Source organism: Vicia villosa, linkage group LG1 (assembly GCF_029867415.1).
Source record: "Vicia villosa cultivar HV-30 ecotype Madison, WI linkage group LG1, Vvil1.0, whole genome shotgun sequence".
Taxonomy (NCBI): Eukaryota; Viridiplantae; Streptophyta; class Magnoliopsida; order Fabales; family Fabaceae; genus Vicia; species Vicia villosa.
This window is the reverse complement of record NC_081180.1, coordinates 59,459,257-59,531,345: the sequence shown is the minus strand read 5'-3', so window position 1 is coordinate 59,531,345 and position 72,089 is coordinate 59,459,257. Positions and strand designations below refer to the sequence as shown.

General features: G+C 34.3%; 4 protein-coding genes across 5 annotated transcripts; 3 read left to right on the top strand and 1 right to left on the bottom strand.

Annotated features, from left to right (window-relative positions):
• Positions 1-20,676: 20,676 nt before the first annotated feature.
• On the top strand, positions 20,677-21,216 carry LOC131643749 (uncharacterized). Its single transcript, XM_058914056.1, has one exon. It carries the CDS (start codon positions 20,677-20,679, stop codon positions 21,214-21,216), a length of 540 nt encoding a protein of 179 aa, XP_058770039.1.
• Positions 21,217-26,664: 5,448 nt separating this feature from the next.
• On the top strand, positions 26,665-34,716 carry LOC131638969 (telomere repeat-binding factor 2-like). Of its 2 annotated transcripts, XM_058909496.1 has the most exons (7): positions 26,665-26,819; positions 27,951-28,198; positions 28,417-28,628; positions 29,633-29,747; positions 30,293-30,376; positions 33,493-33,845; positions 33,987-34,716. In XM_058909496.1, coding segments are annotated over exons 2-7 (915 nt in total). In that variant the 5' UTR covers positions 26,665-26,819; positions 27,951-28,048; the 3' UTR covers positions 33,988-34,716. The 2 variants fall into 2 exon arrangements, with proteins under 2 accessions (XP_058765479.1, XP_058765485.1); XM_058909502.1 differs by lacking the exon at positions 30,293-30,376.
• Positions 34,717-34,841: 125 nt separating this feature from the next.
• LOC131638961 (pentatricopeptide repeat-containing protein At5g67570, chloroplastic-like) lies at positions 34,842-38,747 on the bottom strand. Its single transcript, XM_058909486.1, has 9 exons — positions 38,080-38,747; positions 37,783-37,974; positions 37,570-37,651; positions 37,285-37,473; positions 37,079-37,192; positions 36,682-36,775; positions 36,449-36,606; positions 35,949-36,353; positions 34,842-35,778 (listed from the first exon to the last, which is right to left on the bottom strand). The coding sequence occupies exons 1-9, from the start codon at positions 38,649-38,651 to the stop codon at positions 35,059-35,061; spliced, it is 2,526 nt and encodes an 841-aa protein (XP_058765469.1). The 5' UTR covers positions 38,652-38,747; the 3' UTR covers positions 34,842-35,058.
• Positions 38,748-58,236: 19,489 nt separating this feature from the next.
• LOC131638951 (uncharacterized) lies at positions 58,237-61,298 on the top strand. The gene is made up of 3 exons (XM_058909478.1): positions 58,237-58,295; positions 58,531-58,943; positions 60,019-61,298. Exons 2-3 carry the CDS (start codon positions 58,569-58,571, stop codon positions 60,871-60,873), a joined length of 1,230 nt encoding a protein of 409 aa, XP_058765461.1. The 5' UTR covers positions 58,237-58,295; positions 58,531-58,568; the 3' UTR covers positions 60,874-61,298.
• The last annotated feature ends 10,791 nt before the right edge of the window (positions 61,299-72,089 follow it).

The window sequence follows — 72,089 nt, the reverse complement described above, 5'->3', positions numbered from 1 at the left end:
GTGATGAAAGCGATAAAGTGCGGAAAAGTAAAGAACGCAACGATATATACTGGTTCCCCTCACAATCCGAGAGTACTTCAGTCCCCTTTCAAACACGAAAGAGATTTCACTATAGTTAGAATTATTGTACAAGCCTATGCCTACTATCTAACCTATAGGGTGATCAAAGGTTCTTAACACCTTTAAGATCAAAACAACACTAATGTGAATGAAGAACAATCCTCTTCAAACACAACACTTACTTCCAACAATCCTGGATAGTAAGGAGAAATAATTTTTGAATGATACAAGAATTTATGAAGATGAATAATATATCAATCTTGGATTGATCTTCCCTTTCAAGCATACGATTCCTTTTAATGATAAACAAGTGTTCAATGGATGTATGATATGAAACTTTGGTATTTGAGTGAAAGTTGTATGAACAAAGTTTCAAATAAAAATGAAGTATGGACACTTGATGATTTTTGTGAAAGATATGGACACTTGAATTATTTGAATTATTTGAATGAAAGAGGTAAAGAATAAAATCTGAAAAATCTGAAATATATAGCCTCTAAGACACCTTTACAAATGGTTATTTTGTATGGAAGGATGCAAGAATAAAAGATGATGAGGTACCTTTTGAAAAACCAAAAGAAATCTGAATTTTTGAAAAAATTCACGTGGGAACCGGTTCCCTTAAAACAGAACCCGGGTTCCCTATATGCAACGTTAATAAAATTTTAAAATTTGAACTGGGGAACCGGTTCCCAGAAAGTGGAACTCGGTTCCTGGACTTGATGAACGAAAATATGCTGGGCAGTGGGAACTGGGAACCGGTTCCTCCAAACTGGAACTCGGTTCCCACATGCAAAAAATACTAAAAACTCATTTTTAATGGCTTGAATGATTTTCTAATGATTTGCAAATATTATGGAACATGTATGAATGTTTGAGAACACTTGTTTATGCATCAAGAGAGTTGTATATCATATACCTTAATATTTTTGATCAATGAAGTTTAAGCTCTTTTGAAATACTTGAATCTTTATGTTTTTATATGAATTGATCCATTCCTTTTGCAATTGAAATCTTGTCTTCATCAAAACCAAATTGTAAAAAGATTGTCTTCACATTCTCCCCCTTTTTGATGATGACAAATTACTTGAAATTGGTAGAATGGTGATGTTTCTTTAACATTTGGATCTCCTCCCCCTAAGACAAAGCTCCCCCTTAATATGATAATTGATGCTTTTGCTTGAGTCCATTCTTTTATTGAAGATTTGCATATGATAATTGATGCTTTGCTTGAGTCCAATTTTTATTGAAGATTTGCTTGCTACAAATTGTTAGAGAAACATACAAAAATACATGTGCATATATATAGTTTATATATAATTCTTCTCCCCCTTTGTCATTAGCAAAAAGGAATGGGAAAGAAGATAAAAGATAGACAATATCATGTATGATAAAAGTTAACACATAGAAATAATGATTAAGAGAACACACCATAAGTTTTACAATATAGAAATTGAAACTTAATGAAACATAACATAGAAATTAAACCATAGTACAAACTAGAAATGCATAAACGAAATAAGACATTAAACGGAAAATACATGTAAATTGAAAGGAAACAAATGAAACACATAATGCTCATTCATCATCCATGCCATCAATCCCTTCATCATCTTGGCCTTGGCCACCATTATCCTCTTGATTGGGTTGGTTATGGTATTGGAGGATTTGAGCAAATTGTTGGCGAAAGAAGGCATTTTCCGCTTGTTGTTCTTGATAGTGATTAGCAATGGTGGTTTCAATAGAGCACAATTTGTTGAAGACTATATCCAAAGTAGCTCCTCCTTCCGGAATGGGTGGTGGAACATCATCATCCTTGTAAACAAAAGTTCCGTCCAAAGCTAAGACATTACCGGTATTCTTGAGAGCGGTTTTGTCATTGATTTCACATTCCCTTGGAGACATAGGTAAAGAAGGTTGATTCTTAAGGTTCACACCGGAAGCTTTCATGATATGTGTAATGGGTCTACTATAAGGTAAACCACCACTCAAGTGTTGAAGCCTATGCATGTGGAGCAACATTGTGACAGCCCAATTTATATGAATGTTATTCTTGACACCATAAAGCACTTGAAGTTCCACCTCATTGACACGAGAATGATTAGAATGTTTTGGGAGCAAAACATAAGCAATGATGAAATGGAGCATTCTCTCATTAACCGGAAAGTTTGATCCAAACATGTTAAACTTTGAGGGGAGAGGGTTTTGTTGAGTTACAGTAGCGGTTTGGGATGGTCGGATCATATCCAAAAAGCTTTGTGTTTTGCTAAAGCCTTCCCACTCGGGTGTATAACCGGCAACCAAAACTTGGCCGGTAGTAGGGATTCCTAAGCAATTACCAAAAGAAGCAACATCCATCCTAATAGTTTTGTTACGAACCGAAGAAGTGAGCTTAATTTCTTCTAGGTTAGATAGATCATTACCAAACACAATAGTCAAATTATCATAGAACTCCTTAACCAAATCCGGATATATTTTTCCATAATCACTTACAAAATCATAAACCCCTTGATATCTTAGTTTTTCCGGAAATATAAAACCATGAGAAGGAAAGGATTCAAGGTTACCATATTTTGAAATCAAGAGAGGCCTATTCCGAATGTTAAGCTTTGGATTCTTTGGAAGAGGTTGTTCATCGAAATCATTCCTTGCCTTTTTCTTTCCCTTTGATGCTCTTGATGAAGAAGCCATGAATGAAGCTTTTTGAAAGTTAGGGTTTGAGAAGAGGATTTTCGGATTTGATGTTGTGGAGAGTTTTGTGATATGAGTTTTGGATGTGTGAGAGTATATATAAGGGTTTGGATGAGTGGGTTTTAATTTTGGTGGAACAAAAGCTTGATTTAGTGGAGTTTTAATGGTAGTGGGGGAAGGTTGAAGAGGATGAATATTGTAGTCAAGAAAGAGATGAATGAGTTGGTCAAAGTTGTTGGAGAGAGGTTGAATGAAATGAATGAGAATGAGTTATGAGATGGAGTGAGTAAATTCAAATAAAAGACAAGTTATGACACATAGAGAAAAGAGAAGGGAACAAGTTATGACATAGTAATAAAGAGAAAGGAACATAAAAAAGAAGAGAGACATGTCACATAGAAAGGAGAGATATGTCATAGTAAAAAAATTGTCACATGTAGCATAAAAGGAAATAAAATTAAAAATAAAGAAAAAAGGTTTACGCAGGAACCGGTTCCCCCTTTTGGGAACCCGGGTTCCAGCCCTTGAGCATGCGTAAATATCAGGCAGACTAGACTAGGAACCGGTTCCCTCTTTTGGGAACCCGGGTTCCTTAACCAAAAAAGCTAAAAATGCATAGAAAGAAGCATTTTACACATAGAAAATCATAGACATTAATGCTAGTATATTTATAAAAAATATTAATCATATGTGTACCTTTGTTTTACCAAATGAAGAATCATATATCTTTTTCATCTAAAATTCCAAGTTCTCGCCGAATTTTGTAAAAAGATTCTTTTGCGAGTGGCTTGGTGAAGATATCCGCAAGTTGGTTATGAGTATCCACAAAAGTTACTTCGACATCTCCTTGAAGGACATGGTCTCGGAGAAAATGATGTCGAATGTCTATGTGTTTGGTTCTAGAATGCATGACCGGATTTTTTGTAATATTAATTGCACTAGTGTTGTCGCATCGAAGAGGAATGCATCCGAGATCAAGTCCGTAGTCACGAAGTTGTTGCTTAAGCCAAAGAATTTGTGCACAACAACTACCTGCTGCTATATATTCTGCTTCGGCCGTGCTAAGAGCAACACATGCTTGCTTTTTACAAGCCCATGATACTAATGCATTTCCAAGAATGTGACAGGTACCACTTGTGCTTTTACGATCAGTTTTACAACCTGCATAATCCGCGTCAGAATAACCAATTAAATTGCAAACACTACCTTTAGGATACCATAGGCCAACGTTGGTCATTCCTTTAAGATACTTCATGATCCTTTTAACCGCCATAAGATGTGATTCCTTTGGATTTGCTTGAAAGCGAGCACAAAGACAAACACTAAACATTATGTCAGGACGGCTTGCCGTCAAATATAATAAGGAACCAATCATACCTCGATACTTAGTAATATCAATTGGAGTGCCGGATTCATCTTGATCAACATATGTACCGGAGCCCATTGGAGTATTCATTGCTTTACAATTATCCATATCAAACTTCTTCAATAATTCTTTACAGTATTTGGATTGATTGATAAAGATTCCATCTTTGAGTTGCTTAATTTGTAGTCCAAGAAAGTAGTTCATCTTTCCCATCATAGACATCTCGAATTCTCCTTGCATCATCAATGAGAATTCCTCACACATTTCTTTGTTAGTCGATCCAAAAATGATATCATCAACATAGACTTGAACCAATAAAGTGTTACTCTTGATTTTCTTAATGAACAAAGTTTTATCAACCTTACCCTTTTCGAAACCCTTTTCACACAAAAAATTGCTAAGTCTATCATACCATGCTCTTGGTGCTTGCTTTAAGCCATAAAGAGCCTTTCTCAACTTAAAGACATGTGTAGGATTCTTGAAGTCTTCAAATCCCGGGGGTTGTTTGACATAGACTTCTTCATTGATGTAGCCATTCAAGAATGCGCTCTTGACGTCCATTTGATAAAGCTGAAAATTTAATGAACATGCATAAGCAAGTAAAAGACGAATAGCTTCTAACCTTGCAACCGGAGCAAATGTTTCTTCAAAGTCGATTCCTTCTTCTTGATTGTAACCTTGGGCCACCAATCTTGCTTTGTTTCGAACAATTATACCATTCTCATCAAGTTTGTTCTTAAACACCCATCGAGTACCTATGATATGTTTATTACTTGGTCTAGGAACAAGTTCCCAAACTTGATTTCTCTCGAATTGATTTAATTCTTCTTGCATTGCATTTATCCATTGATCGTCTCCTAAGGCTTCATCAACTTTGGAAGGTTCAATTTGAGAAACAAAAGCCATGTGTAAGCAAGCATCTTTGAGATTTAATCTTGTTGCAACTCCTTGACTAATATCACCAATAACTTTATCAATAGGATGATCTCTATGAGTTCTCCATTCTTTTGGTAGATCATTGGTGTTTGATTCTTGTTGTACACTTTCTTGTTGAACACTTTCTTGTGTACTTCCGGTGCCTTCACAATTGTATCATTTGAAAGTTCTTCCGGTGCTTTCACAATTGTATCATTTGAAGGTTCTTCCGGGGGTAAATCTAAAGGATCATCATCATCACAAACAACTATTTCCTCTTTGGAAGTGTTAGTCTCATCAAAAGATACATGCATGGATTCTTCAATAGTTAAAGTTCTTTTATTATAAATTCTATATGCTTTACTAGAAAGAGAATAACCAAGAAATATACCTTCGTCGGATTTCTCATCAAACTTACCAAGATTGTCTTTGTCATTGTTTAGAACAAAGCACTTGCATCCAAAAATGTGAAAGTGAGCAATGTTTGGCTTTCTTCCTTTGAAGAGTTCATATGGAGTCTTCTTTAAGATAGGTCTAATGATTACTCGATTTCCAACATAACATGCCGTACTAACCGCATCCGCCCAAAAATATTTAGGAAGATTTGCATCACTAAGCATTGTTCTTGCAAGTTCCACTAGAAACCTATTTTTCCTTTCGACTACTCCATTTTGTTGTGGAGTTCTTGGTGCTGAAAAATTATGAGAGATACCATGTTCTTCACAAAATTCTTCAAACGATGCATTTTGAAACTCTCCACCATGATCACTTCTTATGGATACAATCTTTAATGATTTTTCATTTTGGATTTGTTTTGCATACTTCTTAAAGGCTCTAAAAGCATCACTTTTCTGCACAAGAAACAAAGTCCAAGAATATCTAGAATAATCATCAACAATAACTAAAGCGTATACATTACCTCCGAAGCTTCTTGTCCTTGATGGACCAAATAGATCCATATGCAACAATTGAAGTGGTCTTGTTGTAGTCACCACATTCTTTGGTTTGAAAGATGATTTGGTTTGCTTTCCCTTTTGACATGCATCACATAATTTATCTTTGACAAACTTTATCTTAGGTAGGCCAATAACAAGATCATGTTTGGTTAATTTATTTAAATGATCCATATGAATATGGGCTGCTCTTTTATGCCATAACCATGATTCATTATTGTTTACCAAAAGACATTTTACTTTCAAAGATAAATCATTTAAAGAAATCATAAAAATGTTATTAATTCTTGTACCTTTGAGTTTTACCTCATTGGTGACTTCATCGATGATCAAGCATTCCTCTTTGGTGAATTTGATCTTGAAGCCTTTGTCACAAAGTTGGCTAATGCTTAGAAGATTATGCTTTAGTCCTTCAACATAAAGAACATCTTCAATGGATGTGAAAGGTGGTGCACCAACTTTGCCTTTGCCAAGAATTCTTCCCTTATTGTTGTCTCCATAAGTGACAAAACCCTTGGCCTTTAACCTTAGATCTGAAAATTGGTTTAAGTCACCCGTCATATGTTTTGAACAACCACTATCTAGATACCATAGGTTTGAAGTGGTCTTCAAGCATACCTACAAAACAAATTAAGTTTTGTTAGGTACCCAAATGGCTTTGGGTCCATCATAGTTAGTTCCTTTCTTCACCCATACATAATGTCCACTAGGAACACTAAAGTTCCTTATATAACAAGCATTGGGTGTGTGACCAATAATACCACAATAAAAACAAGTAGGTTCAAAGTTACTTCTATATCTAGGAGGATAAGATTTCTTCTTAATAAAGTTATTCCTTTTAGGATAATGTTGCATTACTTTAGGCTTGATCACTTTCTCTTGAATTGGTTGGTTACTAGCTTTGACAAAGATAGTCTTGTTGGATGTTGGTTTATCAAATTTAGAGAAACCAAGTCCGCTCTTATCATTGGAGTATCTTTGTGTGCTAAGAACATTTTCCAATCCAATTTGCCCTTTTTCATATCTTTCTAAAACACGTTTTAATTGGACAATTTGGAAGGAAAGTGATTCACAATTCTTGCATGCAACATTATCTTCTTGAACACTAATCATTTTTTCTTTGTCATCTTTATGTTCTTCTTCAATTATCTTAACCTTCTCTTCTAAAGATGATATTATCTTCTTTTGAGATGAGATAGTTTTATAGAGAATTTTACACTCATTTAACAATTCATTTATTGCACCTTGTGCACCATTATTAAAAAGAGAATCATCGTAACTAACCTCGCCTTCTTCATCATCGGAGTGGTGTGATGCCATCAATGCTAGATTTGCACTTTCGTCACTATCGGAGTCCGATGAAGAACTTACTTCATTATCTTCCCATGCTATGTAGGCCCTTTTCTTTTTGAATTCCTTCTTGCCTTTGAATCCATTCTTCTTAGAAAGTTTTGGACATTCCGGCTTTATGTGTCCTTGTTTCCCACATTCATAGCACGTTACTTCTTGTGATGAAGTGGATGCTTCTTTATCCTTATGCTTTGAGAATTTCTTCCTTTTGACAAAGTTAGCATTATCAATATTATTTTTATTACCAAAAAATTTGCCTAACCTTTTTACAAGAAGCATGAAGTTTTCATCTTCATCCGATGTATCTTTCATTTTGCTTTCCTTTGAATCTACTTTTAATGCAATGCCTTTGGATTTCTTCTCTAAGTTCTCATGCTTTTCCAATCTTCCAAGTTCTGTCTCATATTCTTGAAGTTTTCCAAATAGTGTTGCGGAAGTAAGTTTTGATAAATTCTTCTTTTCGGATATCGCCGTCACTTTTGGTTGCCACTCCCTTGTCAAAGATCTGAGCACTTTAAGATTAAGTTCTTCGGTAGTAAGAGTCTTACCAAGTGCCTTCAAGTGATTTGTCAAATGTACAAATCGTTTTTGCAAATCGAGAATAGTTTCTCCGGGCTTCATTCTAAACAGTTCGTACTCTTGGCTTAACGTATTCAATCTTGATCTTTTAACTTCAGCGGTACCTTCATGAGTTTCTACAAGAGTATCCCAAATTTCCTTTGATGTTGTACATGTTGATACTCGGAAGAATTCATCCATACTAAGAGCACCATGAAGAAGACTGATCGCCTTTTTGTCAGCAAGAACCCTTTTTCTATCATTATCATCCCATGACGCTTTAGGTTTCTCCGATCCAACACCATTAACGACCGTTGTAGGAACATGAGGACCTTGTAGGACAGCCTCCCAAACTTCTTCTCCTTGTGCTTCTAGATGAGCCTTCATTTGGATTTTCCAAAAGTCAAAATATTCACCACAAAACAATGGAGGCTTGTTGTTAGAACCACCATCTTTGAAAACCGGTCTTTGATTTGCGGAAGCCATTCTGGATCTTTAGGAACAAGTTACCTATAACTCGCTCTGATACCAAATGTAAGTATAAGAGTGCGCCTAAGAGGGGGGGTGAATTAGGTTTTCAAAAATTTAATCGGTTTTATGAGAATACTTCTAATAATTTTTGGTTAAGTGTTTGAAGGTTTTTGTAAGGTTCTTTTCTTTTCTTTGGTAATGGTGATGAAAGCGATAAAGTGCGGAAAAGTAAAGAACGCAACGATATATACTGGTTCCCCTCACAATCCGAGAGTACTCCAGTCCCCTTTCAAACACGAAAGAGATTTCACTATAGTTAGAATTATTGTACAAGCCTATGCCTACTATCTAACCTATAGGGTGATCAAAGGTTCTTAACACCTTTAAGATCAAAACAACACTAATGTGAATGAAGAACAATCCTCTTCAAACACAACACTTACTTCCAACAATCCTGGATAGTAAGGAGAAATAATTTTTGAATGATACAAGAATTTATGAAGATGAATAATATATCAATCTTGGATTGATCTTCCCTTTCAAGCATACAATTCCTTTTAATGATAAACAAGTGTTCAATGGATGTATGATATGAAACTTTGGTATTTGAGTGAAAGTTGTATGAACAAAGTTTCAAATAAAAATGAAGTATGGACACTTGATGATTTTTGTGAAAGATATGGACACTTGAATTATTTGAATTATTTGAATGAAAGAGGTAAAGAATAAAATCTGAAAAATCTGAAATATATAGCCTCTAAGACACCTTTACAAATGGTTATTTTGTATGGGAGGATGCAAGAATAAAAGATGAAGAGGTACCTTTTGAAAAACCAAAAGAAATCTGAATTTTTGAAAAAATTCACGTGGGAACCGGTTCCCTTAAAACAGAACCCGGGTTCCCTATATGCAACGTTAATAAAATTTTAAAATTTGAACTGGGGAACCGGTTCCCAGAAAGTGGAACTCGGTTCCTGGACTTGATTGAACGAAAATATGCTGGGCAGTGGGAACTGGGAACCGGTTCCTCCAAACTGGAACTCGGTTCCCACATGCAAAAAATACTAAAAACTCATTTTTAATGGCTTGAATGATTTTCTAATGATTTGCAAATATTATGGAACATGTATGAATGTTTGAGAACACTTGTTTATGCATCAAGAGAGTTGTATATCATATACCTTAATATTTTTGATCAATGAAGTTTAAGCTCTTTTGAAATACTTGAATCTTTATGTTTTTATATGAATTGATCCATTCCTTTTGCAATTGAAATCTTGTCTTCATCAAAACCAAATTGTAAAAAGATTGTCTTCACACATCCTAGATCCAATGATATTAATGAAATGGAGGAAGAAGAATAAAATTCACAAAAGATAATCAACTCACACTATCATTAATATCATTCATCTAATATTATGGATTTGGTCCTTTCAAACCTATCAACATCCTAGATCCAATGATATTAATGAAGTGGAGGAAGAAGGAAGCCAAAACAAGCATAAAAAAGGCAAAAAACCACATTCTGCCAGCAGGAAATCGATTTCATGCAGGGGGAAATCGATTTCCATAGTGCAGTTTTCAAAAAAACAGGTTACGTTCAGCAGGAAATCGATTTCAGCCTTAAGGAAATCGATTTCATCAGTGTAAATTTCAGCAAAAACATCATTTAAAGGCATGAAACTTGATTTGAACAAATATACAAACACCTTATGATCACACATCAACTTGAGCACGAAATTTCCATCACAAAACCAGCAAATATCATCAATATAGCATCAAAGATGCATTGAACACAAGCAATAAAGATCTACATCATGGATCTAGCAAATTACCACTTTTTGAACAAAAGTCTTGGAGTAGCTTCAAGAGCAAGCACAAAGTGTATAGATCCTTCAAATTTGGAGATGAACAACCAAAGAAAAGAGAGAAATGTAGGAGGTTTTGTTCAAAATTAGCAAGATTCAATGTGAATCTCACTAATCTTATGAAAATGAACTTTGGGTGAGGGTTTTGGAAAGGGTGAGAAATGAATTTGCAAGCAATTTTTTGGCTCTCCAAGCTTGAGAAATGAGAGAGTAGTTGTTAGAACAAGATTTGTTCTGATCAATTATCTTAGTTTTGATGATAACAATAATATGAATTTTGCTTAAGACAATATGGTACTCTAATCAAATGCAATTTCCTTTTCAGGAAATATATAAAGAGTATGCATAATTCAGCGCTCAGAAGCTTTGTCTCAAAGGGTTCAGCATGCAACATCAGAACATGGTCTGGCAAGACATCAGAAGATGGTCGAAGCAGAATCAGAACATGGGTCTATAGAAGCATCAGAAGAACATGAGATCAGAAGCACTATGGTATCACGCTCAGAAGCACTTCAAGGTCAGAAGATCAGAAGATGCTTTGCACCAAGCTGTTTGACTCTGATGATATTCAAACGTTGTATTCACAAACATCAGATCAGAAGGAAGTACAAGTGGCAGACTACGCTGACTGACAAAAGGAACGTTAGAAGCTATTAAAGGTAACGTCAGTAGACACAGCGTGAACAAGGCTCGAGGTAGTTGACAAAAGCGTATAACATTAAATGCGATGCTGTACGGAACACGCAAAGCATTAAATGCACTCAACGGTCATCTTCTCCAACGCCTATATATATGAAGTTCTGATGAGAAGCAAGGTTAACGATTCTGGAACAAAACAACTTATATTAACTTGCTGAAACTCTGTTCTATTCAAAGCCCAGAATCTTCATCTTCATCAAAGCTCACTACATTGCTGTTGTAATATTTTAGTGAGATTAAGCTTAAACGTTAAGAGAAATATCACAGTTTGTGATTATAGCTTTTAAGAAGCAAATTGTAATACTCTTAGAATTGATTACATTAAGTTGTAAGGAACTAGAGTGATCGTGTGGATCAGAATACTCTAGGAAGTCTTAGAGGTTATCTAAGCAGGTTGTAACTAGAGTGATCGTGTGGATCAGAATACTCTAGAAAGTCTTAGAGGGTATCTAAGCAGTTGTTCCTGGAGTGATCAGTGTGTGATCAGAAGACTCTGGAAGACTTAGTTGCTGACTAAGTGGAGAACCATTGTAATCCGTGCGATTAGTGGATTAAATCCTCAGTTGAGGTAAATCATCTCTGCGGGGGTGGACTGGAGTAGTTTAGTTAACAACGAACCAGGATAAAAATAACTGTGCAATTTATTTTTATCGGTCAACTTTTAAAGCTACACTTATTCAAACCCCCCCTTTCTAAGTGTTTTTCTATCCTTCAATTGGCATCAGAGCGCCGGTTCTAAGGTGCAAACACTTAACCGTGTTTAGAAAAGATTCAGGAAGAGAAAAACGCTTCAGTAAAAGATGGCTGGTGAATCTCAAGCAAATCCAACTCCATCTACATCTGGCTCTGCTGAGAAATACAATGGTAACAATGGTTATACTAGACCACCAGTATTTGATGGTGAAAACTTTGAATACTGGAAAGATAAACTGGAAAGTTACTTTCTTAGTCTAGATGCTGATCTATGGGATCTTCTGTTGGATGGTTACAAACATCCGGTTAAAGCTACTGGTGTAAGGCTCACAAGAAGCGAAATGAATGATGATCAAAAGAAAGATTTCAAGAATCATCACAAATGCAGGACTGTTTTGCTGAATGCTATCTCTCATGCTGAGTATGAGAAGATATCTAACAGGGAAACGGCCCATGACATATATGAGTCCTTGAAGATGACTCATGAAGGAAATGCTCAAGTCAAGGAGACCAAAGCTCTTGCACTAATCCAGAAGTATGAAGCCTTCAAGATGGAGGATGATGAAGACATTGAAAAGATGTTTTCAAGATTTCAAACTTTGACTGCTGGATTGAGAGTTCTCGACAAAGGCTACACCAAGGCTGATCATGTAAAGAAGATCATCAGAAGTTTGCCCAGAAGATGGGGCCCAATGGTGACTGCATTCAAGATTGCCAAGAATCTGAATGAAGTCTCTTTGGAAGAGCTTATCAGTGCCTTGAGAAGCCATGAAATTGAGCTGGACGCAAACGAGCCTCAGAATAAAGGTAAGTCTATTGCATTAAAATCTAATATTAAATGCACTAACGCTTTTCAGGCTAGAAAAGAAGATCCTGAAGAATCAGAATCTGAAGAAGAAGATGAACTGTCCTTGATCTCCAGAAGGCTAAATCAACTCTGGAAGAACAAGCAAAGGAAGTTCAGAGGCGTCAGAAGTTCAAAGAAATTTGAACGTGGAGAATCTTCTGATGACAGAAGATTTGACAAGAAGAAGGCTGTCTGCTATGAGTGCAATGAGCCTGGACATTTCAAGAATGAGTGTCCAAAACTTCTGAAAGAAAATCCCAAGAAGAAGTTTCATAAGAAGAAAGGTCTTATGGCAACCTGGGATGAGTCAGAAGATGATTCAGACTCTGAAGATGAGCAGGCTAACTGTGCGCTGATGGCGACAGAAGATGATGGATCAGAATCTACATCAGAATCAGATTCTGAAGAGGTATTTTCTGAACTTACTAGAGATGAGTTAGTTTCCAGTCTAACAGAACTTCTGGAATACAAGTCTCAGATCAGTCTCAAATACAAAAAGCTGAAAAAGCTATTTGAATTCGAAACTAAGAAGCTTGAGTTGGAAAATTCTGAATTAAAAGAAAAACTTTTAAAATTATCCAATAATGTTGGATCTCCTTCTGATTCAGAAAAATCCACTCCTAGTCTAAACCATATTCTGAAAGAATATGATTTAAGTTTCAGGAAGTTCTTATCTAGAAGTATTGGCAGAAGTCAGCTAGCTTCTATGATATATGTTGTGTCTGGAAACAAAAGAGTTGGCATTGGTTATGAGGGTGAAATCCCATACAAGCTTGAATCTGTGGATGATATGAAAATATCATACAAGCCTCTGTATAACCAATTTAAATTTGGCCACTCCCATGATATTAAGCACACATCACATGCACAAAGTTTTCACATAACACACACTAAGAAGCATGTGACACAACCTAGGAAATATCATGAAACTCACATTAAGAATTATCATGCTGTTCCTCCTATTGCTTACAATGTTAAACCAAAGTTCAATCAGAACTTGAGGAGAACTAACAAGAAAGGACCCAAGAAGATGTGGGTACCAAAGAAAAAGACTATTTCTTTTGCAGATTCTCTTGGCGACAAAGAAGATAAAAGTCAACATGTCATGTCACCTGGACTCAAGTTGGTCTCAACACTTGAAGGGAAGAAGGACTGTCTTCCAAGTTCTGGTACTTAAATCTGTTGAAGAAACTACGTTTGTAGGAGATCAGAAAAGAAAGTTTATTAGTCTTGGAACCATCTGTTTTGTTTGTTTCTAAAGCAATGGTGTTTCGTTCTTGATTATTCTAAATGCTCTAAATGCTACAGAATATACAATATAGAAACATTGATTGTGGACGAATCAATAAATATCTGGTTTGATGATAAACTTGTTTCTGATGAAACAAAGCAGCTTAAGAATTTCTGCAGATACAGTTTTGTCTTATCAGAAGCTGCAGAACAAAGAAGTGAATCTTCAGAAGCCGTGTATATCAGAAGTAATGGATCAGAAGATCATTCAGATTTACATCAGCACACTTCAGAAGGAGCATTTCCAGAAGAGAAACTTGATCAATTCAGAAGCAGTGATCGGAATCAGAAGGCGTAAAGCCTATTGAATATTTCACACCTGTCATCCATTATCTGATGATGAACACGTGTCTGTATGATGTGTACAAAGCGTGCAGTTGAAAAGACGCCGACCTAGGTAACTGTTTTAAATCATTTCTTTTACCACGATCTCTCTCCTCACGTCACTCGTCATTTAATGAAAATGATTTCTTTTGATTTTGAAACTATTCATTCTGTTTATTTATTCTTTTTCATTCTCTATTCTATATTCGTCTCCTTATATTCTTTTCAAATCATATCATATATCTTTTTCGCTCCCTTGTCTCTCTTTCTTCTTGCATTCTCTCATTTAAAAAGTTCTTAGCCGTTTTCTAAAACCCTAATCGAAAACCCAGTTTTCTTTTCTTGTTCGTCTTTTGTTCATTCTGCATCCATGGCTGCCTTCTCATCCCAAAATGTTGATACATCTGTTCCTCACCATCTCCAAGAAGAAATTTTGCAACTTACTCCTGTTGTTGCATGCTCTATTCCCAAGGACAAATTGGAAGTTCTATGTGAACTTATTGTTGATTTTGACAACCTTGAAGAACATGAATTTCATCTTAAAGAAGACATCATCTTTCAAGGATGGACCTCGTTGTTTGCTGAGTTCGTTGGCCCAGTTTATCCGGATCTTGTCAAGGAGTTCTGGGCACATGTTGTGGTTGCTCCAAAATCAATACTTTCTTTCGTCCATGGAAAGTTTGTTGTTATTACTGAAAACATCCTAAGAGTGATGTTTGATCTGAAAAACCCTGAAGGGGCTTTTGAGATTCATAAAAGGGCAGATTGGGAAGATGTTCTATCCACTCTCTATCAAAATGTCAAGGAAACAAAAAGCGTCAAGGATTTGAGAGATGTCTACAAAATCTGGACAAAGATCCTTCTTGGGTGTTTCTACCATAGGAAAGGAACACATGCCTCGGATTTCATCAATAATGAGCAAAGGTATATTCTTTATTGCATTGCCACTAAAAAGAAGGTTGATGCGATCTACATCATCTTCAACCATTTGTGGAAAGCAGTAAAGGATTCCAGAAACGCTTTCAGAAAAAAAGGTGGAACAATCATTCCTTTTGGAAGGATTATTTCAAATCTTCTGGTTCATTCCAAGATTGTTGAGAACCTGGAATCTGAAGGTATTATCAAAGACCTTGCTGTCACAACTGGGGCCTGTCTGAATGCCTTCACTTTAAAGAAGATGAAAGTGATTAAGGCTATCATTAAAACTCCTCACCCTCTTGCTGGAACAAGAATCAGAAGAGAACCAGTTCTAGCTGAATTTAAAACCTTCTTCAATAGTGAGGTACCAGAAGTCAGAACTAGGTATCTGAAGTCTCAAAAAGAGGACAAAAGTCTTAAAGATCAAGAGAAAGGTGCTCCAATTATAGTGAATCGCAAGAAGGAAGAAAGGACCAAAAGAAAGTTTGATCATCCTGCTGCTACCACCGAGAAAGAAGTGGTCCCAGAAGAAGTCATTGCAAAAGTTGTTAAGGCTGTTTCTGATGATTTTGTGAAGAAAAAGAAGGAAGCTGAGAAAAAGAAGAAGAAGTCAAATAACAATGCTGAGATTGTTGAAGTTGTTGAGAAGAAGAAAACCAGAAAAAGGAAGATGATTCTTCAAGAATCTGATGAAGAAAATGTCTCTCAAGAGGCTGAGAATCAATCAGAAGTTCTGGCATATGTCAGAAGGAAAGAAATCTCTAGCGGCAAAGCAAAGATTATTGAAGAGCCGAAGAGTAAGAAGCAAAAGAAGACTGAGGATGTGGCCAAAGCTTTTCTGAGAGGTTCCAAAGGTATATGCATTTCTGAACCTGATTCTGCTCCTGCTGTTCGTTCAGAAGTTGCACCAATAGAGGTTGTCCCTACACCTGAACCAGAAAAATCCACATCAGAATCACCTGTTTTTGTCCATGTTCTTACACCTCCATCTTCTCCTATAACCATTCCTTCCTCTCCACCTACCATCAATCCTGTTCTGGATATACCACCCCTTCAAACTCTCTTTCCATCTCAACCTTCTCCCAATGCCACCTTTGAACATACTCCCTCCACCTCTCAAAACAACCTTTGTGATTCTCCTCTTCCAACCTCTGCATCACATGAGCAGCTGCTCCGTGATTGCAACTACACTCCCAAGCCTCGTCCTGAAGCTGAAGTGGTAGTGTTAGATTCTGATACTGAAGCAGAATCTTCTTCTAGGATGGATAGAGAACCTCATCCGTACTTCACTTCCAACCCTGCCTTTTCAAAAACCCAAATAAAATTCCGCCCTGTATACCCTATTGGTGTAGTTTTTGAAAAAATAAAGAGGAATCTCAGAAGTATATTTGATACTCTCAGAATTGCTGAAAGTTCTGGATTGAATGATGTTGCTATGCGGAACTTCTGGAGGATCTTTCGCAGAGAATCAAATGCTCTGTTTTTAGAACTTCAGGAAGCCTGTGTAGCTGCTGCCCCACGGCCTCGTGGAATTCTGAGGAATTTTGAAGACTTCTGGTTTGCTAGTCTCAAAGGAAGACATATGTTGGAAGAGAAGCCCTTCTTGGATAAGATGGAACAATTAAGACTGGCTGCTAAAATGGAAGCAAATCCATGCAGGGATATTGTTATCTTTATTCCTGATTATCCTGTTCTGCTCGGAGACTTCAAGACTCTCTTTAACTATCTGAGGGAAAACCCTTCTGAGAAAGACCCAAGCTTGGTCATTCCAGAAGTTGTTGACCCACTAGAAGTTGAAGGTCCTTCTGCTCCCAGGAATCTAGCTGCTATTCTTCAGGCACTTGAGAATGGAGACTCGGAAATTCCTGCTGCAGAATATGGAGATGCTTCTATGCAAGAATCAGATGTAGAAGATCATGTTGCTGAATCAGTTCCTGTTGAGGAAATCCCTGCAAATGATCTATCTATGGAAGCTACAGACCACAATGCTATTCCTGTGGTTAGAAGCGGTGAAGCTTCTTCGGATGAACCTTCCCGTCTTGCAAGAACTCTGGAAGTTCTTCAGAAGAACCAGGATGAGTTTAGAGCTTTCATAGAGAAGCAGAATGAGTACAACAATGGAGTTCAAGAGATGCTGGCCAAGATCCTGTCAAGGCTAGGGCCATCTTAGATTGAGTTTGTGTTGTTTCTTTCTTTTCATTGCTTCTGTTTTTGTACATCTGATCTTACTTATCTTCATGTACTTCTGTACCTGATGTTTGAACTTCAATGAAATCATCCTCTTCCTCCGTGTGTTTCTTTTTGTTTGTCTCTGAATCTTTTCTGTTTTTTGATGATATGACAAAAAGGGGGAGAAGATAAATGATAAATGATTTGATTAATCTATCAGTTGCTGGGTAAAGCTCCCACACATTTACTAACAAGAACTGCAAGTTCTATATGGTTTAAGAGTTTTGCAGGTATAAAGAAGTGAAGAGAATCTTCAAAGCACACAAGAAGCAAAACCATAAGAAGCGTTATTCTGTAAAAAGAATAAGCTTATGGAAACTGAAGCAAGCTGAGTGCTGTCAAGCTTCAGAATCAGAAGCACTGATAATAGAATTTGATCCATATTTGTCTATTTGCTTTGACAAAATTCTATTTGCTCTGATACATTATTTTAGCCTATATGGCTCTGATACATATCATGTGTTCTAATATACATTTTATGTTCTGACTCGTTCATGCTGACTTTTGTCGTTTAGTTTTTGTTCTGTAACATTTCAGGATGTAGAGATGCTCTGATGATGCTCTGGTACATTCAACAATGTTCTGATACAAATCTAGCATGAAGTGATGTTGGTAGAAATTCAAAGCTCTGAAGCTATCCGAGGGAAGCAGAAATCAGAAGCTGTGAATGTTCTGAAGATCAAAGAAATTCAAGTTCTGAAGCTGTCCTAGATGGAAGCAGGAATCAGAAGTTGTGAATGTTCTGAAGATCAAAGAAATTCAAGTTCTGAAGTTGTCCTAAATGGAAGCAGGAATCAGAAGCTATGAGTGTTCTAGGGATCTAAAGAAATTCAAGTTCTGAAGCTGTCCAATGGAAGCAGAAGTCAGAAGCTATGAATTCTCTGAAGACAGAAGCTTATGTGATCGTCTCTACCGAAATAATCAGGGAAGTCTTTTATTAAAGTTCTTCGAGTATTTATTTCAGGGGGAGATTATTTATCTCAGGGGGAGATTGTTAATCTCCGGGGGAGACATATTCACATGCTTATGCTATAGCTGTGTAATTTGTCTTTTGCCGTCTGCTCTTTCTGATCGCAAATTCATATCATTTATATATGTTTTTGTCATCATCAAAAAGGGGGAGATTGTTAGAACAAGATTTGTTCTGATCAATTATCTTAGTTTTGATGATAACAATAATATGAATTTTGCTTAAGACAATATGGTACTCTAATCAAATGCAATTTCCTTTTCAGGAAATATATAAAGAGTATGCATAATTCAGCGCTCAGAAGCTTTGTCTCAAAGGGTTCAACATGCAACATCAGAACATGGTCTGGCAAGACATCAGAAGATGGTCGAAGCAGAATCAGAACATGGGTCTATAGAAGCATCAGAAGAACATGAGATCAGAAGCACTATGGTATCACGCTCAGAAGCACTTCAAGATCAGAAGATCAGAAGATGCTTTGCACCAAGCTGTTTGACTCTGATGATATTCAAACGTTGTATTCATAAACATCAGATCAGAAGGAAGTACAAGTGGCAGGCTACGCTGACTGACAAAAGGAACGTTAGAAGCTATTAAAGGCAACGTCAGTAGACACAGCGTGAACAAGGCTCGAGGTAGTTGACAAAAGCGTATAACATTAAATGCGATGCTGTACGGAACACGCAAAGCATTAAATGCACTCAACAGTCATCTTCTCCAACGCCTATATATATGAAGTTCTGATGAGAAGCAAGGTTAACGATTCTGGAACAAAACAACTTATATTAACTTGCTGAAACTCTGTTCTATTCAAAGCTCAGAATCTTCATCTTCATCAAAGCTCACTACATTGCTGTTGTAATATTTTAGTGAGATTAAGCTTAAACGTTAAGAGAAATATCACAGTTTGTGATTATAGCTTTTAAGAAGCAAATTGTAATACTCTTAGAATTGATTACATTAAGTTGTAAGGAACTAGAGTGATCGTGTGGATCAGAATACTCTAGGAAGTCTTAGAGGTTATCTAAGCAGGTTGTAACTAGAGTGATCGTGTGGATCAGAATACTCTAGAAAGTCTTAGAGGGTATCTAAGCAGTTGTTCCTGGAGTGATCAGTGTGTGATCAGAAGACTCTGGAAGACTTAGTTGCTGACTAAGTGGAGAACCATTGTAATCCGTGCGATTAGTGGATTAAATCCTCAGTTGAGGTAAATCATCTCTGCGGGGGTGGACTGGAGTAGTTTAGTTAACAACGAACCAGGATAAAAATAACTGTGCAATTTATTTTTATCGGTCAACTTTTAAAGCTACACTTATTCAAACCCCCCCTTTCTAAGTGTTTTTCTATCCTTCAGTAGTGGCCTCTATTTATAGGATGAGAGCAAGAGTAGTGGCAATTTGGTCATTTGCTCTTAGTTAATTAACTTGTGTTTAATTGGTGATTAAAGTGTCATTTAAATGGTAAAAAATGGTAAAATAAGGTTAAAATGGAATTAATGAAGGGAATTATTTTGGTGAGGTGGAAAATTGGTAAAATGACAAAAATGGTCAAAGAAAATAGGTGCCAAAATCAAATCAAGCTTCCCTCTCTATTTTTTTTGAATTTCGCCTTAAGGAAATCGATTTCCCCCAGGAGTGAAATCGATTTCACTCTGTTCCAGAAGAGAATTTGGCGCAAAATACACTAGGGAAATCGATTTGCCCAGGAGGGAAATCGATTTCATGCTGTCCAGAATGTGATTTTGTTGAAAATTGCTGTAGGGAAATCGATTTACCCAAGAGGGAAATCGATTTCATCAGTCCAAAATGTGGAAAATGCCTTGTTTATTGCATGTCTTGGCTTGGTACCTACAAAATAAAAGCCTACAAAGAAACAAAGCAATATTTTTGGTATTTGGGTTAGTATAATATGCATACAAGATAAACAGTCATTGGTGCTTGATGGTCCCTCTTATTGATGAGGTGAGTGCAACACCACAAACAAAACTTCCAAGTGAAGCTCTTGATTAATGATTGGGATATGAATGATATATGATCTTAGGGTCAAAAATTGGGGTATGACACTCTCCACCTCCTCAAGCGCGTCATCGGGATCAACCCCTAACTCAGCAATCAACATATCCTGAGCTTCCGCCTTTGTCAGCCTACTGTGACAAAAGAGGGTACCCCTGATAGGTAGATGAAGTAGGCATGCCACATCATCTAGGGTGATAGTAATCTCACAGTGGGGTAGATGAAATGAGGATGTCTCAGGATGTTATCTCATTGCAAAGGCCGCAAGTGTACCATTGTGTATGGTATCGTAGCCGAGCATACAAAGGTCCCTCATTCCGAAGCTGCCAATACCTCCTTAAACCATGGCTCGTCAGGCTGCGCGAGATCTTTAATCGTCTGCTCATGGTTGTAGAACCTCTGGGGATCCCTACTCTGAAATTTTTTAAAAATTCAAACAGTTAGTAATAAGCAAGGTCAAAAATGACGCAAATGAATAATATCTTGAAACAAAGGGATCAAGTGAAAGAGATGCAAACTTGGAAGGAATTGATACAAAATGGAAAGTTTAGTACGAGAAAGTTTTATTATAATTTTCTGGAACAACATCAGACAGTGCCTTGGAGAAAATTATTTTATGATAACGCGGCCAGGCCGAGAGCCCTGTTTACCTTGTGGTTAGCTTGCCATGATAGACTTGCTACCAAGGCTAGATTGAGAAAATTCGGTATATTGACAAATGAAGACAGTAACTTTTGTGAGAATGTGGAAACTCTCCAACATCTATTCTTTGATTGCAGGGTCACAAAGAACATTTGGAGGAATGTGCTGAAGTGGATGAATATGGATCATAACCCACAAGGATGGGCGCAGGAACTGAAATGGCTAATTGAGAATAGTAAGAACAAGAGTTGGAAAGCTAAAATTCTCAAGGTTGTTGTGGCAGAGACTTCTTATGAGATTGGGAAACATAGGAATGATAGGATTTTTGTAGATAGGATAAAGGAGATGGATATAGATTAGAAAGAAGAATCATAGAAATTATAGTTAATAGAGTTTGGATGAAGCCAAACCTTAGAAAATACATAGCTCAAATTATCATGCCATAGGGTTGATGTAATAGTGTTTTAACTGGACCCTCTGGGTCGCTTGTACAAAATGTTTTTTTGGTTATATATAATCATATTATTTCCAAAAAAAATACGCAAATAAAAAGTAATTAACAAATAAAATATACCTCTCCATCCCATATACGTCTAGCTGCATGCTCGTTATACCCTATCAAAAGGGATGCGTCTACAGGACCCCAGGGTATCAAATAGGCTCCGGCACCGGCTCATCCTGCGTAGGTGGCACAACAGATCCTGTGTCGCCCGTCACTGCCACAGGCCCAAGAGTAGAAGTAGTGCCACGACGATGTTGCAGGGTGGTGGCATCTGTGAGGAACCCCTAGGATCATCCCGAGGCCTCCGTGGTGCAGTAGTAGAGGGGGGAGGAGATGGTGAATGCCCGATTGGGACGGGTGAAGGAGTAGGCACGGCTGAAGCGGGTGATGGAGAAGGAATGGTTGAGGCGGGTGTATCAGATGTGATAGGTGAATCAGGTGGAACAACTACTCCATCAGTGACCTGAGATACAACACGGAACCGTTCTCGTCGAACGGATGCATGTTGTGCGGTCCTCCCATAAATGTCTCTATCCGGGCCGTGGGTCATGATGTATGCATTATGATACAAAAAAGCTCGAGTTGGATACTTCGTCTTTATAAATAAACATCAAAATAAAAACAGAAAATTACTCTTTCGTAGATGCATCTACGGAAGTACTTTATTTTCAAAACACTGGGTGCTTCTGTAGATGCATCTACGGAAGTACCTTTGTTTTAAAAACTTTGGGTGCTTTCATAGGTGCATCTACGGAATTCCCTTACGTTCATCTCTTCCGTAGATGGATCTACGGAAGCCACTGAAACCAGAAAACGCAACAATGGCGTAACTCCGCTGTTCAATCACCAAAATGACCATTTTTGTGTCTTGATCGTATATTTTAAACCTAAAACATTACCTATATTGTTTATAAACACTATTTCTAAACCTATCCAATCATTTTTACACCTAAATGTCGAATTCTAATTCAATTTCACAAATACTCCAAAATAACCTGAAATATCGAAAACTTATCGATTAAATCGAGATTTGAACTTGATGGAATGTGTTGATACTTGATGTTGACAATGTAGGCCGAGATCAGGAGAAATAAATGTGAAGTTTGAAATTTGGGGTTGAAAGAGTTTGAGAGTGTTTAAGAGTTGAGAGTTTGAGAGTGTTTAAGAGGTGAGAGTTTGAAATGAGTAGAATGAAGGAGGGGAAGGGTCTGGCGCGAGATATAACACCAAAAATTTTCCGTAGATGCACATGCGGAAGACTTCCGTAGGTGCATCTGCGGAACAGAACAACGTTAAACAAAAAAAATGGTGCTTCCAGAGATGCATCTACGGAAGCACGAGAGCAAAATGGACAATTCGGTGGTGCATAAGAGTGGCATGGGGTTGATTGAGAAATTCTCTTATATTTATTTATTTTGGTCAACAGTAATATTTATTAAACAATTTTAGACTCAAATTAAAATTTCTTCCCCTTTGACAACATCAAAAGGAGATAGATCCAAATGAGTCGAAAAACCAAATAACCAGCCACAAACAAATAATCCTAGATAACATATGAGCTAAAAAAACTAAGAACATACAACAACAAATACCAGATACAAAACACGAAGATAGACATGTTACATGCAACAAAAATGCAAATATACATGCAACACCAACATTCAATAACATACAATTAAGTTATCAAAACCACTAACTAAAGGAAGCTTAAATAATGCATGAACAAGTATACAATTGCTCGAATGCACATAATTAGCAATACATACTTAAATACAAAGAAAAACTATAAAAAGCATATGCTAAAGATGAATGAGTAAAATAAAGAAGGTAATAAGCAAACCAATAGTACAAAACAAATACACACAATGATACAAAGTCACATACAAGAGTTATAAAGACATACCAATGTAGTGGCAAAACTATGACTTGCTACAAAATAGTGTTAGTGAAAATAGCATATACACAACAAACAAAACTAATCAGGGTTCTCATTTTATTTAAAGCACGAAGAATCTAAGACTATCAAATCCCTACAGATCTTGTGAAAAGGTTCTGATGATAATGGTTTTGTAAAAATGTCAGCAAACTGACTTTTAGTGTTAACATATTCAAAAATAACATTCCCTTTTTCAATACGATCTCTAAGAAAATGTTTTCGAATCTCAATGTGTTTAGTTCGTGAATGGAGTACTAGATTCTCAGTGATGCTTATTACACTAGTACTATCACACTTACTCTAAATACAATCAAGTTTTAAATCATGACCTAACAATTGTTGCTTTAGCCATATGACTTGTGCACAATAACAACCAACAACTACGTATTTAGCCTTAACGGTAAAAAGAGCAACTCCGTGTTTCTTCTTACTGTGCCAAGAAACTAAACAACTTCCAAATAAGTGATAGACACCACTAGTGTTTTAAATCATATTGATAGAAGGTTTTCCCCAATTCATTCTTGAGTACGGGCAGTTCCCCCTTGAGTTTTTGTAGAGAATTGAGGGGGCCCTTAAGAGACCCCTTTAAGCTTTTTTTTAAGGTAGCAATAGCCCGTGCCTCCAGCACCACCTTTTTTAGCAAGGACATTAAATCCTCTTTCTCTTTCATCAAGTCCCTCACTTTCTCCTGGCTCAGACCGACACTTCCACTGTCCATTGTGAGCTTAGATTTTAACTCACTAACGACTTGGATACATTTTTCTCGTTGGACCCGCTCCATCATATAATTATCCTTTGTTAGCAAAAGGACCATATTCTCCTTACGTTCTTCAGTGATTATCATTTACCATCCTTCAAAACCTGAGAAGAATCCTCTTTTAGCTTATGGATCTTAAGAGATGGGAATTATCCAATACGTGGTCCTCAACATTCCTTTTTCCTTCTCTAGTCATTAGGCCACTTGGGCGGCTCTTATGGCTGTTTGTCAGTTGTCGTTCAATGGGAAACAAGGGGCTCCAATCGCCCCCACTGTGACCATTGAGGCACAATCTCACCCTTTGACCCTTAGAATCCTGCCTTTATTGTCTTTGTAAGGTTTTGAGTGGAGCTTGAATAATTTTTTGCACTTTTGGTAAGGTTACTCGATCACTTTTGGCGCTAATTTGGACACCATAGAAAGAAAAGAATACCCGAAAGTTGGGAAGACTCCTACTCACCGACATATAACTTTGAAAAGGAGTAACGTTCGTAGTCGCTAGAAACCCAGCTTTAAACGGCATAAAGGGTATTAAAACACCTAAGTCGTGAATAATAAACAGGTGCAAATAACGTGCAACCCATCCAGGGAGGCCATATTGGCCATTCCTCCTTAGAAAACGGTTCCAAAATCACATCATTTTCATGTCATGTATCGGAAAGTATTATTTTCCACCAAAAAATAACAATCATTTCCTCATTAGAGTACAAAGACACAAAGCCTTTGACATTTAAACATTTAGCATTTGTTTTGCCATTGATGCCTGATAAAAACAAGTAAAACAAGATAATCGATATTAGAACTACATGAGCTTTCATGGCTCCCAAGTGTCTAAATTCACGACAACAATGCACAACCACTCCTTGGACATTCTAAAATCTTAACAATTATCATTGAGAATAGAGAGAACGAAATGAGGATAAAATCATATCTGCAAACACAATGAAGAACTTGTAAAACGAGTGCACTTTGAGCTTATAAAACTATTAAGAAAATGGACGAAGGCTTGGAAGAGGAGAATGTGAAAAAGGATAAATGAGGAAAAACTAAAATCCTTCTATAGGGAAGGAAAATCAAGTCGTAGGGGTAATCCACAACCTCCCACAGGGCATCCCAATAGTTAAAAATAAAAAAATATTCCCACGCTAAAGACACACATAAGTAATTAAGACCAAATTGGCTTCTCGGGGAAAAATTATAATCAAACACACTTAATACAACACATGCTTTTCACCTCAGCTGACGTTTTAAGATTCACCTCGTAAACATCTATGTGTATATATCAGGCCATGTATGAGGAACCTGCCTCATGCTTGAGGGATCCACCCTATGCATACCTAAGGGAGATTGCCAAATAATAAGAAAAAACAAGTTAACTCATTTCGTCATTTCTAAGTCATCATGCTTGAGGGATTGTGTATTAGTATATTTATAAAAGACTGACACGAGGCGACACACGAGGTTCACTAAGGGAAGACGACGTATAATGACGTCCACTTCGACCTCTTAGCCGCCCATTTATTGAAGCGGACACCCGTCCTTTGGTTATGTCGTCTATTCCTTGGACGACTCGCCTGGTCTGTGGGAACGTGTGAGTGTGAGAGTGACGTGTCCCAATTCACAATGGTGCAAAAATGGATTCAGTCTAATGGAAAAAAGTCACGTTCTCCTAAAAAAGGGAGTCAACACTGACTCCTCACACCTCTAAAAACGATTATTACTTCTTAGAAGCCTGGGATTTCTATAAATATCCCAACCCTTGAGAAGGGAGCCGATCTATTACACAAAATACTATTATTACTATTTATAAAATTTCTCACCTTTATACGAGTTAACTCCAACATCACAACAACCCTAAAATTCTCCGAAAACCCGTAATCTCCCTTAGGGTATGTTTAGATTGATGGAAAGGGATGTAATGCAATGCAATGAAGCAGAATCATGTTATATTCCAATGTTTGGTTTTACAAAAAATGAATGAAATGTGACTGAACTCATTCCATCAAATACCACTAGTTTAGTTCATTTTTCATTCCACCGAAATTAGAGTGTATAAAATGGAATGAAATAAATTAATAGCACAATTATAATTTTATCCTTCAAAATTTTACATTAATCATATTAATGTTTTTGAAGTAAAGGATAAAAATAAAATAAAATATTATAATGCTTTCCACTCTGTCTAATTTCCAAACAATGAAATGAGATATTAGTTCCGCTCCGTCGTAAAATATTCAAACAATAGAATGAAGTTTATGTTCTGTTCCGTTCTGTTCCATTCCACTCTATTCTATTTCATTTTGCTCCGCTCTGTTAATTTTAAATATTAAAAAAAGCTTAATCTTTTTTTTAACAGACAATTTGTATCTAGCAGCGTTCGAACTGAGACCTTGAAAGAAACACACTCTCAAGATCCAAACATTTCACCGCTAGACCAGACACGAAAAGGAAAAAAAAAACCTTAGTATCAAACATTATATCTTTTAATTTAACAAGTACATTCAATTAATTATACTACTTTTTGGTTACATTCAATTACTATTTTAATAAATGCCATTAAAGAAGGGCAAAATAATATACTTTAATAAGAATAAAAAAGTAGAATATTTTGAGAGGTTTAGTCCAAAAACAAAATGAAGAGACACAGCTTGGTTCCCTCGGTCAGTCGGTCGAATAGAACACATGCGTCTCATTCTTTCTCTTCCCTTTAACAAACTCATTCGGATTAATTCAACTTTTCCCAATTTTCATCACTGCCCAGTTATCAGGTACACATTTACCCATCGATTCATCTTTAATTTTCGATCTTCTGTTAACAAAAATTCCAATTTTTGCATTTGTTTGTTAGAATTATAGTCTGTTATTTCCCTTCCCACTTGAATGCATGCGGTTCTACTTTATGTTAGGTTGATTGTTTATTGTAACTGTATTTATGATTCTCTTGTTCAATGTAATGGGTTAGGTTAAAGTGAAAAACTTTTCCTTTTGATAATGTTATGATTCTCAAATTATTATCGGAGTCGATGTGTTTGTGTTAATGTCATTTTATTGGTTTAAGAAATTAGCATCTCTAATTCTCTAGATTTTGCATTTTGATGCAATGCATAATTCTAAACTTTTCTAGGCTGTTGGTGGCTGGAATTTGCAGATACATGCATTAAACCCTCGTATTGACTCCGATAATAATTTGAGAAAATGGAAGTAATTGAAAGTAACTACATGCGTTAGTGTCGTATCGGTGTCGGTATGTGTTAGCCTGTTAGGCATGTCTTCAATCCAGTGTTAGATGCTATATAGTTGAGGTGTTAGTGGATGAGTTGGGCATGTGGAGAGAAGACCAGTAAATTTCGTGATAAGGAGAGTATATCAAATAGAGAGAAGTCAAACAACTAGAGGTAGAAGAAGACCTAGAAAAATTATAAGAGAAGTTATTAAGAAAGATTTTGAGATTAGCGATTTGGATAGAAGTATGGTCCTGAACAGAACATTATGACGTAAGTTGATCCATGTAGCCGTCTCCACTTAGTGGGATAAGGCTTGGTTGTTGTTGTGAGGTGTTAGGGGATGAGACTGAATTGAATTTGGAACTAAGGTCAATATTTGGACCATGGAGTGTAGTAGAATTAATTGCATCAAGAAAAAATGATAAAAAGAAGAAGAGAGAGAAAAATATTAGAGAGATATAGAGAGAAAAGTGTGAAGGAGATAATTGGAGAGAAGAAATTGAAGGAGAGGATCCAAGTCCCAATATTTGGGATGATTTATATTTATTTAAATGTATTTTACTGGTTACTGTAAAGTGTAAACACAGAATAATCACATTTTGATATTTTTTGTTTATTTTTTTTATGTTATTTGTTGGTCAACAATTAACGGTAAATTTTTTTTTTTACGCAAAGATGCACATGTAGAAAAGGGACGCATTGAAAGTCCAAGGTTTCCTCTAACGTAGAAGCAGAGATTAAAGTGTCACGAAAAAGGTGCCAGCTTTCCTTCCATGGGTGCTCCTAAGCAGAAATGGACTGCAGAAGAAGAAGCGGCGCTAAAAGCTGGAGTACACAAACATGGGTCAGGAAAATGGCGCACTATACTTACTGATCCTGATTTTGGTGCCATTTTGCGTACTCGTTCGAATGTAGATCTCAAGGTAAGTCATTTCAACATTCTAGCAGGTTCCTGGAAGCATCACAAATAGAGTTTTATTGTTCTTTCAGGCTGGGAATGTTAAAATTGAACTATCCAAATAATCATGTGTATTGTATCATAAGCGAAAGATATAACAATAGGTCATTTTTCTTTAAACAAATTGACAAAACTATTTCATACCTTTGGTGTACTAGTTTGTATGCTTTGAACTGTTAACAGGATAAATGGAGGAATATAAGTGTCACAGCAATATGGGGATCCCGGCAGAAGGCAAAGCTTGCCCTTAAAAAGAACCTTCCAGCCCCCAAAATTGATAATAATCAACCGGCCTTGAGTAAAGTAGTTCAACGTGAAGACTTTCTTGATATTAAGCCTCTAACAATATCTAGTGGAGCATTGCAATCTTCTAATTTAAAAGAACAAGTATCAAGGTTCGAGAAATTTCAAATAAATATATGCGCCATTTATTATCCAGAGAAAATAAATTATCTGCATGACTGTGGTGCTTGGTTGTGTAATTTTGTTCTAGTATATCAAGCTGTGAGTTAGTTTACCAGTTTTTCATAAATGAATAGAGAAAAGCCTAATTTACATAAAAAATTTTGTTATTTTCTATTTGATTTATCTAGTTATCCTTCATTTTTATAGTTCCTATGCGAGGTATCCACTATCCGGTGGTCCTTCATTTGTGCAGTACCTCGTAGCATTTTTGCTGTAAGCATATTGAAGATATATTGAAAAAAAGGTTTATTATTACATATATTGAGTAAGAAAAGGAATGAAGAAGTGTTGTTGATGGCAGATGACAGTCCATGGTGGAGAGCCAAAATCCCGTCATACTGACCGCTTTACGGCGCCGTTATAGCGGAAAAACCCGCAATATTGGCCCAATATTTACTATTGCGGCGAGCCCAAAAACCGCCATGTATATCCGCCATAGTGACCATGGCGCCGCTATTTGATAACACTAATGAAAAGATCATATGCTTAACAATCTATCTTTTGATATACGGAAAGAATTCTCAAAACTTGCCAGGAATGAATAAACAAGAGAATGATTCTAACTAGAAAGAAGATTGATTAACAAAATTGAGAAAAGAAGATATGATTGATACTAACTTATCAACTTAGTAACAAACTTCTAATTAACTTCTTAACTCCAATCATTACAAACTCACCTTTATTTTAATTCCTAACATATACATTGATAACTATGCGATGATAGTTCACTGCCTTTGGATGAAGTGATTTGACTTTACTTTTATATATCTATTCATGTACTTCTTATATGATTTTGATAAGAACTGATTTATGCATAGGTTATACTCTCTGTTATGGATAGTTGATAATAGCTTTCTTTTGATCTCTTTTCTGTTAACGACATCCCATCTTAAGCTGAAATGTTGAAATCGTGAGCAATACTTTTGAATTTCAGAAGTAATACGTTTCTCAATGATGGCAATTTGGGGGATAATCATGTACTAGAGGCTATTGTCAATATGAAGGATCCAAAGGGTTCTGACAAGGCTGCCATTGCTTCTTACATAGAGGTATTTCTACTTCACTCATGGTTTTAAACTCTAAACATCAGAAGAAACAAATTGTCATTAAAAAAACTTAGTGCCATAAAAGACTACCACAGTTCCTGCTTTTGTGATGGCCTCTCTACTCATGGATTATTTTATATGAAGACTTAGCAGAAAAGAAAATTTATTTGCCCTTGCTGTAACAAACAATTTCCTTTTTGCATTTATCAGCTGATTATGTTTTTCTGTTCCAAAATAGATGTAATTATATATCACCCTTTGTGATTGCTCTCTCAAGCATTAGAAATCTTTGAAACTTACTGTAAATATTTCTCTTCGGTTCCACAAAGAGCTATATATTTTAGGTTAAATTATTGTGTAGATCCTTATAGTTTTATTAAAATTTTAAATATATCCCTAAATTTTTTTTAATGGAACCCTAATAGTTTCAGTTTTTGTAAAGGAGTCCTTATCATCCAACATACCATAGGCATACTACCATGCATAGGCTGCAAATCTTGTCCCCATCATTGCATCCAAAGTAATTACGAAACTTTTCATCTATTTAGGAAAAATATCAGTGTCCACCAGATCTTAAAATGTTATTGTCAACAAAACTGCAGCATATGGTGACAAGTGGCAAAATAGTCCAGGTAATTTTATAATCAGTTACTTCTGTAGCTAGGCACATCAAGTGTTTCATCGATGGCTGAAGTTCTTAAATAACTTATTTGATCTTGCTGGTAGTAATGAAAAGAAAATGGTTGACAAAAAGAAATAAATTGGTTATAAGATTATGTATGGATTGGATCATAGATGGAAAGTTTGTAGTGGAACCCGAAACTTTAATGTTATCAGTGCTTATGAACTTAAATGAGACTTGAAGAACACCTTAAACTAAAATTTTAGAAGGATTTGGAAGACTTAATTCAAGAAATACCTCTAGAAGAAAAGATTTTTCTGGGAGGAAATCTAAATGGCATGTATGGAGTGTGCCAAAAGGTTTTGAGGGCTTGCATGGGGTCTGGCCTCAGGGAGGTGAATATGGAAGGTAAATCCATTTGAAGTTTTTCGTTGACTTTTGATCGTAAAGAGAGTATAATTTTATCACATACAAGAGTGGGGGTATGTTCTCAAAAATAGATTTTTTTTCTTATTAGGAAATCAGACAGAAAAGTTTGCTTGGAATGTAAAGTCATACCTAGAGAGAGTTGGGATATCTAGCGAAGAGTATAAGTAATGGATATAAGGGTTAGGAGGAGACTTAAGAGAAGAAGCCAAAATAGGGACCGATAGATCAAATGGTGGCATTTGAAGGGTGAAAAACAAATGATCGTCCAACACTAGGTTTAGAGCGAGGTTTCTCAGAGCCCCAAGGAAGTGTAAACCTTATATTGGATAAGGTGACAAAGAATTAAAAAAGTAGTAAAGAAGACGTTAGGAGAATCAAAAGGTTTTAGACCTAGGGGTAAAAAATCTTGTTGGTAGAACAAAAGTATGCGTTAAAATAAAAAGGGAACACTTTAAAGCATGGGTTTTAGACCTAGGTGTAAAAAAGTTGGAAACATATAAGAAAGCTAAGAGACCAAAAAGGCGGTAGGTGGTAGGCGGAGCAAGAAATAAAGCTTTTGATGGGTTATGTCTATCCCTCTGCCTAACCATAAAGGTTCATTCATTGTTCTAACACAATGCATACCATTCACGAACATCACTATTATAGCAAGGCATAACCAACCTATCAACTAAAAATTCCTAACTCACTCTTTATTTATCATATATCCTTACCACACTCATTAAATAATACTTTCTTTTTCCTAATGACCTCTATTTGGTCTTTATTAATACTCACCCCTTTAAATACAGCCTTGTCCTCAAAGGTGGAGTTTGCATCCACCAAAACTTTTCTCTATCAAATACAAAATAGAGCAATCCATGAAAAGTGGAGAAAAATTTTCAACAGGCTTCACTAACACCAATTTCCATAGGGAAATTAAATTTTCTTTAGTATTATCTCATAAAAAAAAGACGAATATCAAGACTTCCTGTTGAAATAAAGTACAAAGTTTCCTTTAGTTCCACACTCCCATATTATGGCATTCCACAAAGCAAGGTCATACGACTTTGCTCCAATTTGAATACAAGTCCCATTTGTCCAATAAACATGCTCATATTTCACATATCTCTCTTCCATGTTTGTGTTCTCTTCTCTCTTTTCTTTCGCGGACTCGCTCAGATCCGTTGGTTTTGGTGGTGGTGGTATAGAAGTAACCGGATTTTGTGTTACAGTGTTCTTCCTATTTGTCACTCCGTTGATGATCTTTGTTAGACCTGACAGGGGTGGTTTTGACGGTTTCTCCTTCGGAAAACCGTTTGCAACATCATCATTGTCAATTGTTTCCATCTGACAGTGGTGGTTTTGACGGTTTTTCCGTATATCCGTTTGCAGAAGAGGTGGTTTTGGCGGTTTCTCTTTCACAAAATTGTTTGCAGCATCACCATTTTCAAATATTTTTGCATCTAACAGGGGTGGTTTTGACAGTTTCTCCTTCGCAAAACCGTTTGCAGCATCAGCATTTTCAATTTTTTTCTCCATCTAGAAGAGGGTTTTGACGGTTTCTCCTTCACTCCACCTTCAAACTCATGATTCTTTGCTTTCCCTTTGTCCTTCTACATTGTCAAATTGGATTTTGAAATCACATCTTCCACATAAGATGATGAATGAACACCTCTTGAGGAATGCCGATGTAACAGTTTGACGAACTCAATCCTTATGATTTGCCGGCATTCCTCCAGTGTTTGCTGGACAGAGTTCTCCACCGCATCTAAACATGGAAAAATTTGTGGTATCATGACTTCACTGGCTTCATTGGATAATCCGGTAGGTCGGACCATCGATGGAACTCGCAAAGCAAAGCTCCTCAGAGGAGATAACTCCATCTGCCTAACCATAAAGGTTCATTCAATATTCTAACATAATGCGTGCCATTCAATATTCTAACACGAGAATAAAACAGAAGAGACAGAGATGAGAATGTTGTGTTGGATGCATGGTAAGACTAGACAAAATAAGATTAGATAGCACATCATTATAAAGAGTTAGGATAATGCCTATCATAGAAAAGACGGTGGAAACTAGACTTAGGTGGTTTGACCATGTAGAAAGAAGATTAAATGGAGGATAGTTGCACAAATCTATGGGTAGTCAAATCACATAGTTGCATAAATCATCTGGTAGTCAAATCACTAGTAAGATTATAAGAGGAATTATTAAAAAAGATTTAGAGATTAATAAGTTGGATGGAGATATGATAGTCATATCACTAGTAAGATTATAAGAGGAATTATTAAAAAAGATTTAGAGATTAATTAGTTGGATAGATATATGATATATGATAGAACGTTATGGTGTCGTTTGATCCATGTATCCGGGCCCTATTTAGAGATTAATAAGTTGGATGGAGATATGATAGTCAAATCACTAGTAAGATTATAAGAGGAATTATTAAAAAAGATTTAGAGATTAATTAGTTGGATAGATATATGATATATGATAGAACGTTATGGTGTCGTTTGATCCATGTATCCGGGCCCTATTTAGTGGGATAATTGTTGTTGTATAATGTATAGATGTAAATAGATGTGTGTTTTCTTTTCGTAGAAACAACTTGATATCAGCCATTTCTTTAGTAAGAGAGATAGTACCATAGCAACTTGGCATGCAATCAAATTTTATATGAGTTTATTCTGCCAATGACATATATGTTGACAGGAAAAGCACAAGTACAAGATTATGCCAAGCCCAACAGTCTCTGAGAAAAGAAGAAGCTCTTCCTTGATGCTCATAGAAGCAAGGCCCAAAGATTCTCTAGAAGTGGAGAAGAGTGGTGCTGTCAACATCCTTTCAAGATCTCAAATTGACGAAGAGCTATCAAAAGTGAGGAGCATGACAGCTCAAGAGGCGGCAGCTGCAGCTGCAAAAGCAGTTGCAGAGGCCGAAGTTGCCATTGCACAGGCTGAGGCAGCAGCTAGAGAGGCAGAGGCTGCAGAAGCTGAAGCTGAGGCTGCTCAAGTCTTTGCAAAAGCAGCGAAGAAGGCACTTAAATGCAAAATGCTTCATATTTGGTAGCTTCCTCAATCCATCACTCCTTTAGAATCTTCACATACTTGTATATTTTAATTTAACCATTGCTGCATTTTTCTGATGCCTTTACAGAAGGATTTGTTAGTTCTTAGTTTAGTTTAATTAATCTGAGAATTATGCAGATGCCAGGGACTTTAGGTATTCATCATCGGCCGAGTTGGTTTGAGATAATGGTTCAACTGCTATGCCTACTGCCAATTTTTGTCGTAGCTGTACATAACTTTCGGCTTGTAAATCTGGAATATGCTGAACAATTCTTGAAACATTTTATCAGGAGTTAGTGATAGCTTTTATTTCATTTTTTCCTTTTTATTCTTAAGGAAGACAATGAGGAATGTTACAAAGTACTAAAGAAGAGTATTGTAATGGAATATCAACATAGACATCTCATTTGGACTAGATGAAAGATATCAATTTTTTTGTAGTGCTGTAATAGCAATTTGGATTGTCATTGACATGCAGGCCAATTTACATTGCTTGTTCTAAGACATTGTTACATCACTTTTCATTATTATGACCTGTTTTTGAGGCTTGTCACAAAATCATCTGTTTTTGAGGCATTTGCTTGGTAAAATTTTATAAGATAGTCCATAATTCTTGAACAAGTTAGATATATTGAGGAATCGTTGCTCATATCTGGTCCATGGGAGGGAATTTATGACTATTCTATGCAAATGTTATTTGGTTTCGCTTAGTTTCCTTTTCATTTTAGTTGTTTTTAAAGTTATTCATATATTCTTTAATTATTTATTATTTATTTCTCTCGATACAATAAATATATTGATAAAACAATAACTTATGTTTTATTGAATTTTCAAAAAGGGAAATAAATAAGAATATAACTTCTTGTATAAAAGCAATAGTTAAAAGAAGCAGAGATAATTAGTGATGGTTAAAAATAACAAGATAATAGAGTTAGATACTCATAGCGCAAAGATCATAGGACCTATGAATGAACACTATTTGAATTAGGCGTCTTTTGGTGTTAGAGATTAAAATAATTTTTCTAAGTCTTTCAAAATCATCTGCCAGTACATTCTTTCTAGGTGAAAAATATTAACCCTCCATTCTAGTTAGGAGATTCTCCTTCCTTTTTCCTAAAGCACTACCCTCATCACCCTTTAAACTCCTAAACATAGCCTAAAACAAGTTGCAATAACTAGCCACAATCAATTTCTGATTCTAACAAACTCCCTATCCACCTCTCTCATTTTCCTTCCATGCTTCCAATATTTGATATGCCGAAGGCTTGTCAATCACTCCCTCACCAACATCATCATCATCTTCATCACTTTCATCATCCGAGAGCTCATCATTTGAAGACTTGTCACGTGTCAGATGATCAAAAGAATTCAGTCTATCAACATGTAAGCTTACGTTATCTTCAGTATCGGAGTTTTGCAGCCTGGAAACCACCACATCATTATTGTTTACTCTGTCAACTTCATCATGGTTAAAGGTAAATGCATCTGGTTCAGCTTGATCACTACCGAGAAAAATGTCATTCCCAGGTTCAGCAGCGCTTCCAGCTGTCTCTTTCAGACCATTGACATTTTCACTTCCAAAATGGCCGGAACTTGAAGTGTTTGTTGACGAACCTAATCCACAAAGAACATGCAATGCCTTTGATAAATTTGAAACTGTTGCTTCTGATGTAACCGTGCAATTACCAAGAGAATTCAACAACAGCTCTAGATTTTCATGATTAATTCTATCTTCGTTTTCTTTGAACAGTCCAGTCCATTGCTTTTCAGTTACTCGATATGGCGCATAAGCCATGGTGCGGAGTAGGACTACTGCTCGGTCATAATTATCCCGAGTCATAGCTTGAATCACCAATTCAAAAAAGAAAGGACGGTGAGGGATTTCTCCAGCCTCCAGAATCATGTCAAATGCATGCTCCAGTAAATGCAACTGCAATGAAACCATAATATACCGTCAAATTCAATATTTAGAAAAAAATGTATCAAGTAAAGAAGTAAAGAGAGGTTTTTGTCGCTCCATTGGCTAACCGTGGCCACTAGTAATAACTAACAGAAAAGAAAACAGAGACATTATAGGAATAACGAGTATATTCTCTCTACCTTGCCAGCTCTTGAAGCTTTAAGAAGTAATGCCAAGTGTTTATATTGATCCAAATGATAATTCGAGAGAATCATCTCTTTGTACACATGCTCAAAGTATTCCCACTGGTGCGCACGAGCAGATGCTTCCAACATTAAGTTATATGTGTATGCATCGGGTCGTAAATCTGAGTTTGCAACTTTAACTTCCTCAAATAAAACTTTAGCTTTAGAAAACATGTCGTTCTGGCTGTAAACTTTCAGCATGGTATTTACTGTCCCTATATTAGGAGCACAGCGGTCTTTCATATATTCAAATATAGATACACAATCATCAATGTGCCCACCATCCATTGATGACTTAATCATGCCGGTGAAAGTAACCTCCACGGGTCTAGCACGAGGAATTCTTCTTATCTTCTCAACCTACAAGCCATATTTCAATGGGAAAAAACTTTAATCAGAGTTTTGTTAGTATCTGAATGTCAAATTTCGGAGTTTAATTGAAAAAAAAAAAGTACCTCTGGAATAGCATCTTGCCATCTACCATATTTGCAAAGGCAACATGCTAGCTCATAATATACACTAGCTGTTCCCATAACGCCTCGTCTTTCCATGTCCCTGACAATTTTCACAGCTTCATCAACTTTACCTTCCTTCCAAAAAGTTCTCACCAACACTAAGGAAGAGAGGAAGTATATATCAGGCCATCAGAATAACAGTTGCAAATGATATGAAAGAAGTTAAACACTACCTTTATATGTAAGGGCTTCTGGAACTTCCCCACTGCTTGTCATCTTTCGAAATAACTCATGGACAAGGTCATAGTTGCCCGATTGCAGCATTACCTTATAACAAACATCACCTGTAAGACTGGATCATATTTTCAAAAAAGTAATACCATAATAAATCAACCAAATAGATCTTTCGAGAATAGTTCTCTCAAAACAGCTTATATTGTACCGTCTTTAATTTTTTGTTAGCGACATAACCAAAGATGATAGCACAATAACTACCAACTCAGAATAGCAGTTATCAATTTGATTATGTGCGTAGCCTTGTAGTGAAAAGTAAGAAGAGCCAAGTTATTTAGTATCTAATTTTTCAAGATAAGTTACTTGGTGTTAGATGTTGTAATCCTGTAATTTTACCTCCATCGCAAGTCCATAAGTAGCTCCATTAGGTTTCAGACCACTTTCCCTCAGTTGCTGAAAAACCCATGACACGCCTTTCCATTGCTTTGATGGAACACAAGCATTAAGTACCTAACATAATTGAAGAAACCTAAAGACTGAATCAATTTGCAAAATGGCATCCATTAAAAATTTATATGAAATATATTTAGTTGCTTTCTTACAGCATTATATATAACCACATCAGGTTCAAGAATTGGATCCCAGTTCTTGTGATACATATAGTTAAATGTTTCGGGTTTCTGCCTCATGCATTCCACGATATCCAGCAATTCTTTCAGAAGACCAGCTTGACCAAGTGTAACAGCAATGCTGTGATACGCAACCATATCAGGATACACGTGAATGTTTCCCTGAACAAGTTGAGAGCAAATCAATTCAACGATGTACAACAACAATTAAAGACGAGTCTTCACATGGAAAAAATAAACTAAGCACTTGATTCTTACACGCATCAAATTGAAAATTTGAAGGGCTTCCTTTGGCCTTCTTGCCTTCCCAAGAACTGCAAGAAGTTTTGTGTACACAAACCTACAAAATCATTATTAATTTCATCGTAAGAGAGAACCGAATATGCGAAGCACTAAGCATGTAAAACAACAACAAAAATGCGTATAATAAAATCATGCATAATATTTGGCTGCTTTCAGAAGAAAAAACACCTGCTTTGAAACTTTTTGCGTTCCTTACAATCGTACACCCATTGAACCACAGATAGAGCTTGCTTCCAACAAGCTCTAGCATCAAGCATTCCAAGAATCTTCAACAACTGACCCTCTGTGAAAGGCAACCCCGACAGCTTCATCAACCTAGAAAATTTCCAATCCTTAGCCCCAATTTCCCTATCACACAACCTACAACAACAGCAAAAAAAAAAAAAAAAAACACTTCCATAACTTGCAAAAAAATAAAATATTCAATCAAACCAATTCACAGAAAATCAAAAACCAAACACAAACCTATCAACAAGAAAGCTCACAACCTGAACCTCACTACGTTTACTAGTCTTTTTTCCATCACTACCTTTATCAAACCAAAGTTCCTTGATTTCAAGGTCATCCTCCAAAACCCATTTCAATTCATCCATTTTCCGAGCACTGAATATTTCCTTCAACTCCGTTAAATTCTCCCTTTTAAGTTTTTCTCCTCGGAACTCTCTCGTTCTCTCCAAAAACTCAACTTTTTGCACCCCTTCCCACGGCTTCCCCACCAAAGACAAACCCTTGTTCTCTTCCGAATTTCCTTCCAACGCTTTTGTGAACTGTTTGTATTCATCTTTGAGTTCCTGAAAGTGCTGTTCTTCCTCCAATGTCTGTTTCTGAGTCTTGGAGAGTGGAGGGGACTCTTGGGCTTCGCGGTTGAGTTTGCGATTGTGTTTTTGGATTTGTTTCTTGCGGAGGGTGTGGACGATTTTTGGGGTGGGGTTGACGCCTTTTTTGATTAGGTTGAGGCGAATTTGGTCGGTGTTTGGTTGGAATTGTGATCTGGGACGAAGTGAGAGCGTGTGTCCGTGTATGTGTAGAGCTTCCATGATGACAGAGTGGTGAGAGTTCGGAATTCAGTTATGCCATGGTTGGTTGCAAGATATGAAGATAATACTACCATGGCTGGCCGCAATCATAAGATAATTTTTATTTTTTATATTTTAAAGAAAAAGTTATTTTTCCTCTCTAAAGTGACATTTATTATAAAAAGATTTTAAATAAATTTGAGAAGATAATTTTTAATTTATTATAAATTAATTTCTTATTTTCACTTTTCCTTGCAAATAAACATTGGAAATTTCTAACCTCACCTCATACATCTCTCACACACTATCGAATTGACAAACCCAATAGTTTTCGTAGATGTATCTTCTGAAGCACATTTTTTTACATTTGTGTGAAAACGTTCCGTAGATGCAGGGCCGTCTTTGAGGGCGTGCAAAGAGGGTTACTGCGCAGGACCTCAAGTTTTACAGAGTTAAACTATAGTTAAATAAGACCTCGTAAAATATCAGGTAGGTTAAATCATGAGTACATAAGGCCTCTAATAATTTTTTATGGTTAAATTGCGACTAATCTACACAGGGCCTCCAAAAACTTGAGACGACCTTGCGTAGATGCACATACAGAACACTTCCGTAGTTGCATCCACAGAATCAACTCAGACCCAGTAAACCAGAAAACAATAAAATAAACATTCATCGACTAAAATAGGCATTACAAAAATTAAGAAATTACAATAGAAAATTAAGAAATCTAAGAAATTACAACAGTCACAACGATATTATCTGATCCATGCATCATTTGAATGAAATCAATATCATTTTTCACCTCATCCCACCAACGTTCCGTTTCTCCGATCTCAAGCGAGGTCTTTATTCTAAGCCTCTGAATCCTTCTGATGACTTCGTCAGTTTTGTATTCACCCTCTAACTAAGACATGAGACCCCTTTTAAGTTGATCCAAGGAATGGATGTGACAAAATTTCATCAGCATCGGGGGTTTGAGAGGAGAGAAAATAACATGCCCACTCTTTTTGAAAATAATCGGTTCAGGAGCGAGACACTTAGATAATGTTCGCTGCCATGAGCATGGCCTAGGGATGTCATTTTTATGTTTGTGTGTTAATACAACTCTAGAAACCCAAACTTTATAGAAGCCCTTGGTAAATATGAACCACACAATCTCTGTCACAGAATATTTCGTAGGTATATCCACAGAAGGATCACATATATTTTGCTTCCGTAGATGCACCTACGGAAAAAACCCAAAAATTTCATAATTAGACCCTTTCGTAGATACATCTATGAAAGTTTCGCTGTTAGTTTTTTTAACAAAACAAAATGCAGTATCAATAGAAGTAGAAGGAAAGAACACATAAACATATAAACACATAAACACATAAACTACTACCTGACGAAAAATGATTATATTGCAATGTTAAAGAGTGCATATATTACACTTTGAAACTAGAAAATACATCAAAAGAACTGTCGCCGGCTAAATCTATTGGTGGTTCCAATTTTGACTTTTTCGCATTCGATTCTTTTTCGACATTCTTCAATCTTTCGAATTCATGCATCGTATCCACAAAAAGATCCGACCACGTCTCAAAATTCTCGGTATGATGAAGCGTCCATTCCGATGATGTAGGTGGTATGGGGCATCCCGATTTCAACTAAACTTGCACAAAATGTTTCGATTTTGTGAGCCATCCAACACACATAATACGATCATTTGAATTTGTAGGAGGTGCGGTGCGGAGCAGAAAAAAGGTTTCCGAAAAACCATAACGCATCAAGTCAATGTATACCATGTCATATGCGCATGCAATAAGATGTTCCATTTTGAAATTGATGCGTAAGCGCCCAACCAAGGAACAAGAGCTTCGTTAACTGATTCAAATTTAGCTCCGTCTCCAAATACCAACGTGTACGAGTCTTTATGGTTCATCAACTCTTCGATAAGTTCATGACAGATAAGCTTATGGGCATCCTTTCCCTTACCAAGCAAAGCCGATACGGCTCAGAAACCGTAATTACCGTCTCCGCCACATTGACGATCTAGTCAATGTATTTATGCATAAAAACCGGTATCTCGTCGATGAACGGACTTTTTTGAGCACCATGTACCTCTTCGATTGATGTTATTTTTGGAACAATAGATGTCACAGTCGGAACTTTCGGTGGAATAGGTGTCAGAGGCGGTTTGCTAATGCGAGCTCCTTTGTTTGAATTTTTTTGAGATTTTTGCGATTTCAGAGTACGTGAGTCGGGAAAGAGTTTGTCAAGGTGCTCAAAATATGAAGGAGACCGTGTAGTCGAGTTTTCATTCGGCGTAGGCTTCACTTTCTTCGGAGCACCCTTTGTTTTAACCGATTGAGACGGCAGTTTCATGTTGGTTGTTTATGGAAATCCGATATTCCGCAATTGTTCTTGAATGTATAGTTTCATGTTATCATCGGCCTTCAAAAATCTCTCTTGTAGCGCCTCTAATTCGGAAGTAATAGAGATATTCGATTTTTCTCCTTCGATGCAATCATCATCATCATCATCATCAAAATTAAGTCTCTTCTAATAAGGAGTGACTTCATCCATTCTTATTGGCTTACCTAGTCTCACCTATTTAGCAATAACACAAGCATATGTGAGACCATACGTCCTAGTAATAGTGCAACCACATTTTGCGCTATCGCCACCAAAAGTTTCACTTTGTTTGGCCTCGTGAAAGATATAGTTAAATCCGGTCTGGGACATATTACCGATCAATTGAGAGTAAAGGATGTTTTCCTTAAATGGATGCTCCAACACCGTAATGCTCCGACTGAACGGGGTTTGTATCTCATTGTGCTGGTTTTTAATCATGAGATTAATGGTGTCCCAATCTCGACACAAGTCACCCTGGCTATTACCCAACCAAATTTTCAAAGTAGCATGTGCCAACTCAACTCTATTGGTGGTTGTATTCCCATGGTGTCGGACATTATCAGTCCACGCACAAATAAAATTCTCCTTCACCTTGTCAAGAATGGTGCTTTCAACATATTTCAATAAATTGGGATACTTTTCACATACTTTCTGAAATTGTAATACAACATCGGCGTATAATTCTTTTGTCGAAGAACTTGTAATATGAGCCCATGCATCCATTATTTGGTCAACAACCACTCCGGGCTTCACTGGTTTCCCACTTTAGGTATCTACTTGTTTTGTACCCATAACGGGTTTAACCTTACTTCTCACATTACATGCTATGTGATATCGATAAAGTAATACATTAGAAGAAGGAAATATCTTTGCAACTGCATTCATCAAAGCGGTATAGCGGTCCGTAACAATCGCCTTAGGCATCTCGACTTGTTGCTTCAAAAGTGACTGACACACTTCCAATGCCACATAAAATTATCCTTTTTTCACACTCCAAAAAAGCAAAACTAATGACGTACGTCTTTTCAGTGGATGCAACATCGACCATCTCAAATAATGGATGTCGATACTTGTTGGTCTTGTAGGTAGCATCGAGAAGGAGCACTGTCGAGAAAGTGTTGAACAACTTTATTGAATCTGGATGAATCCAAAAAATATCTCGGACCATAACCCCGTCATCGCAAGTTCTGTACTGCGACATGTATTTGTTGTCATCCAACATTTTCAATAGTTGTTGCATCTCACTCCTATCTCCCCCACTCGCCTTATTATTGCGGTACCGTTGATTATACACTTTCTTTATATTCGATACGTTGTCGGGTTCCTTCCTTTTCAATGTGGCAAGTATATTTTTTGGTTAGACAAGATTCAAGGACATGTCATTAATACACGTCTTCTCTTCCGGCTTGAGTCGACATACACTAGGATGTCCTTGTAATTTGGTGCATAAATCATGGTTATGCAAACCACAAATAACAGAGAATCTCGAGTTCTTGCTAGCAAAAATGTAACCATATATTTTAAATGGACATTCGCATTTCCTAATACTCGTGTAATCTCTTTTAAAATTCCTTGGAGGAGGATGGTATTTCCCGCTTCTTTTGCACAACATTGCTCCAAAAGGGTTTCTTATTGTCGTACCATTATCCGATCTTCCTATTACTGCACCAAAACCAAGGTTAGTTGCATTCCTACGAATCCATGTTAGCATGCTTTCATGATCATCAAAGTCTTGCTTGCTATTAAAGTCACCATCAACATATACCGCCTTTTCGACTATCCCTTCAACACTCAGAGAAACATCAACTAAAGGAACTACCTTTCTTGAGATATTATCGGGGTGCACCATACCTATTTGCAAACAATTGGAAAAATAACAAAAAATTACAACACTACTGGAATAACAACACATACATTGTTTCATAGATGAACCTACAGAAGTGTTCATCTTCAACACGTTCCGTAGATGCATCTACGGAGTAACGTTACTTTTTTGGGTTAAATAAGTTAGAGGTCCCTGTAAATATGGTAACCTTCAATTTTAGTCCTTACAAAAATTTTCTTCAAACAATAGTCCTCGCAATATTTTCCGTCCATATTTTTGGTCATTCCCGTTAAATTCCACTAACGGAGGCTTACGTGGCACGTCACATATCACGCCACGTCAGATAAAGTCAATATTGAAAAAAAAAGAGACAGATTGCGGGGGTTTTAAACCCCTTTAAATAACTTAAAAACTAAATTTTCGCAAGCTAATATAATCAGACTCCACTCTCATTTGAGTCTGTGACTTGTGATTAAGGTTTTAACAAACAAATTACACATTGTAAGAAAGTAACGTCATTTGCATCTAAAAGAATGAACACAAAATAGTGAATTAAATTAAATTTTATGTTTATGGGTTCCAAACACACACTAAATAATTTTAAATCCTGTATGTAGGGGTGGCAAAACGGGCTGGGGCACCCCGGGCCGCCCGCGCACCCGCCAAAAATTGACGGGTTGGGTTGGGTTTTTAGGCTCGCCGCTCGCCAAAGCCCGCCCCGCCAAAACCCGCCGCCCGCTATACCCGCCCCGTCAAAACCCGCTCCTCCTCCAAAACTCACTCTTTTTTTAGTTAATTCTAGTAATTGCAATTCTTGATGGTTTATTTTATACATTTATTTATAAATATATGTAATATTTTTTAGAGTAAATTTGTTAAAAAATTACTTTTATAAAAAATTGTTTTAAAAAATAAGTGAAAAGTTTAATTAAAAGGTAAAAAAAGCATATTAATCTAATAAAAAAATATAAATAAAAATAGGCGGGTAAGCCCGCCGCCCGCCGACCCGCCATCTTAGCGGGGCGGGCATGATTTTGATGCCTATTTTACTTGGCGGGCATGCCCGCCCCGCTCATTTTTTGGCGGGCATAAGGCGGGGCAGGCGGCGGGCGGCCCGTTTTGCCACCCCTACTTGTATGAAAGAAGTTACTTTTAGTTTTGAATCCATATCACATAGTATGCCTAATTTGTACAGTTTAGAGTATGCCTAATTTATAACCGTTTATATTGTCTTTGTCTTGAAACACTTAACTAAACACATTTAGTTTGCATATAGTTGTAGGGTATTTGTTAATAAAACAAAAAAACATCAAGACTTTAATTGAGAAATAAGAACTCACATGTAAATTGAAAATTCTCAAAAGATTGTAAAGAAACTTGTGGAACAGTGAGAGAAAATGAATTAAATGTTTTCATCATGTAGATGGCTCTCCACCAGTTTTATAACAACTGCTGAGTATTGTCCTTTTATAGTATTCTAAAACCAAAACTAACAGTAGAGTAATAATAAATAATGATCGGAATCATAAAATAGTCTTATAACATGATACCAGATTTCATCATGTAGATGGCTCTCCACCAGTTTTTATTAAGGTAATAAAGACCACATAAATAAATAAATAAAATCAAAGAGTAACACGTAATAATAAATTAATAAAACTTGAAACAAATAATTAAATCATAAGAATAATCATATAAAATTTATTTCATCGTGCTTAATCTAGAACAGAAGAAACAAACAAAATTTTAAGTCACAATTAAAGGAATTCATTTTTCTTCCTAAAAATAAAACTTAATTAAATTAAACTTTATATTCATAAATTTATCTCACAAAATATGAAAGAAAATACAATATTTTGAATCTTTCTAGAAAAAAATTACAAGATTCAATACCTCGATGCATAATCCACCTTAAGAAAAATAGAAAATAGTGCTGATAAGAAATCTTGGATTTGTAGTGGAGTGGAAGTTTTGAAGGTACTAGTGAAGTGAAGGAAGTGATGCAAAAATGATTTGTCTACCAAATATTTGATTAATTGTTTGTGAGAAATTATTTTTTTTCAGTTATTTAAAGGGGGTTTAAAACCCCCGCAATCTGTCTCTTTTTCTTTAATTCTGCCTTTGCCTGACGTGGCGAGACATGTGGCATGCCACATAAGCCTCCGTTAGAGTAATCTAACGGGAGGGACCAAAATTCGTGACGGAAAATTTTATGAGAACCAAAATTCGACAAAATTTTTTATAAGGACTAAAAGTGAAAAGTGCAATATTTACAGGGACTAAAAACTTATATAACCCTACTTTTGTTAACATCAATTTAATGCATAATATGAGCAATGCAATGGTTGAAGATGAATATTTACCTGGAATTCAATCTTTTTTTGCTCCCTTTGATTTGTTGCCCCAAAAAGTTTGCCTTTTGGAGTGAAAATGGTACTGGAGAAGTAGGGTTTTTAGGTTGTGGAGAGTGAGTGTTGATAAAGAAACGTAACAATTGGGGAGTGATCAAGATGATTCAAACTATATCCGATACTTTCGTAGATGCATCTACGGAATAATGTGGCGCTAAGCCATTCCGTATATGCACATACTGAACAATCCCTGAACTGAATTTATGTGTATTTTATCCTCATTTGCACTAGTTTATTATACTTCTGTATATGTGCTGCGGAAGGTGACAAATTTTTTTAAAAAAGATGCTTCCGGATGTGCATCTACGGAAGTAGGTGGCATAATTGGAATTTCACGCCGTGTGTAAGAGAATCATGGACAGGGCCGGCCCTGCGCATGCGCATGAAGTGCTACAACACAGGGCCCCAAATTTTGGGAGGCCCCAAATTTTTAAAAGGTCTAATTTTTTTCATAAATATTAATCAAAATAAATAAAATGTTATAATAAAAATCTAATAAATAAAAAAAATACTATAATAAAAACTCAATACATACAAAAATTGAGATAGATCAAAACATAAAATAATTATAATTAAATATATTATTGATTAATACATAAATGTAATTTTTATGTCTATTTTTTAATTTTTATAATTGTATTTATATTTTAAATTTGAGCCAATTATTAAAATTAGAACGGGGCCTCTGCATTGATTGGGCCGGCCCTGATCATGGGGTGCATTGAGAAATTCTCTAAACATTTTCCAGTTTTTAATTATAAAGTTAAAAATTACTTTTAAAATAATTAATCTGTTAATCTTTTATGCTTAAAACTTACAAAATTTCGAAGTTACAAAAGGATCAATACAATAAATCTTTGAAAAAAAAAGAATTATGTACTCATAGTGTAAAATATTTTCACACTTTTAATCAATAAAAGATATGTACTTAATTAAAATAGACTTTTAGTTTTTAAATACTACTCCCTCCGTCTCATAATAAGTGTCTTATTTGAGTGAGCTTTGCACGGTTCTTAAGAAAATGATTGGATGTATTGATTTTAATGATAAAATTAATATCATTTACTAAAGTACCATTATTTATTATAGGTAGTGGAGTAGTTGAAAAACGTGAAAGCTAATATATAGGGGTATAGTAGTGGAAAAAAGTAATAAATGTTGCATTGATATTCTAAAGAGACATTTATTTTGAGACATAGAAAAATTACAAATGAGACACTTATTATGAGACGGAGGGAGTAGTATGATAGAGTAAGTATAAATATTTTAATTGATTATATATATAATATTAATTTACGTTGTCTGTTCACTACTTTTAAACTCTACATTTTTTAAACAAAATCAATGCGATAGATACACAACTTATAAAGATTGAGAGTCTGAGTTAATATATTAGTCTATGTATACATGTAAAACTTATAAAATGTCTACGTTATAGATCTATTGGAAGGATCAATGATAATTGACATAGTTTTTTTTGAAACCTGATTATTTATGATTTTTTTTCAAAACATGGTTATTGACGGGTTTTTTTTTTTCAAAAGTTGGTAATTGCAAAAAAGTTCTAATTATGTAATATAAAAATTTACTATGAAAATATTAATATGATTTTGTATTATATATATGATCGTACCTGATCAGACTGGATCGCCAATGGTCTTCAACAGTTTGGACTTTGAATGAATGGGGGGAGGGGGTGTACCTGCAAGGTACTCCGATGCCAAAGTGAGAAGAGAGAGCAATCATAGTGCAAGTATAAGGTAAGAGTGAGAATGAAATGAAGTTACCTGACCCTCTAGTGAAAGAGGATGTCCCTCATTGTTGGGCCAAGATCTTCATATTGGGCTGGATACCCAGGTCAAAATGGAGACTGCCAGGATTCTACGTGTGTAGTGGAGACCAGCACGTGGTCCACATCATGGTTCAACCGCTCCGAAGTTTCAGGGGAGACGCGGTCTTCTCGAAAGCGCTTGGACTCCGCCTTATTTGGAGGATTGAGGGTGAAAGAATCATACGAGGAGAGGGTCCTCGGAAAGAAGGGTAGACATAGGTGCTCGTAGGTGGCGCTTGCTCGAGACCCTGTATGTTGTCTTGCTCGATCCGCAGCCTTGCCCGAGGGGCTCGTGGACTTGCCAAGTTTAACCTAGAGTGATCCATGTCCGGTGTGAGGACATGTGCAGGCCCTGACGACGAGGAGCTTGATTGTGCCTTCTTAGGTTAAGCGGGATTTGGGCCTTACGCTATGTTTGGGCCAAACATCGGTCCAGTCCAGAATAATATGTATATATATATATATAAAAGTATTTAATTTTTTTATACAACATATTAGTTTGGTTATGAGAACATTAGATGTAGAATTTTTGATTCGAACTCGAGTCAACACACTTCTTCTTCTTAGGGATGTCAACTTGCCTCAGTTAGCGGGGATCTTTGCGGGGATTCCCTATTTGGGGCCCCAAAGACGGGGAATTTTCCCACCGCAGGGACGGGGATGGAGAATAAAGTCTCCTCGAAGTCACTTCGGGAACGGGGGTGGCGTAAATATCTCCCGCCCAGTGGAGTCCCCGTCCCGCCTAAAATAGTATAATGTCCTTAATTTATATATAATTTTAAATTATTTTGAAAGTTTATTGGTCATTTCATATAATTAATCTTATACACAAATTTAAAATATATATGTATTGTTAGTAAAAGAGTGAGATCTAAGTGATTATTTCATTTTTTTTTAGTTTGAAATTTTGGTGGTCATGACACTCATTATTATAGATTTAATATTGTTAAAAATAATATATTTATCATAAAGGAATAATTTTTAAATTTCTTGTGGATAGTTTTTGAAGCTTTTACTATTAATTTGGTTTAAAATAATAAATAAAAAAAATCATGTTTATGGATCTCCGCATGTACCTTGGGGATCCGTGGGGACCCGCGGGGACGGGGATGAGGGACAAAATCCCCCCGTAACGGAGATCCGAAGCGGGGATGAGAAATAGATTTTAGGACGGGGATTGTGATGGGAATGTATCCCCCGCTCCCGCCCCGCCCCATTGACATCTCTACTTCTTCTTTGTAAATATATATTTGGGTATGTCGGTCACGACAACAGCAAAATATAAAAAAGTTTCTAAATATATAAATATTTAATAAAATCAATACAAAAATATATATATTTTCAAAATAAAAATTTAATACATTTCAATTAATCAATTCGGTAACTTCTGTATAATAAAAATATATTAAGTTGTCGATTTTTTTATTAGTTTGTCATCTTTCTTAATATCGAAAAATCTAATATAGAGAAAATAAAAAATCACAATCATAATATGTAGTGTTTGCGGTACAATTTTCAGGCTAAAATTCATCCCAACCTCAAGAGAAAAAAACGTAAAGTTCAGTTTGGTTCGGTTGACTTTTAGAAGTAAAACCAAACCAATGTGGTTGAATTGATTCAATTTTTTAACAATTTTTTTATTGAGACTTACAAACACATATAAAGGAAAAACCTAACTTTTGGTTTACTCATTTATACATGACAAATAACTACAAAAACCATCATATTTGGACAAGAGTTTCTCATTTAATATACATAAATCAAATTAGACAAAAGAGAAATAAAAAACATAAAAAAATAGCAAAAGCATTATAATGAAATAGCAAAAATCAGAGGAGAATAGAGATTAGAGAATATGAAAATGAAAGATCAGAAGAGATGTGTGATTAGAGAAGAAGATGTCCGATAAAAACAAAATTGGAAGAAAGAACATAAGAAAGGAGATATTAGAGAAGAAAAGACGAGATGTACCCAAGGAAGAAGATGATAAGAATGTGTGATATTACTATGAGAGATTTGAGAAGGCTGAAATTGAATCTCTAAATATGAGGAAGAGAAAATTATTTGTAATCGTAAGGTTAAAGAATAATAGGTTTGAATTTGGGTTGAATGTTGGTTAAGTGAAGTTTGAGTTGTAACATAATGTGGTTTTGTTTGGCTTGATTTGCAATATACAAACCGCAAACCAAACTGAACCGCACAGTTATGTTAAAAAATGACCCAAATACATACAAACAAAATGTGATATTTTTTGCGATTTTCATTTTAGTTTGGTTCAATTAGAAATATTCTATTAGGTTGGTTCAGTTTTGAACACTTCTAATCATAATGAGATAACATCGAAAATATGAGAAAAAATAATGGTCATTGTCTAATGACTGTCGCGACAAAAAAATTGAGATTAAGCTATTGATTAACTTAACTCAGAAAAAGCAAGAGTCGCCACTAAAATTTATTGTTTCCAAAGGAATGAGAAAAAATCGAATAAAACCCATAAAAGTTTTAAAAAAAGAACTAAAGAGAAAAGCGTACGAGGTTGGTTATGCAAGGGAAACATATTTGCATCCCTCAGATCCGTGGTACTCCACATGAACCTTTTAAAAATATGTATATTAAAATTTAAAAGAGATATGTACAAAAAAATGATGGGATGAGAAAAAAATACTTTTTATTATGTTTGACAAGACATCGCATCTTGTGCCTACATACCTCCTATGTGCAATGGAGAAGTCGAAGTCAAAATATTTGTAGTTTCGCTTACAAAGAAACAACGAACGTTAGTTGGTTGATTTTGAATGAAAAGGTACTTTGTCATTTCAAGGAGAAAACTCAACTAATCAATCATAAATATGAGAAAGATGAATCTTTGCATCACAATGAAACTTAGATAGAAATCAACAAGTAAAAAAGAATCAATATCATCGAGATAGAAAAATTACATCTCAACTATGATGATTACTATGTCTAATCTTTGTGAAATTAAGTTTAATGAAGAAAAATCAAGTGACAACTAAATCTAATTTAAAACTGTATACATTCTATATATTTGAAAAACTTATTTTTTTTATATTTTATTTGAGAAATTTCGTTCATATCTTTTGTAGATAGAACAAACTTCAACAAATTTGTTGACTATAACTCCTAATACAATTTTTTTTTACTACATTCTGTCTTTGTTAATAATTTTTTTTAATTTTATTTAAAAAAAATCACAATTTTAAAAATCAATTTACTACATATAAGATTAGTTTATAATTTTCTACGAAAACTAGTAACAAACCCGTGCGTTCGCACGGGTTCTGGTAGAGACGCACATTTGTTTTTTAATAAAATAAAATATATTAAAATTAATTAATGTTTTCTGGAAAAAAAATGAATATTAAATTGTGTCTAAAAAAACATGAACAAAATTAAAAATACCAAAATATGCACGGGTTTTGGTGTGGAACGCGCATTTGTTTCATATATATATACTCCAGGAGTAAGTTATTATAACTTACTCCAAATCTAAACCATTGATTCTTCTCAATCTAATGGTTAAAAATAATAAGTAATAATTTTCTCTCTCCATAATTAATTACTTATTATTTTTAACCATTAGATTGAAAAGAATCAATGGTCTAGATTTGGAGTAAGTTATAATAACTTATTCCTGGAGTAAATATAACCCTCCTCATATATATATATATATATATATATATATATATATATATATATATATATAGAGAGAGAGAGAGAGAGAGAGAGAGAGAGAGAGAGAGAGAGAGAGAGAGAGAGAGAGAGAGAGAGAGAGAGAGAGAGAGAGAGAGAGAGAGAGAGAGAGAGAGAGAGAGAGAGAGAGAGAGAGAGAGAGAGAAATACATATTAAAAGTAATTAACATTTTGTGGAAAACAAAAGAATAATTAATACTAAATTGTGTCTAAAAAAATCAGGAACAAAATTGAAACTTCCAAAATTAAATTGTGTCTAAACAGCCTTATGTAACTTCATGTTCCTGTTAATAATCAATATTTTGATTAGTAACTTCATGCTCCCGTTAACTTTAATATTTTGCTCAGTAACTTCGTTCCTCTTAATTTTAAAATATTTTGATCAGTAACTTCATATTCCTGTTAATATTCAATATTTTGATTACTAACTTCATGTTCATGTTAATATTAAATATTTTAATATGTAACTTCAGGTTCCCGTTAATATTCAATATTGTGATCAGTAACTTTATGTTTCCGTTAATATTCATTATTGTGATCAATAACTTAATGATTCCCGTTAATATTCAATATTTTAATCAATAACTTCAAGTTCCCGTTAATATTCAATATTGTGACCAGTAACTTCATGTTCCCGTTAATATTTACTATTTTGATCAATAACTTCATGTTCCCGTTAATATTCAATATTTTAATCAGTAACTTCAGGTTTCCGTTAATATTCAATATTGTGATTAGTAATTTCATATTGCCGTTAATATTCAATATTTTCATCAGTAACTTCAGGTTCCCGTTAATATTCAATATTGTGATAAGTAACTTCATTCATGTTCCCGTTAATATTCACTATTTTAATCATTAACTTCAGGTTCCCATTAATATTCAGTATTGTCATCAGTAACTTCATGTACCCCTAAATATTTAATATTTTGATCAATAATTTCATGTTACAGGTAATATTCAATATTTTAATTAGTAACTTCAGGTTCCCGTTAATATTCAATATTGTGATCAGTAATTTCATATTCTCATTAATATTCAATATTTTTATCAATAATTTCATATTCCCGTTAATATTCAATATTTTAATAGTTGATTAATTTCCATATTTAAATATTTGAATTAATATTTTCATTTTTCCATTTTATTTAATTTTCATATTAGAAGAAAATTAAATTTATCAAAAATATATTAGAGAAGAGACAACATATAAATTCACTTTTTTCATCCATCTTCGTAGAAAACCATTATTTTGACTTAAATAAATAAAAATGGGTTCACACCAAACAATTTAAACACTATTATTAAATGTCTTTTATTTTTATGAATTTTTTAAATGCAAATGATCAATACTCTATGAATAGAGTAATATAAAAATTAAAGTAGTGTTTTAATATAATATGTGTAATAATTATGTGTGATAATCGTCCATTTTAACTTTCCCCAATATATTAAATATTTGAGATTTTATTTAAAAGATTCTATCAATTATTCTTCAACTTTAATTCATAAAATATCATGTTTTGTATTTGTTTTTAAATATGGGGATACATAACCACAAAGAACATTTATATAGATAATAAAAAGATTGAATTACAATGTTAGTCTGAAACATTCGTAAATATGATGAGCAAGAAAATAAATTTTCTAAAATTCAAAATAATAATAAATTTGTTTAATCTTAAATTTTGTAAAAATTAAAGATATGCAGTCTTTAAGGAATTCAAATGATAAAAATTAACTTATTTTTAATTTTTAAAAATTGAAAAATATAAATAAACAATAATAATAATGGTCATTAGTTAATATTTAATTTTAAATTATTTATTGATTTATGGGATATTTTACTAATGGTCCACCCTTATTTTTTTTACTAACTTATTTAGGTAAGTTCTTTGGTAACCATGAGTTTAAGTTGGATACCAGTACTTTTAGTGCAAACTAGTAAGAGACCCGTGCTCCCGCACGGGTAATTGAATTATGATATGTAGTAATTTAAAATCTTCAAATAATAATTATGAAATAAAAAAATAACAACAAAATATTTGTTAATATGATAACACATGAATGAATCTTAATATCATAACACATTGATAGTAAAAATACAAATGTAAAATTTTAGATATAAATGTAAAATTTGAAATAATTTACTTTTGTTAAAATGAACAGTAATCATATAAATTTAATTATATTAAATAATCATACACAAAGAAAAAAATATATAATTGTAAGATGGAGAAAAAATTAATATTTAAAAATAAAGATTTGATCTCTTAAATTAAAATAATAATTGAATAAACTAAATTAAATATTGTCTTGTTAGTGACCTGTGAGATAAATACATTTTTAATGTTATTAAAATTAAAAAATACATTATACTTTCATGTAATTGATATGGTATATTATTATTTAAATATAAATAAATTTGAAATTAATTACTTAATTATTAAAGAATTATACAAAGAAAAAAATTGTCCCATGAGACGGAAAGAGAATAAAAAGAATTTTAACATTTGAAAAAATAAATAAAATATGTATTCGGTTGATAGTGACCCGTAAAATACAACCTAATAACATATAAATTTATTTAATATTGTACAAAATATATTTAGAAACATGTAAATTTAAAATGAATGATTTAATAGTTTAATTTATATGCATTGACAGTATAAAATTATTTTACACTGTCATCCAATAGAAAACTAACAAAGTAATTTGTCATTAAAAGAACTTTTAAATTAAAATGAGATTTATTTTGATACAAAATTGTGATTGATTGACAGTGTAAAATTATTTTAGACTGTCAGTGTATAAATCATTTTCTCATAATTTAATTATAAATGAATAATAATCATAAAAAATTGCAAAGTATTGAAAGACACCTCTAAAACTCTCTTTTATTGGTAAATTTTAACAATTAATTTTTAGAGTAGTAGTAAGAAATAATGATTACTGTCAAAATAAATATTGAAAGACACCTCTAATAGACATTTTTATTAAATCAAATGAGAAGATATGATGTTAGGTATGATGCTTAGAATAGATATGATATACGTATTATATCTCACTCAATATATATTGGGAATTTCATATCAGATAATAGGAAAAGTTTGGCAATTTAAGTTATATTCTTTTAGTCATTCTGCAATATCATTCACCAGTTAATTCTTTATAAGTTCTGCGTTCTAAAATATATTCTTTGTTTAGATTCTGCAATGTATATTTACCAGCTAATTCATAAGCCTGCACACTGACATTTGTCTACCTAAACATTATAGCATAAAATAGGCTTCAAAACATGTTATAGCTTCAAAAGAACAAAAAACTCTCATGTGGGATAAATTTTAGGTGTAATGGATGCTCTTCTTTCTCCACCAAAACTCTCTGCCACAGAATGATCAACCTGGAAAAAAAAGAAAAAAAGATAGAAACTCATTGATTAGAAGGCCAAGTTTTACTCAACAAAATTCATGAGCACCACAAAATAAATTTCTAATAAATAAAGGAAATCACAAAGACCAAATAATTAAATTTAAGAGAACAATAATAAATGCTATATCATATCAAGCAACGTAACTAACAAAAAGATAGGCAACATAGAAAAATTTCATTCATCATTGAGTGCACAGGCAGTAGGTACCAGGTACTCGGAAAACATTGCCACTCATTAAACTCATTAAATACAGGCAGCAAGTATCAGACATTTAGAAATAAAACTCAATATTTTCTTCTACAATACAATCACTATCAGACTCAATATTTTCTTTCTTTTGCTGCTTTGGTCACTACTTTTATCTCTTCTCTCCCTCTTGTCAGAAACCCTTTGACCAATAACATGCTAGTAAGTGTGTTTCGCTTCTTATTTATAATACTAATAACTCTGAACCAATTGTTCATTGCACTGCTTCTCCAGCAGTTTTCAGCTGAAATGGGAAAACGATGTTACCCAAGAAGCACTTAAGATAACAGTTAATTTTAAATTTGAAGTAAAGACACAAGATCAACAATGCTCAAGTTATCTATATTTTTCAAAGAGGCAACACAAAAGGATTAAGAAAATCATATCTTCAAATTTTGTAGCGGTGATAGAAGAGCTGTTAGAGAGTTATGCGGTTCTTCTCTAAAGGAGCAATAATAGAGACAAACAAACAAAAGTGCAGGGAACAAATATTTTAAACATTCACCATAAAATTTCCCTATGGCCTTACTCAAGAAAATGTATCTGAGCAAATATCTTACAAACTGCAACAAACAAATATATAGGCAGAAAGTATATACATATTCATGTTGAGGCTGTGCCGGACCTTCCTTCTTGAACTGGCATGGAGTACTGCAGATTCCAGAGAATATCTTCTATAGAAGGTCGATCACCGGAAACCTTGCTGAGACAGTTGATGGTGATCAGAGCTGCAGTCTTCAATGATTCATGTGCATAAGTTCCATGGAGCGAAGGATCGATAGCACTCCTCAGCGCGTTCGGTGATGCAACTTCACATAAACCTCTCTCAAGCTAAAAACATGATAAAATTCAAACATGTAAATACCATAATATTAAATATCTGAGTAAGAATGTTATATCATGTTTTATGTATATACCTCATACATCAGCACCTCAACTTCCATAGAAGATGTAACCACTTTGAAAATGATAAGTTCAAGTAGAATCAATCCAAATTGATATATGTCTTCCAGGATTTGTTAATTTAACTACTTTGAAAATGATAATATGTCTTCCATACTATTAAGATGCAAGAGATTAACATCACCAATTTCATATATTTAGGAGACTATTTATTATATGTATATACTTTAGGGATTAAACATGAGGGAAGACACTGTAAATGAAAAGTATTCAGGTTCACCACACTGCACAAACCAAGTTGTGCCTGTGGGAGATTAGTCATGAGAAACATATCCAACTTAGTGATCTGCAATTGCTTTCCTTAGCTGTTGGATCTCTCTGAGTCAAATAGGTCCTTGTTTGCAGCTTCAACCTACAATTGTAAATGAGAAGAAAGCCCCAGCTGAGCATAGAGTGAATTTTGCAATTCAGCCATTTGATCTTGCATTTCTAGCATCATATCGTCTCTTCTCTTCAATTGTTGCCGCAGTTTCTGTATAACTTCCCGCTTGCTGAAAATATCCGAACCAGATTCTGATTTTGTGGGCACTTTAGTTCCATAGAACCTCCAGTTCCTGTCCATTGTCACATACATAAATCTAAGTCAAATGCAACACATATTTAGAAAAAATTAACCATTCCAAGCACTCAGTGCCCTGCCCAAAAAAATGGCATCAATGGTAAATTCAGGACTCGATTTGGAATCGTCGTTAATTTGATTAAGTGTTTTTCAAACTGCAATAAAATCAAATCAATGGTAAATTCACAACATCTAAGGTACAAACTAACATTTGGAATCGTCATTAATTTGATTAAGTGCTTTTAAGTGTTTTCTCAACAATAATTCTTTGACTATAGTAATGAATATTATAGTGTTAATACAATATATAGCTTCATTAGTACCGTTTATTAGATCCAGAATTGCAAACAAAAGCGGCAAAAACACAAACAGACAACCATGACACACCAAAAACATGTAGGGGAAATATGAATTAATGCAAAAAAGTTGTAGAACATACTGTATATATGAAACTATTATTCTCAATAGTTCAAATGTAACTAAAATGTGACAGGGAGTTACTTAGTTCAAATGATATTCACTTATACTAAATGAATAAAACAAACCATATGAAAAGGTTAGGTTTTTCCACTTCCAAAACTTAGATTAAGATAAAACAAACCATATGAACTCTTAAGTTTTGAAATGAAAACACAATAGAAGTTGAAAAAAGTTTATGGTTCTTAAACTGAAACATCAAAGTAGCAGATGAACAAAGTTTATGTTTTTCAACTTTATCTTTCTTCAACATTGATAAACAAACGATTTTATTTCATAGATTCAATCAAAGTCTGCTAAAAAAGTTAGGGTAACAGAGAGAGACAGAGAGACAATACCTTGAGAATGGCTGAGGTTTTGCTGCGAGATAGAAAGCTAAAGTTGATAAAACATAACAGGTTTATCAAGAGAGAAAACCATATGTTAGAAGAAGAAAGGTGAAGTTAATCTAAAAGGAACCAGATCAAGTTAAAGCTAAGAGACCATCATCCATATTTTCTACCCGTGAGCTTGTACTGAGAGAGGAACTAAGACAAAACATTCCATTCAACAGTGAACTCTTTATCTCTTCGATCTCTAATCCATGGTATATCTCTTCAATTGTGCACCTACTTCATTTCCATAAGATTTTCGAAAACACTAAATATTTTCAAAACAAATTGCAATAAAATGTGAGAGAGGGGAAATAATAAATTAAACTCAGTGAAACATGGATCTAGTAAAACCAACAAACAAAAACATGCTAAAGAATGAAGAAACCCTTTGATTAAAGAAGACCTGCAGAGCGTAGAGAGAGGGTTTTTCAAAAACCAGGGACAAAAACAGTGGTGGTGGCGAGAAGAGATGACGGCGCCAAAAACAGTGGTGGTGGCGAGAAGAGATGACGGCGGCAAAACCATTGGTGGTGGCACGATGAGACGATGACAGAATACACGATGGTGGCGACGACGAGAGGAATGATATCCTTCTTCCATGTTTCTATATCTGAATCAGAATAGAGAGAGGAGTTTAGGGTTTGTTTTTTGTGATTCTAGGGTTTCAGGGAAAAGAGAAGATGAGAGAGAGAGAGAACGAAAGTGAGGAGGAAGAAGAGAGGGATAATTTTCAAATGAGCAATGTAGCCAATGATAAAGTGACAAGTGTTGGCTTGTTTGACATAGTGCAAACGATGAAGCTCTGTTTTGCAAAGGAGTGGGTATCTATCAATTGGAGGGAAACGAAATGTGCTCAAAAGTGAAATGGAAGTACAAAACTTTTTAGAAGTGACCAATGAGAAGCACACAAATGGCATTGAGCAATATTTATTTTGTTAATTACTTAGATAGCCTTTTGTTAGTGTAAAAAATATTTGAAGGAAGGGTATATTAGTAAGATTGAGCAACATTATAGTATTGGGTAGATAGTTGATATTATATGTAAAATTTAATTTATTTTAAAATAAAATAAAATACAAAAATGATGTGGCATTGAATTCCACTATTTGATTGATTGAGGATATCGATACCCAACTAAACTCAAGGGTAGCAGAGTGTTCACCACTTATTTATTGATTGATTTATCAGATACTTTACTAATATTCAATAATATATTTATAAAAATATTCAAAAGATTATAACAATTAACAATTTCATTTATTTTGATGTTTTTTAGTATTTCTTTTTATAATAATAAGAATAGGAGGGAAAAGGGTCCCACCTTAAGCAATTTGTATATTTCATTGCAAAGTCAGAGTCATTTTCTCCTACCCAGATCAATCCCAGATCCAAATTGCAAACATATTTGAATTCATTTTCTCCTACATAGTTTCAGGTGAGTCTCTCTTCTAATAATCATTATTCAGTTTTTTATATCAACTATGCTACACTTAGCTTTGTTTACAATTCCTTAGTTTCAATTTCCAGCATCATTTTGAACCTATAAATCAAGAAAAGAAAAATGAGGATGAAGAATCTATACAGAAAACCAATTACTACTTTACATCACAACACTGGAAATAGATATTGTTCTATATCACTTCTAATACTATGGACCTTATTAATCTTAGGATGCATATTTTTACTTCATTTTTATTCCAATAAGAATATGATTCAACCTCAACCTCTTGATTCTTCTCATTTTCATCAACTCCAACAAATTGAAAATTGCAACTTCCAAATTCCACCATCAAGCAAAAAGAGCTTACCTCAAATCCAGTCAATAACACCATTGGTTGATGAGTTTTTGGATCAAGATTCATCACTTAGAGAGGTTTTCTTTCCGGTGGAGACTGTAGGGAAAGGGAATGGAAGTGATAATTATTTCTACCTTGGGAGGATTTGGTTGGATACTGATGGAAATCCTATTCAAGCTCATGGTGGGTGCATTCTGTTTGATGAAAGTTCAAGCACTTATTATTGGTATGGTGAATATAAAGATGGACCTACTTACCTTGCTCAGAAGAACAAAGGACCTGCTCGTGTAAGTCACTTTAATTATTTAAATAGTTTGTTGTTTTAAGTGTATTAAGTAAGTTTTTTATTGATTTGACTTACTTATCTATTAAAATAAGTACTTTTGCGCGTTTGAGAGACCCTATGTAAACAACTTATACTTATACGTAGGAGTGACAAACTAGCATGTCCGTCCTGTTTAGCCCCATCAATAAAAAACTAGCAAAAATTGGTGCGGGGCGAGACAAGCATAATTGAGAGCGCGGACATAAAACCTTGGTCTGCTCCACGAAAAAATGAGGGTGGGGCGGGAATGCAGGATTTGCACCCCCTAATGGCTAAAAATTGTAAAAATTCTTTATAGTGCCAGTATCCATGGAAAAAAATGGAGCGGTGCAAGCAAATTAAGGGGGCAGACCTAAAATCATAGTCCGACCCACAAGAAAATGCAGGCAAAATGGATATGTCCGATACCCTTTTTACCACGCCTATTTATAGGCTCGCAAGGATATCATATGAAAACAACTGATAACTTAAATGAAAACAGTTTGACTTAAGTTTATCTTTTGTTATAGAAATAGATAAACACTTGCATGATAAAGGCATATAGCATAAGTATTTGTTTAGTTGTTTTGCCCTAGCTAGTTTTGTAGACATGTTTAATTCATCTTTGTACTATTTCATGATGAGGGGCCGTATGCAGTTATGTTCCAAATGCATTCAATGTAACTTCCATACTTTCTTAACACCGCTGTTATCAACTGAAGTCTTTGGCAGAGAAGTCGTTTCAAATGGTTAATTTGGTTCTTGAATTGTTTACTTTGACATATATTTTGTTACTCTGAAAAAAGAATTTATAAAGTAGCAAATCTAGGAGTCATTTTAATTTGTATCAAATGCAACTACTGATCTGTTTTGGCCAAATTGAGTTCATCAAAGATTTCTTGAAATGGTTTTCTGTTCCAGACTGTAACTTCAGCACCAATGGAAACAAGTTATTGTCTGGTGAACGGCTCGAATGAGCTAAGAGTTCATTCCATTAGCTTCCAAATAATTTTTGTAACAAAGCTCACAGTCTCTATCTCTCACTCTCTCTCCATCAGGTGGACATTATAGGAGTTGGTTGCTATTCTTCTAAGGATCTATGGACCTGGAAAAAAGAAGGTTTTGTATTAACAGCAGAGAAAACAAATAAAACCCATGATCTACACAAGTTCAATGTGCTTGAGAGACCAAAAGTTATTTACAATGAAAAAACAAGAAAGTATGTGATGTGGATGCATATCGACAGCGCCAATTACGCAAAAGCTTCTATCGGCATAGCAGTCAGTGATACACCTATCGGTCCATTCGAATATCTCGGTAGCCAAAGACCGCATGGATATCAAAGCAGGGACATGACAGTTTTCCAAGACGAAGACGGCATTGCATATCTAATATACTCATCCGAAGGAAACAATGTAATGCACATTGGACCCTTGACTGCAGATTATCTCAATGTGACATCTGTTATGAGAAGGGCTTTCGTCGGACAGCGAAGAGAAGCACCGGCTATGTTCAAACACAAAGGAACTTATTACATGATTACATCAGGGTGCACTGGATGGGCACCAAATGAAGCACTTGTTCATGCATCTGATTCAATCTTGGGGACCTGGGAAACAATTGGAAATCCTTGTGTAGGTGGAAACAAAATGTTTCGAGTTTCGACTTTTCTTGCACAAAGTGCTTTTGTGCTTCCATTAAAAAAGTTTCCTGGTTTGTTTATCTTTATGGCAGATAGATGGAATCCAGGTGAGTTAAGAGACTCTAGATATGTTTGGTTGCCTTTGATTGTTGATGATGGACATGATGATCAAGCATTTGAGTATGGTTTTGGATACAGATTGTGGCGAAGAGTTTCTATATATTGGCATAGAAAATGGAAGCTGCCTCTAGGTTGGAACACAGTCAAATAATGTAGTTTTTTTGTGTGTATATTTGTTTTCAATTTCATCAAGGAAGTATGCTTGACTTGACTTACAGGATAATGTAGAACAGTAGATGTGCGATATAGATGTTCTTCACACACATGAAGTTTTTGCGATTGTACTAGTAAGATTTAGTTTTGAAATTTTGTTCTCTCAAGATGTAAAAAAGTTTCAATTATGATTTTAACTTTCTAACGGTTAAGAGTTTTATGTTGGATAATATATGTCTTGAATATGTCTTTATAAGTGAGGGCAATTCTCATCCTACAAGTCGGTTTTATAGGGTTGGATTAGATCCAACCACCTTACTTAACACTAATTAAAGGAGACATCAATGATGATGTATCAAATATGTGCTAAATAATATAAAAGTTGTTTTAAATGCGGATTCCAAAGATTGCATAATACAATGAATTTACTGTTAATTAATTATTAAATTGTACAAAAATTTTGTTTGAATGTTTTCTCACAGATACAATGAAAATAAAAGTTAAATTAAAGGGCTTAAGTCTGAGTAAAACTCCCCACCAAAGAGTAAAGCAGCTCATCAAAGAGTCAAAGTATGAGTAAAACTTCTCATCAAAAGGTTAAAACATAAGGTAAAGTTGGAACAAATCTCTTTAGTAAAAGCCAAGCAAACAAAAACTGAGTCTATATCTATGTATATCTCAAGAGAAAATTGAGCCCATATGAGGATTTATCTAAACTATAAATTAATTTAAAACTGGTATCTTCTTAATTCAAATGAATATTATATCGGGATATATTTCTCAGAGAAAATTGATTAACATAGAATTAATATAGGATGTTTCTAGACTTTAAATTAATTTCACTTAATACTATTTTATATTTATTATCTTCGACTTGGAATCTAGTTTGATTCTTTAACTTAAAAAAACAATTTTATCTCTAAACTTATTACTCAATATCACATAAGTCCTTAGTGTCTAATTCCCACAAACAGAGTTTATTGTGGTAAATGTGGCATCCCAGTTGGCGGATTTGTCATCACCATCTTTGTTTCCCTAATTTTCTTCATACATATGAATCCTAAATTGAATTAGGACAAATACTTTTATTTGGATATTCTCTATGTAATCTCCATAACCTCAAACACTAAAACATTTATCACTTCATCTTTTCATCTCAATCGAAGATATAGATGAGTTATGGGTGTTGTTCTTCCATTGCGAAACAATACGGTAAACACAAAGGAAATTTTTTGATTCGAAAGTTTATTCAAACTCAAAGTTGTGATGGAGACCTAGTTGTAAGTGTGGAGATATTATTGTTCTTCAAAGGGCAACGACAGTTACCAATTATCTTAATATATAAATGGAAGGTTGTCATGATGGCAACCCTAGCCACGTGTCATCATGATAATCATTCTTAACAAAAATTCTAATGTGTTATTTACTAAATTGACCATATATTAAAAATAAATAATAATAATAATAATAAATATATAATAATAATAATATATTTTGATATTACTATTAATAATAATATAATATAATATTCAAATTGATACTTTATTAATTATAAATAATTAATAATAATAACAACAATAATAATAATAAATAAATAATAGCAACAATAATAATAGTAATAATAACAATAATAATAATAATAATATTAAAACTAAAAATAATATAATTTTATATCTATATTTTATATAATATAATATTTTATACAATTCAATATGTACATAAAAAATTCCTAAAAAAAATGCCTCTCAAGTAACATTTTACTACCTTTATAACTCCTATTATCATTGAATGTTACTATTTTTTATTTTAAAAATTAATAATAATAGTAATAATATAACATTTAGATATCACTATTAAAAATAAATATAATATATATAATCAATAATAATAAATATATAATAATAATAATAACATAATATTTTGACACTACTATTAATAATAATAATATAAATATTATATATATAATATAATATTTAATACAATTCAAAATGTAATTATTAATAATAATTATCAAATTGGCACTATATTATTATTAATAATAATAATAATAATAATAATACAAATAATAAAGTTTTATATTTACATTTTATATAATATAATATTTAATACAATTCAATAGGTAAGTAAAAAATTCCTGATAAAAAATGTCAGAGAAATCTTTTATATAATAACTTACTAAGATTATAAAAACAATCTATATTAAAATCTTATTTCATGAAGAAACAATTCATTACAACAACCTATCTTCTTTGAAATTAATTTAAATCATTTGTTTATATTATATAAAGAGAGACTCCAAAAACATATTAATATCATGTCATAAATAGTTTTTAACATGATTTTGCCATTTGAACTAAACATTTTCTACATAGTATATACACACAATTTCTTTACCGTAGATATCTATAACGTAATTAATTAATTTAATATTAAATTTTTTTTACTCTACATATTCATAACTATAACGGATCTATTTAATTAAATATTATATCTTTTTACTCTACATTTATCAGACGTTACGTTTGCAATTTTACATGTTTCCACTTTCACTGTTTTTTCTTTATATAAAGTATTCCATTCACTTCCCATTTATTATTATATATGAAATGAAATATAAAATGTCACTATCAGTGAGGTATAAGGTGAATCCCAATATTCATAGTAAATTCAACCAAAAAATAAGACATAATTTGGTTTATTTATATAATTTTTATTTTGATAGATGAGAAGACATCAAGACTCACTAGGATCATGTGGTATAAGGTAAATCTATTTACTTTTTTATTCAACCACTACACATATTTCTGTTCTATAATATGCTCTTAAAAATTATAAATATTATTGTTCCAACTTATTTTCTGTATTTTTTTTTTTACATTCTAGGTCAAGTTTGTTATTCTTTTCTTTTTATAATTTGTATGCGGATGAAGATCATAATTTGTATGTGGATGAAGATCACGTTGAAACCACGAGGCATACATTCTAGGTCAAGTTTGTTATTCTTTTCTTTTTATAATTTGTATGTGGATGAAGATCATAATTTATATGTGGATGAAGATCACGTTAAATCACGAGGCAATGTTGTTGCGGAAGTTGTTATAAATATGTTAGACCATCTATAAAATTGTGATCCTATAGTGTTAGACATATTTCAAAGTATAAATGAAATATGTATGTGGATGAAGATCATAATTTGTATGTGGATGAAGATCGCGTTGAAACCACGAGGCAATATTGTTGCGGAAGTTGTTATAAATATGTTAGACCATCTATAAAATTGTGATCCTATAGTGTTAGACATATTTCAAAGTATAAATGAGTTAAATTACTTTGTAAGTCATTTTTTATATGTTGTATGATTATTTTTTTATTTTTCTATTTTTTAATAATTATTTTATTTATTTTATAATGATAAAGTGTAACCCTTTTTCTTTCCATATTCTTGAGCTAAAAACAGATAAAGGTAGAATAATTCTTAGATTTTAAATATTAATTAATTTTATTAAGTATTAATTTAATGGGTAATGTATTTCTTATATACAAAAATTTCACTCCTCCCTTGATAACCAGTCAACAAGTTTATACACATGTCTTAGATAAAACTTATAACTTTATTTTTTGTTGGACAATTCATTAAGTTTTTAAATATGCATTCAAACCAACTTCTTTATTGCTAATTCATTTACTTAGTAATTAAACCTATTATTAATTGTAGTATAATATTAAAATTTGAACGAAGGTGAATTTAGTTATATTCTAATTCGTCATTAGTTTGTTTCACATTCTTCTTCTATGTCTAGAATTCCAATCCATTTGTTAATGATCTATTTACATGTATGGTAAACTCTTACCTACACTCAAAATTATTTAATTTCAATCTTAACACAAATTTTAATGTATTTTTAAATTTTTAATTTTTAATTTTACATATTATTTTCATTATTCTGAAGATTAAAAGAACTCCAAGATGTCATCTTATATTTTATGTGTCGTAAATCATAATTGAATTTCTGCTAAATCATAAAAATATTTAATAATTTGACAATATACATAAAAAAAGAATGATAAATATTTAAGACAAATTGAAAATAATATGAAATAATAGTGTTCAAGTATATTTCTAAATTTAATAATCTTATTATGCACATAAAAACTAAATGCATATAATATTTTACAAAATATAATGTCACATTATTTTATATCAACATATTACAAATAAATTTATATATTTATCATAATTATTTTAATTACTCCAAAAAGTTGAAAAAATCCCGCGCATCGCGCGGGCCAAAATCTAGTGGAAAACAATTATTAGGATGTCCACACTTTAGAGTAAGCATTCTATAATCCTTCATCATTTTGGATATTTGTAAAACAAAGCTTGTTTTGTAACATTGACAATGTTACTTTTGAATTCATACAGGGTTCTACTCAAGTTGGGCGTGGTTTCTTTAATTGGTTCTATGAAAAAGTGAAAGATGGGAAGGATAATTTTATAATGAAGAAAAAAAAGAAGGTTGAAAATATTAAAAAAAAAAAAATTAAGAGCAACTATTAATCTAGAAACACAAAGAATCATTATAAAATGGAAAAAAATTTAGAAGACTTTAACTTTTGTTGTTTAGATTGTGAAAAAAAAGCAAGTTGAACGAAAGTGGATAACTACTTCATCTCATCATCTCAAGTATAAGCTATTAATATCTGGCGTGACAGAACCCGTCTCTTGCTGATTGAAAACTGCAAGAAGACGAAGAAGTTACTCTGAGATTTTCATTTATTTTTCATTATGTGTTTAAGAGTGTTTAGCTTAGGATCTAGTGTTGGTGTATGTACCAAGTTAATGTGAACTAGTCTTTATGTTAAATGGTGTGTTGTTAGTGGTTTATTTTATGAGGCATTTTAATGTTATAAGTATGATTCTTTGACTAATCGACTTATGAAAAGATACAAGTTTGTTGTTGTGAGGAATCCAACAACAAGTGGAACTCATGATAAATGTGATTGAAAATAGTAAGATATGAATATTCACTAGATTAGCCACTTTAGGAATAAAGAGCTACAATCACAGAGGACATTCAAAATGAAATTAGACATGTATTAAAATTAAAAGCGAGGCTTAGGAATTTGTCCCCCTGCTTTACTGTATCTATTTACGTTGTAAGAATACACCACGCGAGCACATTCTGATCTTTTTTGGTACGATATAGCATATCATGTACACACAATAGACAAATTATACTAATAGTTCATTGCTCAACATATTCTCTATCATTGATATCATTTACTCTTATCAAAGTATTTCTGCCACTATTCAATCTAAAAACTGAACATGTGACATCCTTACTATTTGATCACTTGCTACTTTAAAAGAACATGTATACTTGCATGTGACACCACATATTTTCAAAAGCAACAACATCTCATAGGGACAAAATGTCTTGTGTATTCTTCGTATGTGAAAATAATTTATATCCGGTTTCCAATCTCCGAACACACCCCTGAGACAATATGGCCTGTGTTACTCAGACAATCATAAAAGAGAGGATGGATTATGATTCCAATATATGCACACAACATTGGGATTATAATTTTACAATGAAAACTTTAGAAAATAAAATACTTAGTCATTCATAACTCGCATAAATCATTTCTAACACAAAATGAATTTTCATAAGTAATTAATAATTCATAACTCAGTCATTCATATTTCACACATTAGTCATTCATAATCCATATTGTAGTGCAAATCAAAATTTTTACATCAAAATATAAGACTACATCGAAATTTTTACATTAAAACTACCAAGTCTACATCAAAATATAAGACTACATCGAAATTTTTACATTAAAACTACCAAGTCTACATCAAAATACAAATTAAAGTATAATTATTGGATATAATGCGCACCTATATTCCTCCTCTGCCTCATATACTTTAGTGCAAATCGTATGTTTGATAATACTGAATGGAAAATGACCATCTCAATAGCGCCTTCCTAAAACTCTCATCTATTTATGGCATCTCTTACAATAGAGACTATACGTTAACATATAGACAATACATCAACGACACAGTTCGCCCTTGCATGTTCCTCTTGTAGAACCTCCTAATGAGATGGCCTATGGCAATCTCCTTTTGTAACTGTATATCGTACTCCATGGACAAGCAGCTGTCACACTACGTACAACCTCTTACACTAAATGCTCATGGTACTTTACAAGTATCTCATAAACATCTCTACAGAGGACAGTGGCAAGAGCAGCAAATATAGGGTACCTAGGTAAACCTTGCAAGTACTCGGACTACTACACTAATCGCTTAGGTAGATGTTAGTACTGTTAGACGCTGGCCTGAGGATCTAGAGGGGGGGTGAATAGATCTCACAGAGTTTTTCGGAATTATTTCGAACTAAAGCGAAAGCGGTTCTGAATCGACTTGCGTCTATTCCGGACCGTTATTGCAAGGGTCGTATATGTGACAAAACCACAAGATAATTGAGATTAACGATGAAGTGATATGTTATCGAATCAATACGTTTCACAGCTGAAAATCAATTAACTTCTAAATTGACAAAATTTGGTTTGCAATGCAGTAATAATGGAATAAGCAAAAAGACAAACACTTGGTGATAATGTTCAAATTGATGATGATTCAAGATGTGGTGAATTGTGATGTTTATGCAGAACCTTAATTCACAATTTTAACACTTGAATCGTTAATCAATTTTGCAATTATGGCCAAATATGAACAGAACGTAAATGAAAAGATAAAAGCGACAAGAACACGATATTTGTTTAGGCAGTTCGTCGATCGTCCTCGCTACGACTACGTCTGCCCCCAATTCCAAATTGAAATTGGGAAATCTTCCATTAATGTTGAAAGCAGTTTATACAAAGAAAATAACAAAGCGATAAACAATAAACCAAATTTGTCGATCCTTTGAATTTTCTTCCCCCTTAATCTTGAGCCAGATCAAGGTGTTCCAAGAGCTTCACTTTGATCCTTTCTGCAGTGTCTTGAATTGCTTGAACCCTAGTTCCTCAATCTTCACACTCAGCTTGATCCTCGATGAAACCTCTTGATAAAAACCCCCAAGAAATACCTATCTTGGAGGACAAAACCCGCGGATTTTATTCACCAAAAACCCCACAAATCTTCACCCACTAGGAATCTTCAATTCCGTTCCATGGACGTTATCGAACTCGATCACTAACCCTCAACGCAAGAATGATTATGTGTAATTGTGTTGGAGATGATGAAGAACGAAGATGAGAAGCCTTTGTGTATCTTTCAGTTGTTGGTGTTTTTGAATAATTAACATGGAATGATATATATATATAGTTGCTGGTATGTTGGAGCAGAGAAAACACATAATTTGGGAAGTTTTCAGCAAATAGGTTGACCTACTTTAGTGCTTAGGTCGACCTAATAGAAGCAGAGTTGAAATTGTCCCAGTTAGGTTGACCTGTTAGGTTGGCCTAAAATCTGTTAGGTTGGCCTGCTGAAGGTTTAGGTCGACCTAAAGTCAGTTAGGTTGACCTGTTGAAGGTTTAGGTCGACCTAAAGTCAGTTGTTTCCAGTTAGGTCGACCTGTTGAAGGTTTAGGTCGACCTAAAGTCAGTTGAAATGCATTTTTGTGACTTTTCTTCAGTTTAGGTCGACCTAGGAGTGTGGGTAGGTCGACCTAACAGTGACATGTGTAAATCCCTTCAGTTTAGGTCGACCTGGGAGTGTGGGTAGGTCGACCTAACAGTGACCTTGTCAGTTTTGCTGAGTTTGCTCTGGTTTTGAGTCGACCTAGGGCTTTGCTTGGTCGACCTAATAGATGCAATACCATTTTCTGAGTGATTTGAGCTTCATAATCTTCCATTGTCTTGAGTCATTCATTTATGCTTTTGTATTTGGTTGCTTGTGATGTTTGCCATGAATCAAAAACTCATTTGTGAGTGTATGCTTGTTCTTACAAACTCCCCCCTTTTGATGATGGCAAACATTTGATTAAATGACGAAAGCTCCCCCGGTCTTGTATGCGTAAGCTCCCCCGTACTAAGCTCCCCCGTACACTCAACTCATCTCCCCCTTTGACAACATCAAAAGAAAGAAACCAGGAGAATAGTAGAAGAGAATAACAAAATAATCTAAACAAAACAATGTCTTACATAACACAATAGTAAAGAAATAGAGCATAATATCCAAACATATTTAAAGGTACAAACCAAGCTTAAGTTCAAGTGATAAAAGACATAATAACATGACAGAAATGAGATGCAATGCAATGAAATGAACTAATGCAATGCTCGCTAACGTTTGCCCAAACATGTTAGATGTATGCTTATTCTACTATTTTTATGTCCAAACATGATATGTTATGAGTAATGATGAACAACATATACATGTAAATGAGATAGGTGGAGAAGCATATAAGAAGTCACTATAAACATGTTAATTGATAGCATATTATAGCATCAATGATATTTTTGGAAGTGAACAACAAACATGTTACCACTTTCTCAATTGTAGGTATCTCGTCATCATTTCGTAGAATGAAGTATATTCCTCTAGTCAATGTGGAATGATGCTTGATTTGATGATGAACTACCTTCATACAAATAACACTCATTTCCCTTCGGATACCATAGGCCATATGTAGGAGTTCCACGTAGATATCGCAGAATTCTTTTGACAGCTTTTAAGTGAGATTCCTTTGGACAAGATTGATATCTTTCTCATCTTTGTCTAGGTTAGTATTTGTTGCCATATGTGTGTCAATCTCCTTTGCTTCACTCATTCCACATCTTTTGAGCAGCTCCATGAGACTCATCTCAAATTCACTCTGCATAAGCTTAGAAAATTCTTTGACAAGTTTTGCATTAGTCGACCCAAATATAATATCATCTACATAAACTTGGACTAAGAGTACATCTTTATCTTTTCTTTTAATAAAGAGAGTAGTATCAACTTTACCCCTAGAGTACCTTTGGCTAAGAAGAAATTTGCTCAAACGTTCGTACCAAGCCCGAGGGGCTTGTTTAAGACCGTATAGAGCACGTTTCAGCTTATAAACATGAGTTGGATGCATGTAATTCTCAAAGCCGGGTGGCTGAGCAACATAGACTTCTTCATTTATATAGCCATTTAGAAAGGCACTTTTAACTTCCATTTGGAATATTTTGAAGTCTTTTGAACAAGCATAGGCAAGTAAGAGGCGAATAGCTTCGAGACGTGCTACAGGAGCGTATGTCTCTTCATAATCAATACATTCCTATTGATTGTAACCTTGAGCAACTAATCTAGCTTTGTTTCTAGTGATAACTCCGTTTTCATCATGTTTGTTACGAAAAACCCATCTAGTACCGATTACTTGATGATCTCCCGAATGAGAGACAAAGTCCCAAACATCATTCCGTTTAAATTGGTTTAATTCTTCTTGCATGGCCATTAGCCAATGCTCATCAAGTAATGCGTCCTTCATGTTTTTCGGTTCAACTTGTGAAACAAAAGCAAAATGATGACAAAAGTTACTTATCTTGGAGCGTGTTGTCACGCCCTTTGAGATGTCCCCTATTATGTTGTCGATTGGATGATCTTTTACATTTGTCCAGGCCTTAGGAAGATCTTCATTGTTTGAGATGCTTTCTTTTTCAACACTATCATGAGACTCATCTTTCTCTTTCTTAGCATCTTCCTTTGCAACACTTTCACTTTCGTCTTCCTTATCTTTGACAAATGTCTTCAGTAGATGGGCCTGCACTATTAAAAGATATACCTTTCTCGACACATTTTGCATAAGATTCATCAAAAGGACACATGAACTGACTCTTCAACAATAAGTAGTAATCGAATTGAGAGAACCTATATGCCTATATGCCTTACTAGATTGAGAGTAACCAAAAAAAATATGCCTTCGTCCAAGTTTTAGCATATAAATGTGGTTTACTCATGTGCCATTAAACATGATCTCTCTTTTTTTAATATGTTCTATTGTGCAGCCAGAATTTGTAAAAGTTACTTTGAAGTCTTTGTCGCACAATTGACTAATACTTAGGAGATTATGCTTAAGACCTTCTACTAGTAACACATCAGTTATTGTTGTGGTAGATGGGTTACCTACACTTCCTTTACCAAGTATAGCTCCCCGATTGTTGTCTCCATAGGTGACATACCCCTTTTTCTTTACGTGGAACTCAACAAAGAGTGATATGTCTCCCGTCATGTGTCTTGAACATCCGCTATCAAGGAACCACAACCTTTCGGCAATGTCAAGACACTTTTCCTGCAAAATTAATTTAGAGTGGAAGGTCCCCAATCTTCATTGGGTCCTAGGTGGTGAGTACATAAATTGTTGCACTTAAGCAACCATTGAAATACTCCTTTAGGAACTAAAATCCTCCTAAATTTGCATTTTTCAATGGTATGTCCCTCTTTGCAACAATAGTGACAAGTAATATGATGAGAGTATGATGTTTTGCTAGTTGATACTTTTGGTACAAAAGTGTATTTACTATATAAAGGAGTATACGATCTTTTGAACTTATTTGGATCAACCGCAAAAGTCACTTTTGGTTGTAGAGCCTTATCTAATTTGGCCTTTAGATCTCTTACTTCTTTTTGCCAAATATGACATGTCTCACAACCAAACCATAATGTAGGATCTTCCTCAATTTTATCCTTTTGAATATCTAGCATAGATTGTTTCAAAGCTTCCATGTCCTTTTCGGTCTTCTCAACTTTTGATTCAAGATACGAAAAAAATTTCTTATTTGAGGCCAAAAGTTTGAAAGCTTCAATTGCATCTCTATGTAGTTCTTCAAAGGCTAATTTTAATTGAGCATGAGATACCTTATCTACAAGTTCAGGTTTAAGATGACTTACACGTTTCTTTTTCTTGTGTTGATGAGCCGTAAGACATAGGTTTGCCGATTCTTCTTCATCGCTTGATGCGTCTTCACTTGAGGAATCACTTTCCCATGCTATGTAGGCTCTTCTAGACTTGTTGTGACTTTTGCTTTGATTCTTGTCTTTCTCCTTCTTGAGATATGGACAATCCGGTTTGTAATGACCATCTTTGCCGCAATTGAAACAAGGGCCTTTGGATTTTCTTTTATTGTTATCATCTTGTTTGGACTTGTCTAATTGCTTCCTATGATTAATCAAGCTTTTTCCGGAGAGTTTTGCTCTATTTTTCTTTATGTACTTGTTGTATCTTCGCACAA

Excerpts from the sequence above, each read along its gene's own strand:
- LOC131638961 (XM_058909486.1), bottom strand. The coding sequence starts at position 38,651 with ATGGAAGCTCTACACATACACGGACACACGCTCTCACTTCGTCCCAGA. Across the intron at positions 37,474-37,569 it reads AAATTTTCAATTTGATGCGT|GGAAACATTCACGTGTATCC; the intron begins GTAAGAATCAAG and ends CAACTTGTTCAG. Across the intron at positions 37,193-37,284 it reads ATGTGGTTATATATAATGCT|GTACTTAATGCTTGTGTTCC; the intron begins GTAAGAAAGCAA and ends CAATTATGTTAG.
- LOC131638951 (XM_058909478.1), top strand. The coding sequence starts at position 58,569 with ATGATTCAACCTCAACCTCTTGATTCTTCTCATTTTCATCAACTCCAA. Across the intron at positions 58,944-60,018 it reads AGAACAAAGGACCTGCTCGT|GTGGACATTATAGGAGTTGG; the intron begins GTAAGTCACTTT and ends TCTCTCCATCAG.
- LOC131638969 (XM_058909496.1), top strand. The coding sequence starts at position 28,049 with ATGGGTGCTCCTAAGCAGAAATGGACTGCAGAAGAAGAAGCGGCGCTA. Across the intron at positions 28,199-28,416 it reads GTTCGAATGTAGATCTCAAG|GATAAATGGAGGAATATAAG; the intron begins GTAAGTCATTTC and ends AACTGTTAACAG. Across the intron at positions 28,629-29,632 it reads TTAAAAGAACAAGTATCAAG|AAGTAATACGTTTCTCAATG; the intron begins GTTCGAGAAATT and ends TTTGAATTTCAG.
- LOC131643749 (XM_058914056.1), top strand. The coding sequence starts at position 20,677 with ATGACGCAAATGAATAATATCTTGAAACAAAGGGATCAAGTGAAAGAG.